This window comes from Xyrauchen texanus, chromosome 19 (assembly GCF_025860055.1).
Source record: "Xyrauchen texanus isolate HMW12.3.18 chromosome 19, RBS_HiC_50CHRs, whole genome shotgun sequence".
Taxonomy (NCBI): domain Eukaryota; kingdom Metazoa; phylum Chordata; class Actinopteri; order Cypriniformes; family Catostomidae; genus Xyrauchen; species Xyrauchen texanus.
The window spans coordinates 5,355,328-5,427,416 of NC_068294.1; the positions used below are offsets into that span (position 1 = coordinate 5,355,328).

Below are 72,089 nucleotides of genomic sequence, written 5' to 3' on the forward strand. Positions count from 1 at the left end.
CATAATCTGTTTACACGACTGCGTGTGATTCATGTTTAAATACTCCTAACGCTGGCCCCAGTGGCCTGGGCAGTGTCTGAATGTTTTAAGCAGTATACCATTGCTCAGCTATTTCAACCTTCTTTCTAGATCTGAGCAAAGAACAAAGAACAAGGAAGAACTTCACTGGGAATGTATTGGAGCCTTTACAGACAGATAGATAGACAGATGGAGATCAACTTGCTCAAATGGATTCCCACTAATGACCATATCCAGCCTCACACTTCCACAACCTTGTTATTTAGCCTGAGTTTAGTAACAGCAAAGTATTTATCCTGCTTCATAAAGACCCAAAACACATTTATCCCACAGCTACCTTTGAACTGAGGGTTTTGTTGCCATGGAAATAGTGAAATTATCATCTATTACATATATAAGCTCTGTTCAGAAGCAGTGTTTTCTATCAAGCATAGATAAAGACAAAAGAACATGACAAAACAATGTTTTAAAAAAATAGCAAAGATACTATCATCAAATGAGAGGCAAAGCATGAGTCGTTGCAAAAATGGCTAAATAGCTGCAGGCATAGTGGACATAATCATGCTCCAAATAATTGTCTGAAGTCAGTTTTTTCTGTAATCATCAGCTTTCTGCAGCAACCTCCCCCTGACAGATTTGTCCATGGGTAAAGATTGCAGCAGGAGTTCTCGGCGAGATTTTTTAGGGTTCATGGGATCAATGGAAAGATCTAACTTGCTTGTGTGTATATTTTTCCATGATGCAAGCTGGCACTGTGTGTGTTTGAGACCAGAGGAGGTGGATCAGTGCACGGATAAGCACAGGAGGAGGAGACAAACCCAGATCTGGATGACTGTGATGCTCGAATAAAAAGCTGTGATGAAAAATGATCATAGGAGGAATTCTGAAATATATCGCATCTGCCCATCATAAACTGAACCGTGAGGGAGTACAAGAAGAAGGACGCTTTGAAACATATGTGTGTCACAGAGTTTCTGTTTTCACATCCACATCATAAGAGTGTTACATCACCAGCATCTTGGGAATTATATCAAACATGGATATCAGTTGTGATTCTGTTTGATCTTATTTACATGTCCAAAATGGACTATTGAAAAGGTACATATTTAAATTGTCTTCTGGCAAAAAACAATTCTCTTATCCTCTGTGCTCCCGTTGACTGTTATCCCCAAGAAGACAATTATGATGCCAGCATTGCTGATTACATCAAGATCTATAGTGTTTGAGGAAACAATCTAAGTAACTATGGCAACAGATTACAGAAGTTTACAAGAAAACATGAACTTCACATCACTGTTCTCTAAGGGATTTAATAGGTTTGCTATAGTTGGCTGAATTTCACAAAATCATGTCCAGGTTGCATTTCTGTCGCATTGTGTACCTCCTTGTAATTATTCATGGGAAGGTGTGACCTTAAGTTATTACATTCACTTTGTCTGTTTAGATTTAGAAGCATAATTAGTAAATTATGAGCACGTTATTGCTGTTAGCTGATAGGAAATGTAATCAAAAATGTAATCATGTAATCCATAAAATGTAGAAGTAATCTAATTATGCACATTTTAACATTCAATGTAATCTAATTACAAGTAATTTCATTTTGTAATCTGATTACATAATCCATATTACATATAATCAGTTATTACCCAACACAGTTATTCACAGGTTTCATGCAATTCAGCCAATCACCAACAAGCCACCACATTCAGGACCCTCTCTGTTGGTTCATCAGAATCAGACATCAGTTGGGCTGTAGGTCTCAGCAGGGTTAACAACATGTTCTGCATAGCCACGTCTGACCATATTCTCCATCTGTCATCTCCTTCAGATCAAACCAATCTGCCCAGTACCCAGGGCTTTATTAATAACACTTTTACAAACTGCCACAAAAGAGTCTTTACGACTACAACAGTGGTGTTTTCTAAGGCAAGCATCACCAATACTACAGGTCACACTTCGGGTTAGTGATAGGAGCAAACCACTAACCATAGGTAGAGCATGTTGGTAAATAATACCTCAAATTGTGTGGCTTATTGAGGAGAGGTGTACTATTGCTTTTGTGATCAGAATTAACATTTTTGTAAGCAAAACATATCAATAAAACCTATACAACATGGACATATAGTAATATCAGAATATCAGAGACTAACTAGATAGTAAGTAACCCCCTAGCAACTGCATAGCACTGCCTTGGCAACAGACTAACATCATGGTGGTAAGTTTTGCATGGGCAAGCAACAATTACTTTCTCTTTAGAAAATGTTAAAAAACAGGTTTCAAAGATTTTTGGGGGGAGCTTGGGGGTTGCACATGTCTTCAGTTCTAGCAAATTTCATTAGGGTTATGGTTAGCACAATGATGATACAAGTCGATCCTTTTGCTTCACTCACGCTTGGGTTGGGGTGGGTGTATAGGGATAATTTGAGGGCCAAAGCCCACCCCAGCACCCCCCTAGATCCAGACCTGTAAGGGATGATCTATAGTCAGTCAGTCATTATTTCAAAATACCCTTAAGGGGTTTATTTTGCAACAATTATAAAGTGAGAAGAAAGAGACTGCGGAGTCTGCAGAAACAGCTGATTTCCACCTCTGGTTTGCATCCGTGTATGTGAGTGTTTATATTGCAAATAATTACCAGCTAACTGCTAATTGTGCCGCTTATGACAATACTATATGCTATATAAATAAATAAGTTGAGTTGAAATGTTTTTATTTGCTAACTTGTAACGATCGCAGAGTGATATAAGAAGTAGGATAAATGACAGATCTCAATATCTGGATGACCAGTGAAATATTACTTTATATCATTTCTTTATATCAGAAGTGTTTGACTATTTAAACATATTTAAACTCATATTTATATTCATGCTGGATCGAGCAATTTACCAATCAGAATAGTGTATTCCATAGAGCCATGTAATAAGACAGGGATAATGTGCAGTCAGTCAATTATTACAAAATAAACCCCAACATGATCAAGATCTTGATGCAAAGTGAAAATGATGAGGTTTATTTAGTGAAACAGCTTTTTATCAAATAAATAAATAAATGGACATGAAGTATTAATCTGAATTGAAATTATATTATGTGAGAAGAAAGAAACTAGTGAGTGATATGACATGAAACTACAATGGGCACACTAGCATCAGAACTGGACCTCGGAGTAGTGGAAGAAGGTCGACTGGTCTGATGAGTCCCGTTTTCTTTTACATCACCTGGACGGCCGTGTACGTGTACCTGTTTGCCATTTACAGTGATGGCACAAGGATGCACTATGGGAAGATGACAAGCCGGTGGAGGGAGTGTGATGCTCTGGGCAATGTTCTGCTGGGAAACCCTGGGTCAGGCCATTCATGTGGATGTCAATTTCACATGTACCACCTGCCCAAACATTGTTGCAGACCAGGTACACCCCTTAATGGTTAAATGTTATTCCCTGATGGCAGTCGCCTCTTTTCATCATGATAATGCACCCTTCCACACTGCACACATTGTTCGAGAATGGTTTGAGGAACATAATGATGAGTTCAAGGTGTTGCCCTGGCCTCCAAATTCTCCGGATCTCTATCTGATTGAGTATCTGTGGGATGTGCTGGACCAACAAGTCATTCACGCTGGCTCCACCTCACAACTTACAGGCTTGAAGGGTCTGTTGCTAATGTCTTGGTGTCAGATACCACAGGACACCTTCAGGGGTCTTGAAGAGTCCATGCATCAGTGGGTCGGTGCTGTTTTGGCGGCACATGGAGGACCAACAGCATATTAGGCAGGTCATAATGGTCATAATGTTTTGGCTCATCAATGTATTAATTAATGTGTGTGTGTGTGTGCTTATTTTAATGGCATAAAAACTGATTTTATGTCAATATGGAATGACATGGAGTGACATCTTAGTGGTAGTGACGTTCATACCTCTCACTAGGGCAACCATAACTAAAAATGCCAACTGTACTAGTGACCAACCAGAACAGCGACTGGCGACATGCAGTAACAAAGTTGTTGGCAGTGTGAACCCAACCACAGCTGGGGAAAGAGGGAATCAAAGGACACATGTCAATTTGCTCTTTCACCCACAGTATGAAATACTTAATCTCTCTTAAGCAGTTACTGGTCTAAGCAGAGTTGAAGTGAAGCTGCAACACTAATAGACATTATTAAAAGCTTTGCCCTATTTTATTTTTTATGTGAATGACAACGAGGCAGTGAGAGATACTAAGTCTATCTCTCACTGCCTCGTTGTCTTCATTGGGTTGTACAACTGTTTAAACTGTTTTCAGATTTTTCTGCTGGCAAAACTTAAAAAAAATATATAATATTTCCAAGACATTTAAGTTGACAAAAAAACTCAAGACAACATGAGATGTGGAAAATGAAATGTGATCTAGAAGCTCTTTGTTAGCTTTATACAGCTCATGTAATTGAAGAGACAGTAAGTATATCCCTCACAGCCTTGTTTTCATTCCCATTAAAGATGGTGCTACTGTGGATAAGGTTAATTAAAGGAATAGTTCACCCAAAAATGAAAATTCTCTCAACATTTACTCACCCTTATGCTGTCCTGGATGTGTATGATATTTCTTCAGTAGAACATAAATGTCACTCACTCAACGTTGTGTTGAATTAAGTGACACAAGGGGTTTTCCTTGGAGGCCGAATCGTACCTCTGAACCTGAGAAAAGGCCAACATCAAGTTGTAATTTTCATGCCCCGCCCCAGGCATACAGGTATAAAGGGAAGCGGGACAGCGAATGCCAGTCAGAATTTGTTTTCGGAGCTGAATGGTTGTGCAGCAAGCAGCGATGCTGTTGGATCTGCACGGCGCATTTCCAGCTGGTGCCTCTCTCTCTGCACGCTGTGCAGTTCACGTCCCTGGGTGCTTCGACAGCGCTTTCTTTCTGTTTAAAAGAGTTGTATTTCCTCTAAAAGAGTCTGAGTTTTCCACTCACAAAAGAGCAGTGCACAGCGGGGTTGAACGTCCTTTTCAGGACGCGTCTTTTTCAAGATGCCTTTCCGCCTCTGTGTAGTTCCTGGATGCGGTGATTTCTCTCCACTTCTGACGGCCATAAAATCTGCCTCTCGTGCCAGGGCTGCGATCACATGCAGGCAGCGTTTTATGAATGGTTCATGTTCTCAGTGCGAGAACATAGCCATGGCAACATTGTGGTCGCGGCTTTCTTTTCTCATGAGAGAAAGCCTCTTCAGCCTTCCCCCCGCGTCATTCCTTCTTCCCACGGGATTGAGGACGACCCGGATGGCGATGAAGGCGACTTGGGGATAATGACGTGCTCGGTTTCGCCGGGTAAATCCCCACGAACCACCATCCCCCCGGCACGCTTGCTTACGTCCGAGCTCGGAATGAGTGCGACTAACCTCACGGCCGGCCGGCATTCTCCCTTGAGCCCCCGGAATTGGATGACGACATCTGCGCTGCATCGGAGAGCGTCTTAGCGGCGTCTGATGCTGATGACTCATCTGGGCTGCCACCTTTGGGTCTGCTTGCCCAGTCTGAAGCTCACGCGTAGATGTCCGCTACTTCCCGGGCCGCCATGAGCGCAAGGCTGGACTGGAACCCCCATCCTCCCCACAGCCTTCGCGGCTTGACGACTGGTACCGCGGCGCCTGGTGCCGCTCACAGCCACGCCGCCCCCGGTTGTTCCCGGAAGTGCATGACGAGGTGATGCGGTCATGGAGGGCACCTTTCACTGCCTGTAACCGACCACTTTGCTCGTCTGCTCTCACTACCCTGGATGGCGGAGCGGCCCACGGGTACACGGAAGTCCCCCAGGTGGATATGGCAGTTGCGTTTCATCTGTGCCCAGAGAATGGCGCAACCTGGAGGGACCGCCCGGTACTCCACTCTAGAGCCTGTAGGACGACGTCATCACTGACCTCCAAAGCCTACAGTGCCGCCGGACAGGCCGCCTCCGCCCTGCATGCCATGGCTCTCCAGCAGGTCCATCAAGCCAAGGCACTTAAAGATCTGCACCTGGGTAGTCCCAATCCCGATGTGCTGCAGGAACTGTGCTCTGAAACCGACCTTGCTCTCAGAGCCACGAAGGTCACAGTGCAGGCACTCGGACGTGCGATGGCCACCCTCGTGGTCCAGGAGTGCCACCTTTGGCTGAACATGGTCGAGATGCGCGACATAGACAAGGCTAAGTTTCTCAACGCCCCCGTCTCTCAGCTTGGCCTCTTCGGCGACACCATCGACTACTTTGCCCAGCAGTTCTCAGAGGTGAAGAAGCAGAGGCGATTTCACACATCATGCCGCGTCGCCGCCCAACCAGCGCCCCGCCTGCTCACCGAAGGCATTCCCCTGTGACAAAAATGGCAGGCAGCTCCGCAACTTAAGCCCAGCTCTCTGCCCCAGCGTCGAGCACCTCGCAGGTGGCATATGCCCCCCTCTCCAGGACCCCTTCCCAGACCAGATGTTCAATAAAAGAGCGATTTCCTCACTCCCTGGGTCATCCAGCCGGTGTGCGCTGTTCTCACGGCACCCCGGCCCTAAAACTCTACAGTCCCGTTTCCCCAGACGCAGCTCCCTCGCCTCCGGCCCCAAGACTGCTCAGCCCCAGCAGGTCAGCACTGACGAGTTCCGAAGGCACCTCCTTAGGACCTCTTCCTCAGTCTCTAACCCGCCCCCTGCCGGGTGCGCGGAGCAAGGTAAATGCTTTGAGTCTTTTCTCAGCACCCAAGTCTCGGGACGCTCTTTTGCCTCCCGACGCATTGTTACCTGCTCCTCCCGATCGTCCCGTTAGTGCCCCTCGCACGGAGATTGGATGCGTGGCTCTCACTTCCCAATCTATCGCACTGGTTGGCCAGGACCATCCGACTCGGCTACGCGATTCGTTTCAGCAGTATTCGCTCCACTCTTGTGCGCGGCCAACAAGCCAGTGCCTTACGAGCAGAGATCTCCACCCTGCTCCTCAAAGATGCGATAGAGCCCATCCCTCCAGCAAGATGAAGAAGTGTTTCTACAGCCCTTACTTCATCGTACCCAAGAATCCTTTGGAGCCAGCCGTGAATCAAGTCGCTGCTCGCCACTCACATCCCTGGCAACTGCAACACGACAGCGGATGCACTGTCGTAACAGGTTTTGCCCAGCGGAGAGTGGAGGCTCCACCCTCAGGTGGTCCAGCTCATATGGGACCGATTTGGCAAGGCACAGATATATCTCTTTGGCTCCCAAGACAACTCCCACTGCCTGCTCTGGTACTCCCTGACAGGAGCCCCTCTCGGGACAGACACGCTGGCACACAGCTGGCCCCGGGGGTTGCACAAGTACGCATTTCCCCCAGTGAGCCTTCTTGCATCGGTGCTGTGCAAGATCAGGGAGGACGAGGAACAGGTCATCCCGGTGGCCCCCTACTGCCCCACCCGCACCTGGTTCTCGGACCTCATGCTCCTCGCGACAGCCCCTCCCTTGAAAATGTCCATGAGGAAGGACCTTCTTTCTCAGGGACGAGGCACCCTCTGGCATCCGCACCCAGACCTCTGGAATCTCCACATCTGGCCCCTGTACGGGATGTGGAAGATCTAGTGTATCTACTACCTGCTGTCGTAGACATGATCAACCAAGCCAGAGCTCACTCCACCAGGCAACTCTACGCCCTAAAGTGGCACTTGTTCACAAATTGGTGTTCTTCCCAAGCCGAAGACCCGCAGAGATGTGCAGTTCCGTCAGTGCTTCTATTCCTGCAAGAGAGGCCGGAGGGGAGGCTGTCCCCTCTACCTTGAAGGTGTATGTAGCTGCTATCGCACCCCACCACAATGCAGTAGATGGCAAGTCCCATAGTAAGCACGACTTGATTACCAGGTTCCTGAAAGGCGCCCGGAGACTGAATCCTCCCCGGCCTAGCCTGTTCCCCTTTTGGGATCTCTCAGTGGTCCTCTCGAGTCTTCAGATACCCCCCTTCAAGCCGCTTGATACAGTCGAGCTCAAGGCCCTCTACCTGAAGACGGCCCTCCTGATCGTGTTAGCCTCCATCAAGAGGGTTGGAGACCTGCAAGCATTCTCTGTCAGTGACACATGCCCGGAGTTTGGTCCGGCGCTTTCTCACGTTATCATGACTTTCAACTCCTAAGGCCTCTTCCTCAGTCTCTAAATTTGCCCCCTGCCAGGTCCTCAGAGCAGGGTAAGGGCTTCGAGTCTTCTCTCAGCACCCTAGTCTCGGGACATCCTCCTGCTCCCGACATGCTATCTCCTGCTCCCCCCCCCCGAGTGAAAGACCGCCTTCACCGAACTTAAGATAGTCCCCAGCCGCTTTACATCCTATGTGAGAGACATAGTGAGAGAGAAGGCAGCAGCTGCTGGGCTTGCTCCCATGCTAGGCATGTAACACCTTTTTCCCCCCTCAGGGGTGCGGGAAACCTAAGGTTTGTATGCAAAAAAGAAAAAAGTACACCTGTTTCGACAGTCACGTAACACGGTCAGTGCGTGACGCTTTTCTATGGACCCTTTGTGTCACTTCATTCAACACAACTTTGAGTGAGTGACAGAAGGGGAACATCATGGTTACTGTTGTAACCTCCGTTCCCCGAGGGAGGGAACGAGACGTTGTGTCCATCCTGCCACAGCACTAGACCTAGCACTGTAAATGGCCGTGCTTCATTTTCGGCTCCTCAGTGCAAATCTTGACTGGCATTCGCTACCCCGCTTCCCTTTATACCCGTATAACATGCAAATTCTGTCTTCCAACTTGACGTTGGCCTTTTCTCTGGTTCAGACGTACGATTCGGCATCCACGGAAGACCTCTTGTGTTCTTCCCTCAGGGAACAGTGGTTACAACAGTAACCATGACGATTTCCATCATTCCATACAAAGAAACTTTGAAACTCCAAAATGCACATAAAGGTACACAAATGTTATCCATAAGACTACAGTGTTTAAATCTATATCTTCAGAAACAATATGATGTGTGGGTTAGAAACATATCATTATTTAAGTCTGTTTTTACCATAAATTCTCCACTCTGCCCAGCAGGTGGCAATATACACAAAGAATGCAAATCTCCAAAAACAAAAGAAGAAGAATGTGAAAGTGAGAGTGGAGATTGATAGTAAAAAATAGGATTGAATGAGGGTGAGTAAATGATGAGAGAATTTAAAGTTTTGGGTGAACTATCCTTTTAAAAGGGACTTTGACTTTTTTTTAAGCAAAATACTTTGCAACTGTATTTTGATTCAGTTGTATAAAATATTGTGTTTTTTAGTTTCATTAGTGCATATTAAGTCTAAATTTAAGTTCAATTTAAAATTGTCACCCAAACAATTTGTATAACTTATGAAAATGAATCATGGTTTTACTACAATAATTATATAGGCCGTCACCATGGCATTGCTATTTGTATTTTAAGAATTGCTCAGCAATACTTCTTTTCTCCATTCGTACAGCTTCATTAACCTGCATTATTAGCTCTGGTAAAACGCCATCTGTGCATCTCTCTCTCTCTCTCTCTCTCTCTCTCTCGTGCAGCAATCCATTTGCACATTTGCTGAAATTAAGGATTAAACCTACTTTATTTAAACCTGTTAATTCGACACGAAATGGTGTTATACTGTGTCTCTGCAAGCAAGTGATATGATAAATCTATCGCTCCTGTTTATACAGTTCAAGCGCGCAGCATTGGCGCTCACTAATAAAATAGCACATTTGACGTGAAAGGGAAAAAACTGAAAACAATGCTTTATGTGTGTGATGCTAACAGAACTACACAGAGTGAAGAGAGATGCTTCAGAATTCATCACCCTGCTAAACAGCTGTTACATCAACACACTCTCACAGTGAAATTTTAAGGATTCATATGACTTTTCTAAATGTGGCTAATTCGTATGATATTGTATGACTCTCACTACAGCCAGTGATGTCGCTGGACATCGTTTCCATCTAATACGTGACAATTACTTTCTTCTGTCACACAACAGTTGAATTAGTCAAGTTTAATAATATAAGTAGGCCATATGTACCGGTAATATTATCCATAATAATAAATACATCCAATAACATTAATCCTTGTACACGCATAACTGATTTGGCAACAAGGTCGCCTCTTTTAGGATTTCATCTGTTACCATGTTCAGTGCATTTTGTTTACTTTAAACTTGTGAGCATTGACTGTTAAAGGGACAGTTCATCCAAAATGAAAATTCTGTCATCACTTCACATTTTTACGTTTTGTAAACCGATGATTTTCTTTCTTCTGTGGAACTCAAAATGAGACGATAGGCAGAATGTTAGTCTCAGTTTTCACTTTCATTGTGTGGAAAAAAAGATGTAGTGAAAGTGAATGGTGACTTTCTGTCTAACATCTCCTTTTTAGTTCCACAAAAGAGAGAAATTCATGTGGGGAACAATATGAGGTTGAGTAATGATGACAGAAATAAACATTTGAAGTGAACTATCTTTTTATATTTATTATTTATTAAAAAGCTTAAATGTAGTTAGCTACTTTATGTTAGTAGCTTGTAGTGTAGCAAACTATTTTAAAAGAGTAGCTTGACTGTAGTCTAACTACTTTAAGTTATGATTACTTTGAGTATTAGTGTTTTAAACTAGCTTTAGTTTCTCACCTAAAAATTGTATTGGCACCCTAATAGAAGTTTTTATTTTAAGGTAGTTAATTTTTAGCATTTTTTCTATGTTATCTTAAATGAATAGTTAATCCAAAAATGACAACTCTGCCATCTGTCATCACGAATGCAGCTGCAGGCTTGAATACCGAGGAAGGTCTCATTAGTCTTTGCGAGTTAAATGACACGGGACAGTTCAGGCACCAATTGCAGAATGTATCACACACTCTAATGCCTACAGACACATTAGTTTGTGCCTGTAAAAGATTAGAGACATTTGGCAAATGCAATTGAACAAAGAGCTTCATAATACTTCCATATGCAGCCATATGGGGTACATTATCTCTATATGGGAGAAAGCAATGCGTCATTTTATGTGTTTGGAGGTTAACCTTCATGGTAAATGATCATGGGTAATGACAGGCATCTCCACAAACTGACACTGTTTTTCCAGCACTTTTGCCAAGCGGTTGGATACCAACAGTCGTACCACCTGTGTTTTAGAGGGGTGTCACGAGTACAGTGGTCTGCAGTCTACAAGTATAATCTACTTTTCATTAAGAACCCACTGGCCTGCTGATAGTACTAGGTATGTGTGGGGGTGTGTCTATATATGCGTGTGTGTGTAAATGTGTGTGAGCGTAATCATACGTGAAGGTTTCAGACCGACAGCCCGTAAAGGTAGGGTTGCTGTACCTGGTGAGCAATCTGTCTGTGTGGCTTTACCTGCTGTTTGAGCAATTTCTGTTCTCTGAAATCAAGCATCTATCAAGCGTATGTTGGCTAATATGATTTTAATCCTCTCTGACCTTAAAAAATCAACAGGATTGATGAAGTAATACGTGAGAACCCATAGTTTCTGAGTCAGAGGAGATGCAGTTTATCTTTCTATGGTTGTCCATATGTAGACGAAGGTGGAAACAACAAGAATGGATGTGCACGTCAAGAGCGCTTGTGTGAGGAGGTCAGGAGATACCTGCATTTGTTTAACTCCAGTCTGAAGGACTATACAGACATCTTTATGTGTCTAAACTCCAGAAAATAAATAGTCCAGTATCTCCTTGCAGTCGTAACATGCATGTGTCAACCACCAGTGTATGTCCGCACAGTTAAATAGAGTATACTTTGAAAAGATATGCATTTGACTGTACACATATGCAGGGTTGGGGGGTTACTTTTAAAATGTAATATGTTACAAATACTGATTTCTTAGTGTGGCAGGGTGGAGGGCGGAGCCGGGTGGTGATTCTACACACCCGGTCCCTTATCACTCTAATCAAGCCTCCGAGAGGGATAAAGGCCGACTGCGGAAGATGGTGCGGGAGAGAGAGATCGTTTACGGCATGTCCGTCATGTGTGTGTTTGTGTCTTTTTGTTTAAGTTTCTCATTAAACTATTATTTATATTGTCAAGCTGGTTCTCGCCTCCACCTTGCCCATTTATATCGCTTTACACTGGTGCCGAAACCTGGGAAGCACCTGGGGGAGCGCTGCTGCCATCTGCCGGGGGATGGAGTAGCCTGACTGCCCTGACGCGCTGAACGGCTGCATCCGCGAGGCGAGTGGGGACTGGAGTCTCCAACCGCCTGGAGCGATGGAGCCACTGCCAGGGGCAGAGGAGAGCCCTGCCATCCCCCAGAAACGCTGAGGGGTCGAAAGAAAACCGGCGTCCGCGAGGGGAGGTGGGAAATGACTCCCTGACCGCCTGGAGCGGTAGGGCCGCTGTCAGGGGCGGAGGAGTGTCCCCACGAGTCGCCGGGAACGCGGAGGGGCGTTCTGTCCGCGGGGGGTCGTGGGTCTGACTCCGGTCCCTTATCAGGCTAATCAAGCCTCCAAGAGGGATAAAGGTCGACTGCGGAAGATGGTGCGGGAGAGAGAGATCGTTTACGGGCATGTCCGTCGTGTGTGTGTTTGTGTCTTTTGTTGAAGTTTCTCATTAAACTATTAGTTATATTGTCAAACTGGTTCTCGCCTCCTCCTTGCTCATCTAAATCCCTTTACACTTAGTAAACACGTAATCAGTAATGTAATCCAGTTACCTTTATAATAAAGTAATGTAATCAGATTACCTTTTTTATTACCTCAAGATCACATTTGTGAATAAATTCAAGGGAAAAGCAATATGTTCTCGATGACTTTTAATCGTACCTTCTGAATGCAAAACAAACTGTGTTTGAATAATGTTATGAGTAATTTAGCTATTATTATATATAAGAAAAAACATGAAAAACAGGGACAGTGACTCCTTAATAGGAAAACAGAATATTTTCAAATGTAGATCAAAGCATTTTTTACCAAATCAGGTGAGACCTCTATCTGTACAGGAAAGAGGTTTATTTAATCATCAAGCAAATACAGTTAAAACATATGCACTGAATTATGTCTTGGTTAACTTAAAATCTGACAGGATATACCTCAGATTCAAAAACACTACAAAATTGAATTCTGCCATGTATTGCAGTTGGCATGTAGACTAATTGGCAATGACTATTCATTAACTTCTGACTGCAGTACGTAGATCATCACAGGCTATCTTCATCATCATCATCATTATTATTATTATTATTATTATTACTACTGTAATGCCTCCAGTGCCTGTTATCTTGTTTTAAAGAATATACCCAATAGATTTAAACCTTTTTAGTATGTCTTGATTTACTTATTCCTACTTTCTATGAGTTTTAAACTCATATATTTGCCAGTATTTCTCCCTCACCCATACTTTTGAACTGTCCTTAACAATACATTTATAATAAGTATCAAAATCATGTAAATTATCCATTGCACTTTTCCCTTAAGAACTTAACATTTTCAATTAATTTGGTATTCATGTGTACAATCTGGGAAAAAAAATGCTGTCCCAATTACAATTATCATAACAACATGAACTTAACTGATGTTAAGATGGAAATGAGAAGTCACACTAAAGTTTCGACAGTGGATTACAGTTAAAAAAAAAAATGTACATGCGTATACTCTAAGCGTTAGCGTCAAAACCGGAGTACACTTTGGGATTCAGATGCTGAACACCTACATGTGCGCAGACTATAGAATCTTACCTCCTGCATATTTAAAGTGTCATATACCCTCACTAGTTCAGCACCAGTCGTTCACACCTCAGACTTGAACCAAGGGTCATGAAATGGGTATAAAAAGGTGGGAAGGTAGTGGGTGGGAAGGGGAAGTGTGAGGGGGTCAATCACAACAGTCCACTCACTCTGACTCTCGATAGAGATGGCTGAACATCAAAAAGTGAGATGAAGCAAAAGTTTTTGGGCACTTTGCTGTATATCAATCATGGGACAAAAGCATGAACATGAGAAGAGTGAACACTTTGCAAATCAAAGATTCTGAGATTTTGTACAAATGTTTGAGATTGAAGTGAAAGCAGGCATAACATAACATAAATTCATAGACATGTATTCCAACAAGGAAAGTTTCGGGTTTAATACAAGTTCAACTTCAACAGTTTTGCATAATGCATAATGTAGATTACCACAGAACATGATGTTGACTGATCCCTTTTTTTTTTTAAAGAAAAAATATCTGGTTCAGAAAGGCACATTTTTAAAGTAAATTAAAGTATTGGGTCTAATACACAGTGTTGGGGAGTAACAAAATACATCTAACGGGATTATGCATATAAATACAAAATATAAGTAACTGTAATCCACTACAGTTACAATTTAAATAATTGGTAATTAGAATATAGATACATTAAAAAAGTATTTTGATTACTGAAGAGATTATTTTGCATTTTATTGTCATTTGTTTCATTTAATATTTAGTCCTTTCAGATGGAAAACATTTATACATATAAATTATGTGATCTAAAGTGCTTTTGAACAGCGGTGAAACACTTTCTTATGATGTGTTACATTCATATGAGCAGACAGAGAAGTACGTTTGAAGTAAGTTTGGAGCAGAAGAAATAGAAATAAACCTTGTGTAAATTGTTAGCTTTATGCTAAGCTAAAATGCTATTTCTAGCCATTTTACATGCACATGTTACCAGACACTGTTATGCTTTTCCTCAGAGATAAATGGTTTAGTCTGACAAATCACAGAGCCTAACAGCAAAAGTCTGTATTCATACAGTGCTCATGATTTCATACATATATTGCAAAATTACAATTCATGTCTTTAAGAGTTAATTGTTTTAATGAAGAAAAAATTAATGAGTGCAAATTTAAGTTTAGTTTTTAAATGGGAAGATATGATTCTAACTTGATTATTATTATTATTATTGATTATTGCCTAACCATAGTAAAACCATGGTAAATGTTGTGGTTACTATGGTTTTTACTACAAACAACATAGTTTAATAAGGTACTGCAGTAAAACCATGCTTGTATTGTAAGGGATGGGAAAAAGGTATTGTGAGGGAACCCAAATTATTATAATAGTGACGGAAAGCAAAACTATTTCAGAAAGTAAATTTCCCTATCTGTCCTCTAAGAGGGTAGTAGTACAGCACCTGCAGGGACAAGGCAAAAATGACAACGTACGCTCAAATAAATTATTTTTAAATGAATTAATAAACCCATACATTCAATTAGTTGTTATATTGTGATCAACGAAAACCAACAGTTTAATATTATATACAATATACGAATACTTTAATGACAGGAAACATCCTACAAATATGACCCAGCTGTAATATGGTTTTATGGATTATATCTGTCGCCATCTAGTGTCTAGGAGACGTAGTTACAGGACTTGATCCTCGCGGCTTGCTGTAGTTTAAACATTAAACACGAGTTGTCAGGAAGAAGGTGTTTTTAGGCCAGTCATGAGAATGTGACCCATGGGCGATGAATGAATCAGCACCGCCAGGGAAGCGTCCGCAGGTGTTACACCTGCGCGAACCGGCCGCATGCAGGCGCTTACACGGTCTTGCAGAATAAAGTGCTCGGGTCCAAAGAAGCAGCATCCGGATCATCAATGAAAGATTAGTTGATGTACACACCTGATCTGTGTATGCTATGGGGAATTGCTGGGCGCAATGTTTGGGGCTCTTTAGAAGGGAAGCAAACAGAATCCAAAGAGGAGGAGGGTGAGTCATTCATGGGGTCTTTAATATGCATAATACAATGTGTTATTTTGATCTTCGGCAGCGTTCGGCGTGTTTACAGTATGTGGTATGATTGCAGTGGGAAAAAAACTCGTGCAACCTGTTAACAGTGGAACATTTCTGGATCTTTCTCTTGAATGTGACCGAATACTAGTAATTAAGCTTTATTTGTTAGGGTAAATGCGCATAGTTTTGTGATATTACTTGAATCAATGAAATCCCATTCTCGAACGAATCGTTATGAAACGGTTCTTTTTTGAACAATTCGATGGAACCGAGTGAGATTGTTAATCACTCGACTGTTATAAGAATATTTGATATAATCTGCTCTGTTCTTTATTCATTTATACGGAGTTTAAAAGCAGTGTTTGAATAAAAAGTTATTTCACTACAAATAAGGAAGTCATAAAATGTCACGCCGGGACTAATGTTAACACTGTTTTTTCTTTTTATTATTTTTTTTTTTAGCAATGCCTTGACATGAATCGAAATATTGAAATGAAACGGACAGTCGAACGAACCGATTCGTTGAAATGAACCGGACTTCTCAAAGCTACTCTGGTTTCCGCATTAGTGATGTGATCAAAGGGCTCCGCCCAGAGTCCACTTGTGAATTCGTCCAGGGCCAGTCTGGGCCTTTCATGTGTAATTTATCTGAATTCATGTTTAAATATGGTGTCCCACTGGTAACGTGTAATTTAGACCCAGTAAAGCTTGTAATTTTTGTTCTCTTACGAGAGGTTCTCTCGTATTGCGTAAGCTAGCTTACGCTACGGGAAAGATTCATCTTTTCTGAGATATTGAAGCCAAAAAATTATCCTTAATTTTGTATCCATTGTCAACGCAGTGCGGCAGCTGCAGACCTTGAGCGGGCTAGCTAGCGAGCTCATTGGTTGCTCTGCGGCAACTGCTGCAGCCTATAGACGAGCTTGGGCGAACTCGCATCCAATGAGAGGCGTCCGCGCGCTCACTGCATCAAAGCCCGCCAAAAGGGCGTGACTAGAGTGCATATAAGCGTAGTTCAGTAGGCTGGAACCCTGATTTTCATCTCTTCAGCGAAGCTCTTCGCATCACTGAACCGGAAGCCGCGTCGCCGTTCGAGGGGCATCAAGCAAGCGTGGACAGCGCTCGAAGAAGCCGGCCGTCTTCGCCACCTTCAGCCGTCCTGCGAGCTACGCCATCCGGCGACGTATCCTTTTAAAAAGCAAGCTAGTTCTTAAAGAACTTCACAAAAAGTACGGCGTCTTTTTAAGATGCCTCGCTCCACTTGCGCCTCATGCATGCGCTCTCTCTCAGCACCGGAGACCGCCACATCATCTGCGCTCTCTGCCTGGGACTGGGGCATGCAGAGCTGCGCCCTGCGCCCGGCGGATGCGATCTCTGCGAGGAGCTGCCGATGTCGACCCTGCGGGCTCGACTCAGCGCTCAGGACCGAGCCGCCGCGCCGCCTTCCGTTCTGCCGTGCAGAAAAAGCGCCGCTCTCAAAGGCTGCCGGAAACAGTGGTAGAAGCGATTGCCTCGCGGAGCCCATCCCTCGAGCATCGCCTTCACCCTCCCGCCCACCGGGACGCGCAGTTGCCGCCGGCGGCTGCTCTGCTGCCATCTCGGACGAAGAAGGGAGGATAAGGGCTGTTCCATCATGGCCGCACAGCGAGGAGTGGTCAGGCTCACACGCCTCCTCCTCGGCCCAGGAATCCAGCAGGACCAGCGCCGGGTCGAAGGGAACTAACACGCCTCCTCACACAGGCCGTCGACCGCCTCGGGCTCGAGTGGTCACCGCCCTTGAGCAGGCACCCAACAGACTTGACGGCTGCTTTCTACAGAGCCGCCGCACGCAGCACCTGCTACCGGGCCGCTCCCTTCCTGCGGAACTCCACGCCGAGCTTTCCAAATCATGGAACGCGCCTTTCTCGGCCAGGGTCCGATCCCACGTCTCCACCTCTCTTGCTTCGGTGGGCGGCGCCACTGAGAAGGGCTACGCTTCCATCCCTCCGGTCGAGGATGCGGTAGCAGCACACCTTTGCCCGCCCTCCGCGAGATGGCGGTCTAAACCAGTGCTCCCGTCTAAGGCCTGCAGAACAACTTCCGCCTGTGTTGGCGCGCCTATTCCGCCGCCGGCCAAGCTGCATCTGCTCTGCACTCTATGGCCGTCCTACAGATCCTCCAAGCGGACCTTCTGCGGGAGTGGGATGAGGAAAGCAGGCATCCAGAGGCGGTTGCAGACATACGGAGTGCTACGGACCTCACCCTCCGGCTACCAAAGCTGCAGCCCAAGCTATAGGGAAGTGCATGGCCACGCTGACTGTGACCGAGAGACATCTGTGGCTAACGCTAGCCGACATGGGAGAAGCAGAGCTCTACGTTCCTCAACGCACCGCTCTCTCCATCCGGTCTCTTCGGCTCCGCGGTGAGTGGTATCATTGACCGGTTTTCAGAGGTCCAAAAAGCCACACAAGCCATGAATCTCTTTCTGCCTCGTCGCGCTAGGTCCTCTGCAGGCCGCCCACGTGAGCCTCCTGCACGAGCCTCTTCACAGCGCCCAGCTCAACAAAGCCAGACTTCTCAGCGTCGACAGTCCCGCTGCGGCCGGACCACCGTCAAAGCTTCGCCCCCTGTCAGTCCCCTTCCTTCAGGCTACTACAGTGGTAGATTCAGCAGCCAACAAGCCGGTGTTAACGCCCGCTTGCCTGCGCTCAAACGCCGTTTTCACGGCGACCCAAATAAATCTGGTAAAGAGCAAGCATGCCATATGTGTAGAAAATGTGCCCACAACCCAGTGTTCACCTCTACACACAAGCGTTACACATCCCGTGTCCATACCAGAGAGCAAACATGTCTTATGTGTAGAAAATGTGCCCACAATCCAGTGTTCACCCCTACACACAAGCATTACACATCCCGTGGCCCTATCACGGCACACTCACATAAAGCGGTTACGAACCGCTCGAGTGTTAGGGTTAATAAACGCACCCACGAATCCGTGCGCGTGCCCATTCTCTGGCCGCTCTGTCACACGACCAGCCTTATGTGTAGAAAATGTGCCCACAATCCAGTGTTCACCTCTACACACAAGCATTACACGTTCCATGTCCCCATCAGAGCACACTCAAAAGCGGTTCACGAACCACTCGAGTGTTAGAGTCAATAAATGCGCTCACGAATACGTCGCGGCGCCCATTCTCTGCCCGCTCTGTCACACGGCCAGCAAACACTTCTCTGTATGTAAGTCCCGTGCCCGTGACTATGCTTGCGTATCACTTAACAGGCGTGACTCTTTCCCCATTCACCTCAATCGGAAGTCACTCACAGAACAGCCTGTCCATGCTGTCTGCGAGCAGTCCAGCATAAGCACAGTAAGCGGCTCACACATTCTGTTCAGCGGCTGTGTTGCGGCAATCAGAGCGATTTGGCCACTCACCCTCTAACATTACGCTTCAAAGCGTGGGAAGATATTCCAGGGATATCCGAATGGGTGTTAAGCACAATAAAACAGGGCTATTTGCTACAGTTCGATCGCCGTCCTCCTCGCTTCAGAGCGCGGCTCGAAACTACTGTGAACACGGAAGCAGCGTGCATGATTCGTTCAGAAATAGCAAACCTTCTGTGCAAAAGGGCCATAGAGAGTGCCGCCTCCCTGAGCTGAGTCGGGGTTTTACAGCCGTTATTTTCTTGTCCCCAAGAAAGACGGCGGCCTCAGACCAATATTAGATCTCAGGGTTTTGAACAAAGCGCTTGCAAAAAGACCGTTCAAAATGCTTACAACCAGCAAACTCCTCGCGCATGTGCGCCAGGGGACTGGTTTATTTCTCTCGATCTGAAAGATGCATACTTTCAGATTCAGATAAATCCCGTCACAGGCCATTCTTGAGATTCAGCCGGCGGCCAGGTTTATCAATACGCCGTCCTTGGCGCCTTGGCGCTCGCGACCCCTCGCGGAGTCAGGGTTTGCGAATTCTGAACTATTTGGGCGATTGGCTGATTTTGGCACAATCACATACGGAGCTTCTGTCTCACAGGACAGTTCTCCTCAGTCATCTGAACAGTTTGGGCCTTGCAGTCAATTGGACCAAGAGCTCACTACAGCCCAGTCAGACAATTTCCTTCCTTGGAATAGAACTAGACTCAGTGGCAATGGCGGCTCAGCTTATCTACACAGCGCGCGCCGTGTGCAGCGACTAGCAGCGTAATTTCAGATGAACAGCCTCACACCTCTGAAGAAGTTTCAGAGAGTGCTAGGCTACATGGCCTCAGCCGCAGCAGTACTTCAACTGGGTTTACTGCGCATCGCCCGCTTCAGCATTGGCTAAACACCCGGCGTCTCGCCGGGCTTGGGCCACAGGTCGCCAGCCAATCAGAGTGACTCAGACCTGTATTTCAGCTCTGCAGCCCTGGACAGTGGCCGAGTGGTATCAGCGGGGAGTGATGATGGGAGCTGTATCTCGCCGAAAAGTCATCTCGACAGACGCGTCCAACACGGGTTGGGGCGCGGTCTGCGAGGGATCTCCGGTTTTTGGCCTATGGTGAGTTCAGGAAAAGCTCCTTCACATAAATTGTCTGGAAACGATAGCGGTCGAGTACGCGCTCATGCACTTCCTCCCGATCATTCAGGGTCACCACGTCCTGGTCCGCTCGGACAACAGGTCTGTGGTATCCTGTCTAAACCGTCAGGGCGGTGTCAGATCCAGGAACCTCTTCCATCTGACGAAACGCATACTGAGTTGGTCCCAGCGCCACCTGCGCTCGCTGAGAGCGACGCGCGTGCCAGGCCACCTGAGCGGCGGCCCAGACAGACTGTCCAGAGACAATATTCCCCAGGGGAATGGTCCCTGCACGCTCAAACAGTCCAGGCGTTATGGAGCATATTCGGCAGAGCAGAGATAGACCTCTTTGCGTCAGAAGAGAACTCTCACTGCCCAATATTTTTCTCGAGCGAGGGCAGCTGGCCCAGGACTGGCCCAACCGCCCGCTTTACGCCTTCCCTCCCGTCTCGCTATTGCCACAGGTAATGCAGAGGATCAGGAAGCAGCGCCACTCGGTGCTCCTCATAGCCCAGCTGGGAGAATCAAACATGGTGTCCGGAGCTTACGCAGCTGTCACTGACAGCGCCGTGGCCCATCCCAGTGAGAGCAGATCTCCTCTCGCAAGCTCGCGGAACGATCTGGCATCCCCACCCAGAGCTGGGCGCTACAGCGTGGGTGATCAGCGACTACCCGTCGCTTTGTCAGAAGGAGTAATAAACACCATCATACACGCTAGAGCCCCCTCCACGAGAAGACTCTATGCGTCAAAATGGTCTGTGTTTTCAAAATGGTGCACCGACAGAGACCTGGACCCACGGACATGTGGGGTGTCGCCGCTGCTCGTGTTTTTACAAGAGCTGCTGGATAAGGGCAGATCCCCATCCACGCTCAAAGTGATGCGTGGCGGCCGTTGCGGGGTTCGCTGAACCCCTGCACGGCCAGTCACAGGGTAAAAGCGAGCTGGTCATCTGCTTCCTCAGGGGAGCTAGAAGGATGAACCCTCCGCGCCCCCATCGGTTCCTATCTGGGACCTTTCTATAGTTCTCGAAGCTATGAAAGCCCCCTTTCGAACCGCTTCAATCCGTGGATGTGAAACACCTCTCACTTAAAACCGTTTTTCTAACTGCCCTATCATCAGTTAAGCGGGTGGGAGACCTTCACGCGCTATCTGTCAGCGCTGCGTGTCTTGAGTTTGGACCAAGTGACTCCAAGGTCATTTTAAAGCCTAGACACGACTACGTCCCCAAGGTGGTCGGTACTCCTTTCAGAGCACAGATCATTTCCTTGTCGGCGCTACCAGCATCTGATAGCGACGCGGCGCCAATCTCCTTTGCCCGGTCAGAGCACTGAGATTGTATACTGCGCGCTCCGCATCTTTCAGAAGCTCCGAGCAGCTTTTCGTTTCGTTCGAGGGCGCACCAAAGGTCTCACCGCCTCGAAACAGACACTGTCCAGATGGATAGTGGACGCTATTGCTGCCGCGTACGGCGTCAAAAGACCTACCATGCCCGCTAGGCATTAAGGCTCACTCCACTAGAGGCATGGCCTCCTCGTGGGCATGGTCCAGCGGGATTTCCATTCACGACATATGTGTGGCAGCGGGCTGGGCTTCCCCTCCACCTTTGTCAGATTTTACAATCTGGAAGTACCCGCTCTGCAGGCTAAACTGCTAGCGGTTTAATACGCTACAGCTCCCTGGTGAGCTGCATTAATGGGAAACAGTCCACACAGACCGGCACCGCCGCTCTGTCTATGTGCTTATGTACTACACACACACTGGCCGCACTCTTGCCGGCCAAATATTAATTCCCCACTCACAAGGGCTCCCCTGGTCCCCTTAATTCCCTGGGGCTCATGCAGTGGATGCTTGGCACGCACGCCGTTGACAAAGGGTTCCCGTAGCGTAAGCTAGCTTACACAATACTGAGAGAACCTCTCGTAAGAGAACGAATCGGTTACTAACGTAACCTCGGTTCTCTCTAGATGAGGAGCGAGTATTGCGTAACCGGCCGTGCTTCGCGCCATGAGCGATTTTTCGCTTCATTCAATGAAAACCAGGGTTCCAGCCTACAAACTACGCTTATATGCTCTCTAGTCACGCCCTTTTTGGCGGGCTTTGATGCAGTGAGCGCGCGGACGCCTCTCATTGGATGCGAGTTTGCCCAAGCTCGTCTATAGGCTGCAGCAGTTGCCGCAGAGCAACCAATGAGCTCGCTGACTAGCCCGCTCAAGGTCTGCAGCTGCCGCACTGCGTTGACAATGGATACAAAATTAAGGATAATTTTTTGGCTTCAATATCTCAGAAAAGATGAATCTTTCCCGTAGCGTAAGCTAGCTTACGCAATACTCGTTCCCTCATCTAGAGAGAACCGAGGTTACGTTAGGTAACCGATTCGTTTTCTGTAAGATCTTTTTTGGTTTTACCATGCTTTTTGCATATATAACATGGTATTACCATGGTATTGTTTGAAAAGTACCATGTAAATACCATTGTATATAATGTTGATCATTCAATACCACTGTGTGTGTGTGTGTGTGCGCGTGTGTGTGTTTGTGTGTTTATATTATATCAGTATAGTATGTATTACTGTACAGTTGAAGTCAGAAGTTTACATACAACTTGGGCAAATACATTTAAACTCAGTTTTTCACTATTCCTGACATTTAATCATAGAAAACATTCCCTGTCTTAGGTCAGTTAGGATCGCCACTTTATTTAAGAATGTGAAATGTCAGAATAATAGTAGAGAGAATTATATATTTCAGCTTTTATTTCTTTCATCACATTCCCAGTGGGTCAGAAGTTTACTCATTTACTCATTTATGCATTTGGCAGATGCTTTTATCCAAAGCGACTTACAGTACTCTTATTACAGGGACGATCCCCCTGGAGTAACCTGGAGTAAAGTGCCTTGCTCAAGGACACAATGGTGGTGGCTGTGGGGCTCGAACCAGCGACCTTCTGATTAACAGATATGTGCTTTAGCCCACTACGCCACCACCACTCCATCAGCATAGTATGTATGTAAGTTTACATACACTTTGTTAGTAAATTGTTTAACTTTGGTCAAATATTTTGTGTTGGCTTAAGCTTCTCACAATAAGTTGCTGGAATATTGGACCATTCCTCCAGACAGAACTGGTGTAAGTGAGTCAGATTTGTAGGCCTCCTTGTTCACACATGCTTTTTCAGTTCTGCCCAAAAATTGAGGTCAGATTGAGGTCAGGGTTTTGTGATGGCCACTCCAATACCTTGACTTTGTTGTCTTTAAGCCATTTTGCCACAACTTTGGAGGTATGCTTGGGGTCATTGTCCATTTGGAAGTCCCATTTGGGACTGAGCTTTAACTTCCTGGCTGATGTCTTGAGATTTTGCTTCCAATATATCCACTTGAAGAAACATTTTATTATATTATTACAAAATGAATTTATTCACACACACACACAATATATTTTCCAGACAACAAAATACCCGACCGGTAGAGAATGCACAGATGAGGTAGCTTCTTTGCTAGATAGATGTTGTCAACTGTTGTAAAACCATATTTTGAAAAGTTGAATTTTTTTTCACCAGTTTCATTAGGATTTTTAGTTAAAATAAATAAAAAATAAAGATCAAAGTTTGAAATCAAGGTGTCTTGCTTTATGTTGTAGGCCTAACCCTGTTCAACGAAAATTATCCCATAGTAGCACCTAGCGTCTAATCAGTGGTAATACCGGCGTTCAAGTTTTTTTTTTCGGACAAACCGACCAATCAAAACTTGTTCGACCAAGACCCTTCTCATCGACTAACGGTTAGTCGACTATCAGGGGGCAGCCCTAATTGTAATTATGGCCAAAAAGTTCAATTTTTATTTCATCAGAGCAGAGGACATTTCTTTAAAAAGTAAGATCTTTTTCCCCACGTGCACTTGCAAACTGTCTGGCTTTTTTATGTTTTAGAGCAGTGGCTTCTTCCTTGCTGAGCAGCCTTTCAGGTTATGTCATTATAGGACTCGTTTTTACTGTGGATATAGATACTTGTCTACCTGTTTCCTCCAGCATCTTCACAAGGTCGTTTGCTGTTGTTCTGGGATTTATTTGCACTTTTCGCTCCAAACTACATTCATCTCTAGGAGACAGAATGCGTCTCCTTCCTGAGCGGTATGATGGCTGTGTTGTCCCATGGTGTTATACGTGTGTTTGGGAATTGCTCCCAAGTATGAACAGTGGAGGTACAAAATATTTTTTTCTGAGGTCTTGGCTGGTTTTCCCATGATTTCAATTAAAGAGGCACTGAGTTTATAGGTAGGCCTTAAAATACATCCACAGGTACACCTCCAATTGGACAGGAAAGTGGCCCTCCAGGAGCAGCCCTGGCCCTAAAGGCTTGACTTCATTTTCTGGAATGTTCCAAGCTGCTTAAAGGCACAGTTAACTTAGTGTATTTAAACTTATGATCCACTGGAATTGTGATGTAGTCAATTAAAAGTTAAACAATCTGTCCGTAAACAATTGTTGGAAAAATTATTAGTGTCATGCACAAAGTAGATGTCTGAAATGACTTGCCAAAAGTATAGATTGCTAATATGAAATCTGTGGAGTGGTTAAAAAATGAGTTCTAATGACATCCTAAGTGCATACATTTCTGACTTTAACTGTATAAACTGCCGTCCAATACCATTATTTTTCCATGTTAATGCCACAGTACTTTTTGTAAGGGAAGGATGGATAATATTTAAAGTGCTTATTTTTAACAACTTATGCTGTTGTTATGCTCCATGATTATATTAGATGCCACTATTTGTTTTGAAATGTTTAATACATTTTGTGAGAGGAAGTGGTTGTTACCTCCCATACGACAGCCCTGTCTGATTATTGATTATATGCCACTAGGTCAAAGTACTTCAGAAGTAGCACAGCTGGGGAACACCATACCATAGAGGTACAGCCTTTGCAATTTAAAACGTATTTAAACTGAGTAATATATATATATTTTTATATATATATATATATATATTATGAGAGAGAGAGAGCTGTTCAGGTTGTACTCCAAAAACGAAGAAGACATTGGTTTCCTCATGAATTTCCCATAAGTTTTTATTATGGCACTTTTAGATTTACGAGTATAAGTAAGGCCTGTGGTTAAAATGACTTAAAGGGACTTTTTGTTGTTGTTCTAGAAAATAAACTACACACAATAATAGCTCAAATGTTAATTTTGAAGCTACTGTGTTTTTTAAAAATGCATATTTTCTATCACAATTCATTATGAAATGGATGACTGTTGTAGTCCTTATTTAGCAACATGCATTTTTAAAAGATACAATGGCTTTAAAATCCACAATTGAGGTGTGACTGTGCAATTTGTGTTCTAGAACAAAATGTAAAACTTTAAGTAATTTTTACCACAGGTAAATCTGTGGTTAACCAAAGGTTTAGATCATAATTCAAAAATCCCAAATCTTAAAAAACTCATAAAAAGTGAGGGAAACTGTCAAATTAGCCTTTCGGGTTTGATTACTAACTGATACCACGCTGAACAGCTCTATTGTCATGGCCTAGGATTTGTGCAGTTTGAGTGACTTTGCTTTTCTCTCCTTCCATTACAGTTTGAGAACCTAGTGGAGAGTGATGAGGTGAGAACACGCTTACAGAACAACACAAGTTATTATACTATTCCTCCTTAGCTCAAACGTCAACACTGTTGTCTTTTTTTTTTTTTTTTTTTCAGGGTGAGAGCTCGCAAAGCTGCCTCAGGTATGATGTTTATTTAATCTTCTCTTTTCTACTGGTATTTTACAGTCGGATCACTTGTAGCCTGACTGATGTTAGTTATATTTATGCTGACTGAACACACTTCAGCTCTAATTTGGTATGTGGCATAGCAAATGCGAACATCTTTTTTATATCTTACTGGAACAATTTCTCCTCAAAATCCGAGTTTTGCTGTATAATCAGCTTTTTAGGAGGGTTTTGTCACAACCTAGCTTGAATTGCAACTCCTCAAATCAGTGACTTCTTTTCTCAACTGCTGTTTTCTGTGCATTAATGTGAGCTGTTTTAAACAAACTGTTCATGAACCGTCCCATGTGCACTGCTTACAAAACTTGTGATTTTTAACCAGCTTTCGCAAGTTCCAATCTGACTGGCTGACAGGACTTTATGCCATTTCTTACAAATGACTTTCAAATGAGGAGCATAACAAGCAATTTGTCATAAAAGTCAGCAATATCTGTGGTATTACAGTGAAGTTCTCTCCTTGGCGGGAGTTGTAAAGTTGCTAGCGCTGAAGAAAGTTACAGACAAATTAATTTATGTATTTATTTTTCAAAAATGGTTAAATAGTAAGTGCGGCAAAAGTAAGTTATCAGTCTGCCAGTTAACAAATTTGCGTGCATAAGCTAGCAGGTTGTTACAAAGAGTGTTTCTGTGAAATAGGTGTCAAATCTTTGAAAAATACTCAATAGGTTTATTTGAAACATGGGAGCAGTTCAATTAGATACCCTTGAGAATAACAGTATATTGAGTTTTGGTTTTACCCACCTTTAAATGTCACTTTACATGGTGGTCAATCAGTCTCTTCCTGTCTAATTGGATACAATTAAACTGGAAATGCACCTAGAAGGGATGTGATTTTTCCGGATTAATCAGGATTTCTGTTTTTTCCAACCACAAATGTGACTCCACGTGAATTGTGTAAAACCCATCGAGGCTTAATATCCTGTCCTGTGCATTCTCGATGAGCACTTTTCACCCAAATTATTGTCATTCAACCTTAGGTCTGCAACTAACGATTATTTTTATAATCGACTAATCGAATGATTATTCTGGCAATTATTGCAGCGATTAATCATTAGCTCTTAACTCTCTCGCGCTGTTTTTCACGCAGTTTCGAAGTTTGTGCTTATTTATACAGCCCACTTCCTTATTACTTGAACTTTAATAAAGGATGGATTAAATACAGTAATGGCACAGTGTTTCCTTTTTAGATGCTCTGACAGGCAAGTTTTGCTCAAGCGGAACACCAGGTACGGCTCCGCTTTATTTCACGGCGACACTCCTCATCCAGATTGTATCCAGATGAGTTTTTGATAGTCTGGACAGCAAAAAACACATGAAATCTGATTCAAACCGCATCAGGAGATGGTTTCAGATTCTTCTCAATCTGGACACTCTGGCTGCTCAATACGGATTTCAAATGGTCTTTTGCGTCACTCTTAACTCGACACAATGATGATGTCAAAAATCCGTGACTGCAGCACGGAACATCACAATATTTACTAGTCTCCTCCATCGCTGAGTTTTCTTGTGCGACAGAGGAGTTCAACACCGCGACTGGACAGGGTGCTTATTTAGAGAGCGAGATGATGCAACTCCATTTTTCCCACATCTGTTTTGAAAGCATCGCCACATGGGTACGCCTACGTCGTTACCAAAGCAACCCATGCAGATTGGATTGGTTATGTCTGAACACGCAAATCTGATTTGATCACTTGCAATTAATAGTGCGGACAGTCTGCCTGAAAAGAATCTGATTTGCCTGCAGTCTGAACATGGCCTGAGTAGTAAATGGCCTTTGTAGTCTATGTAAAGTATGCATATCATTTTACTCTGTTGAGTTCATCAATAGGCTACTTTTCAATGAAGTGCCAGCTTTTAAATTGGTTCTATATGTTATTCTGTGAGTGGATGCCATATATGATGTAATGTATTAGGTTTGTTTCTCATTGGCCAGTTTTTCTATACTAGCCTTATTTACATTGTAAAAATACATATTAAAGCTTAATGAAGCTTGCAGCAAAGACTGAAGAAGCTTAAGTTTCCCAGTTTCATAACTTCTGCACTATATTTGGGTGATTTTGTGCTGACCAATAGCTATGTGTTTCTTAAGAATTAATTTATGAAAATATGAAATGTACAAAACGTTATCTCTGCTGTCTTTATTAGTCAGGAAACTGGAAAAGATATCAAGTGGTGTTTTTTTTTTTTTTTTAATGGGGTGTCGCTGCCTTGCCCGGTACTTTTTCCTGCTTTTTTGTCCTTTGCCGATCACTTGCCTGACTTAGGACGATGTTATATTAATTAAGCACTAAAATGTAAATATACAGTCCTATATAGTATATGATGTATATATTCTAATGTCAATAAACACACCGTAAGATTATAAAAGCACCAACTTTATTCACACCGCCAGACTACAATGTAAACATAAATTTAAACATATAAGTCACAATACATTTATATTGTGACCAAATCAGACCAGAAAGCAACACAAAAACATTTGTATCCTATGAATGAGAGATTATGTCCAGGTAATGTGATTAACACAAAAATAAATTGACTCGTCCCTCTTTTTCTTAAAAAATAAATAAAGGTTACAGTGATCCATGTGGCACATATAATGATAGTGAATGAGGCCAATTGGTAAACATTAAAATACCCATTGTTTCAAAAGTATAGCCACAAGAGGAAACAATATGCACATTAACATTATTTAAGTGTGATAAAATTGCATATGAACTATTTTTGTGTAATGTTGTCATGATGACATGACATTGTTAACACTAAAACCTTAAACCAACTGTAAAAACTTTAATTTAATCTACTTTACAGCTCAAATAATACACAGGTTTTAACAGAAGCTTTAACATAAGTACTTTAACAAAATTATGAGCTTTACATTTCTGTCTTTAAACCCTCCAAAAATTGGCCCCATTCACTTCCATTGTAAGTGCCTCAATGCAATCCAGATTTTTAGAGTTATGGATCTTAACCCTGCAAAACACAAAGTTAGAGATCTTTTATGTTATTATGAGAAGTGTAAAAATATTTTCAGTTCATTATGAAACTGTGGCAGGACAAATTAGTCCACCACATTGTAGGTAATTAATGGGAAACACTGTCTAGAGAGTAGCGGTATAGAGCCAATTAATTGATGAGGATTATTGGGAGGCCATGACTGATAAGGGCCAATGGGGGGAATTTGGCCAGGACACAGTTACATCCCTACTCTTTACGAGAATATTCCTGGGATTTTTAACGACCACAGAGTCAGGACCTCAGTTTAACATCTCATCCGAAGGACAGTGCCTTTTTACAGTATAGTGTCCCCATCACTACACTGGGGCATTAGGACCTACACAGACTGCAGGGTGAGCACCCCCTGCTGGCCTCTTTAAAACCTCTTCTGGCAGCAACCATAGTTTTCCTCAGGAGGTGTCCCATCTGACCAGGCTCAACCATGCTTTGCTTCAGTGGGCAACAGATCTTGAGTTACAGGGTGATAATGGGATGTGTTCAATTAAGACATGAAAGATTTTAATTTCTTTGTTAGCATATAAGTATATCAATCGTTTGGGTTCAGAAGAACTTTATTTATTGACTGGAGTCGTGTGGATTATTTTGATGCACCCTAAATATGCATTTTGGACTGTCAAACAGTACATCATTGCATTGTTTAAAGGAGGAGGCCTGAAATTAAATCCTAAAAATCTTACATTTTGTTTTGATGAAGAAATTCAGTTACAGTGCATCCGGAAAGTGTTCACAGCGCTTCACTTTTTCCACATTTTGTTATGTTACAGCCTTATTCCAAAATTTAGAAAATTAATTATTTTCCTCAAAATTCTTCAAACAATACCCTATAATGACAACGTGAAAGAAGTTTGTTTGAAATCTTTGCAAATTTATTAAAAATAAAAAACGAAATAAATCACATGTACAAAAGTATTCACAGCCTTTGCCCAATACTTTGTTGAAGCACCTTTGGCACCAATTACAGCCTCAAGTCTTTTTGTGTATGATGCTACAAGCTTGGCACACCTATTTTTGGCAGTTTCTCCCATTCATCTTTGCAGGACCTCTAAGCTCCTTCAGGTTGGATGGGGAGTGTCGGTGCACAGCCATTTTCAGATCTCTCCAGAGATGTTCAATCGGGTTCAAGTCTGGACTCTGGCTGGGCCACTCAAGGACATTCACAGAGTTGTCCCGTAGCCACTCCTTTGTTATCTTGGCTGTGTGCTTATGGTTGTTGTCCTGTTGGAAGATGAACCTTCACCAAGTCTGAGGCCTAGAGGGCTCTGGAGCAGGTTTTCATCAAGGATGTCTATGTACCGTAATTTCCGGACTATTGAGCGCACCTGAATATAAGCCACACCCACTCAATTTTTAAAAAAGTATTATTTTGAACATAAATAATCCGCACATGTCTATTAGACGCAGGTGCCTACCGGTACATTGAAACAAATGAACTTTACACAGGCTTTAACGAAACATGACTTGTAACAAAAATAAATAGGCTTTAACGAAACACGGTGTGCCAGTGTGACAGTTTTCCCAAGAAGGACACGTGAAGCAGGGCACTTGAAATTAGACACAGGTGTTAGACATAATTTAGCGCAGGTGTAAAATTACTGCTTTTCTCTCCCGGATGGGCGCTCCCCCCGCTGCCACACATGGCTTGTAACAAAAAATAAAAAATGACCAGTAAACAGTAGCCTACCAAGAAAGTCATTGGTCACTATCTTCCTCCTCCTGTGCACTGAAACCACTGAAGTCATCTCCTTCGGTGTCGGAGTTGAATAGCCTCAGATTTAGTTGTCTTTTTGCACAATTCCTCACGCTGCTGTTTCCAACGTCTCCCGTGCAGCAGCTCTATTTCCTTTTCCAACAGCCAGATCAATCGCCTTCAACTTGAAAGCAGCATCATATGCGTTTCTCCATGTCTTTGCCATGATGAGGGTGACAAAATTACTACCGTAATCAGAATGATGGGAAGTTTGAGCGTGCTCGATTTAATCTAAACAGTAAACAAAAAAAGTTGTTTGACCTTAACCCGTTCGGCAATTTCATTGGTCTAATGAAAGCTTCACGCCGCCAAAAAACTGAGCACGTCACAGAATGTTTTTTTTTTAAATAAAATTTGAAAGCGGGAAAAATCCATATATTAGCCGCGTCATTGTTTAAGCCGCGAGGTTCAAAGCGTGGGAAAAAAGTTACGGCTTATAGTCCGGAAATTACAGTACATTTCTGCGTTCATCTTTCCCTCGATCTAGATTAGTCTCCCAGTTCCTGCCGCTGAAAAACATCCCCACAGCATGATGCTGCCACCAACATGCTTCACTATGAGAATGGTATTTGCCAGGTGATGAGCGCTGCCTGGTTTCCTCCAGACATGACGCTTGCCATTCAGGCCAAAGAGTTCAATCTTTGTTTCATCAGACCTGAGAATTTAGTTTCTCATGGTCTGAGAGTCCTTCAGGTGCCTTTTGGCAAACTCAAGGCAGGCTGTCATGTGCCTTTTACCTAGGAGGGGCTTCCGTCTGGCCACTCTACCATACAGGCCTGATTGGTGGAGTGCTGCAGAGATGGTTGTTCTTCTGGAAGGTTCTCCTCTCTCCACAGAGAAACGCTGGAGCTCTGTCAGAGTGACCATCAGGTTCTTGGTCACCTCCTTGACTAAGGCCTTTCTCTCCCAATCGCTCAGTTTGGCAGGGTGGCCAGCTCTAAGAAGAGTCCTGGTGGTTCCAAACTTCCATTTACAGATGGAGGCCACTGTGCTCATTGAGACCTTCAATGCTGCTGGAATTTTCCTATACCCTTGCCCAGATCTGTGCCTCGATACAATCCTGTCTCTGAGGTCTACAGACAATTCCTTGGACTTCATGGCTTGGTTTGTGCTCTGACATGCACTGTTAACTGTGGGACCATGTATATAGACAGGTGTGTGCCTTTCCAAATCATGTCCAGTCAACTGAATTTATCACAGGTGGTCTCCAATCAAGTTGCAGAAAGATCTCAAGGATGATCAGTGGAAACAGGATGCCCCTGAGCTCAATTTTGAGTGGCATGGCAAAGGCTGTGAATACTTACGTACTTGTGTTTTTTTTTTTTCAAAGATTTCAAACAAACTTCTTTCATGTTGTCATTAATGGGGTATTGTTTGCAGAATTTTGAGGAAAATAATGAATTTAATACATTTTGGAATAAGGCTGTAACATAACAAAATGTGGAAAAAGTGAAGTGCTGTGAATACTTTCCGGATGCACTGTACATCTTGGCCTGAGGGTAATAAGTAAATTGTCAGCAAATTTTCATTTTTAGGTGAATTATTCCTTTAAGTATTCCGTCCATTAAACACTCAAGCTTCAACCCAGTCAGTGATGTTTGTCTCAGAACTGTGTGCCGCTTGTTTTAAGGTCACAGATGTGGTGATTGGCTGCTGAATGCTCTGAACTTTACTCTCTTTCCTGCCATTGGTCCAGGCCCATCAGCGAGGATGAGATTTTCCACTTGAAGAATTATCGCTATGCTGCCATCTCAGACAAACAGGTGCTAATTGACGAAAAGCTGAATGCCGAGGTACTACAGGTCATATCTGTATCTCCATCACCACTGTCACCATCATTGCTTTAGTAAAACACTAGTTTCTGTCTGTAGAGCTACAGTTACAGACTTTACATATTTTATCATTCAAATATATGTTTTAGTTGCTCAACATTACCTTATATTTAGTTAGACCTTCAATAGAGCGACAGTGCCCTCACACTGTTTCAGCCGTCTTGGATCCGGAAGTGTTTTTCCCATACATTTTCTATAAAAGAGTGCTAAGCCATGAATCAAACCAACCAGCTCTAAGTGAATCACAACATTACACACTTTGATTTGAAGCAAAAAGTATTTTAAATTTGAACAAAATGACAAAGGGTGAAGACTGTGTAATTTACGTCTTCATGAGGGAATGAACTACAATGCCATGAAGCAATGACATAAATTAAAAATTATAGAAAAATATAAAACAATTTTATTTACAGTTGTTGATAATAAGTATAGAAACAACATATTTAAAGTTTGTTGCAAAATATTTAATGTATTCAAATATACACTGATGAGCCAAAGCATGATGACCACTCACAGGTGAAGCGAATAATGTTGATCATCTAACAAGGATGCATGTCAAGGTCTGGGTAGATTAGATGTAAGAAAACAAACAGTTCTTGTAGTCAACTGGTTGAATGCAGGAGAAATGGGCAGGAGTAAAGACCAGAGCGACTTTGACATGTGCCAAATTGTTATGGCCAGATGATTAAGTAAGAGCATCTCAGAAACAGCAAGGCTTGTGGGGTGCTCCAGGTCTGCAGTTGTGAGTACCTACAGACAGTGGTCCGAGGAGGGACAAACTACAAACCAGCAAAAGGCTGTTGGGTGCCCAAGGCTCATTGATACGACGGCAGTGAAGGCTATCCCATCTGGTCCAAACCGACAGAAGTTATGTTTGGACCAGATTATGACCATTATGACCCCTGTCCACCGTCAAAAGTGTCTACATTGGGCATGCGAGCATCGGAACTGGACCCTGGGCCCGGGCGCTGTTTACCTGGGGAAGCGATGGCACTAGGATGCACTGTGGGAAGACGTCAAGCTGGTGGAGGGAATGTGATGTTCTGGGAAGTGTTCTACTGGGAAACTCTGGGTCCGTCCATTCATTTGGATGTCAATTTGACACACGCCACCTACTTAAACATTGCTGCAGACCAGGTACACCCCTTCATGGCAATGGTATTTGGTATGCTTTGTTTGCAGAGATTCTCTGATTGGTGGGTTGAATTATCTTCAGGATCTTGGGTAGTGTAGTTTTCAGCAGAAATTCTTCTATTATTTAAAAAAATTAAGTTGAAATGACATGGATTGATGGCTTCAACAGAAGCACATAACAACTCCTGAGCTCACGGTATGTCTGTCTTGAGAGATTTAGAAATACTTTTTAAAAATACATTTGGCAAAAAAGTGGAATTTTTACTTCCGGCACCAGACTGTTGCACACTCTAAATGGTCTTTTATTTAAAGTCATCATGAAATGGTGTCTGCAACCCATTATACATATATAATGTAATGTATTTCTGAGTGAACAGAACATTCAACAAGACAAAAAAAAAAATCGAAGGCTGGACTTACTTCATTAAGATGGTTAAAAATGGGTGTTATTTTCCCAAATGGAGCCAAGTGGTTGGACGGGAGGAGCTGAAAATAAGAGGCCTTGATGTCATGCGAAAAGAAAAAGTGTATTAGAGGTGGAACAAGTTTTACATTTTTTGAATAATGTGCACTGATAAATCGGTTCTGATATGATTTCATGTTGACTTTAAATTTCCAAGAAAGTTCAAAACAACACTAGCAGTAGTTTTGCCTTTAAGTTAGCATCTATTTTGAGTTTTCATGGTTTCATTTGCAATTTTCCATTGGTTTTTCACCCATGCTTTTATTTCTGAGTTTAGTTAACCCTCTTTTTCTATTGTGATTTCTGCCCAGTTAGTGGCAGAAGAGGAGAAGTTAAGGCTAGAAGAGGAGGCAATATTTGCAGCCCAGCGTGAGGCAGCGCGGCTCGCTAAGGAGAAAAAGCAAAAGGAGGTGAGGCGTTCGCACTGAGCACGCCCAGTCCTTCACTTAACATCGCTCACTGTAGCTTCTGCCACACCCTTAATCTATGACACGCCTTTAACTCTTTTAATATGTAGCTAACTTTGATTTTAACCTAAACAATTACAGTTAATAAAGCCATGCACTGTATAACATTTGCTTGCTATTTTTCGAAAAAAAAAAAAAAAACTTTTTATGGTTTTTACATTAAATAGTTGTGATCAGGGACGCTTAAAAAGGGATTAAAGGCTCTTAACGTTTTTCCAACTGTTGATTCCAACGTTTTTTCCAACAAAATTGCTGATGACATTGCGTGAGCACTCCAAATCTATTCCGACCGATGAACCACTTCTGTGTTCTCTGATTCATTGCCGCCTGCGGAGGTTCTTGACAAATTTCTTTGAAAATATAAACAATAGTTTTAATAGTGAACAGTGTTTTGGTTTCACTTTAAATTAGCGATTGTGCAATGGCAAATGTTCTTGGTCATTGTGGGTTGATAAATGCTTTGCTAATTACACATAGTGACACATATATAATATAATATAGCTATTCGGGTTTGTGCAGTTCCAAAAATAACAGTGTAAATATACAATAGACTGAGACTGAAGTTGCCCCAAGAGACATTTTAAGTATTTGGAAATACTTTGAATTTAACATAATGTTATGCATGTTAAAAATCATTTATACATATTTGATTACATGATTTCAAATAAAACTTGAATAAATGATTTCTGAAGCACATATAGGCCTTAAGAAGTATCACAATTTGTTTGACAATTAATCGTCGTAATTGTGAGCCCTAAAACAGACAATCGCCATAATCGTTATTTGTTTAATTAATCGTCAGCAAAATGTCATAACCATGACAGCCCTATTTGAATGGTAATGCTAAGAAAAGCCAAATCAATTGTTTTAAAAATGTTATTGCTTCCAAACAATGCAATTACAAGGCTTCTCCACTTAAAACAAACTGACCTGATGAAACGAAGTCTCCCGTCATCGCTTCCTTTTAAAAAAAAATTTATTGTCATATTTTCTCTAATTATTTTTTATTTATTTGCCTTCATGTCTCTTTTCAGTTTTAATGTGTTTTATTTTGCTTTGTACCGTGTGTGTTTGTGCGGTCGTCTGCTGGCAATAAATGTGGTGTCTGTATTCCAGTAGGGTACCAGACTTTGGCACACTGAGTTGGAAATTATTTTAGCAATGTAACTTTTTTGAAATACTGAGAGATATTTTTGGTGGGTGGAAGTCAATATTTGTTCTTATGTTCTGTGTTCAGGGGAAGCAGCATCAACAGAGGACCAAACCCAGAACAGAACCAGTAGGCAATGACCCTCGGCCCAAACCGTAAATCTTCTTAATTCACAAACCTTTTCTGAAATCAGAACTTTTAAGACAATACTGAAATATCAAAGATAGTAGGGCTGCACCGAACGGCTATTTTGATGATTAATCTGTCGGTAATATCTTCGCAATTGTTTTATTATTATTAATCTAATTTATTCAATGAGCTATTACTTTTACATTTATACTGTAGTAAGAGTAAAAGTGATGAAAAAAAAAAAAAGAATTGAACTCTTAATACTGCAGTGCTATCTTCAAACTCTCCACATGCAGTTATGGTGTCTTGCAGATGTTCTTATAACTGTGTGTTTTTCTTCAGTAATCCATTAGATGGAGAGTTCGAGGTGTACCTGCAGAGTGTGAAAAATCAGTCGGAAGTGTTTCGCAGTAACCGTGAGTTCTCCTCACATTGCTATGTTCTCGTACACACCCAGAGGCCACATTACACACATGCACATGTCCACGGAAAATTCTATAGATTACAATTATAGATGCACAGATGTATTGGACAAACATCAGTGATAAAAGTAGCCGACAATCATGGCTGATTTATTTCCTGTGAACCAAAAAGGGGTGGAAAAATGTATCGGACAACTGGCAAACAATTTGTGCTGTGGTTTAAAGAAAATGTCTCTTGTGTGAAATTACTTTGAATTCTGTTAAAGCTCAACACAGTGCAATCTGTTTCAGCGAAAAACTGACAAGCTGCTTCAATCACAATTCAGTTATTTTGAGTTAAGAACATTGAAAATGAAGAAATCCTACCAATTAAATGTGAGCCTGACAAGAGGATATTCTCTGTGGCACTTTCAACATTGCTCTTTGTTTTGATTGCCCAGTCCAGCCTGACATGGCAACATTGGCTCAACCAATGGCATGTGTTTGTGGCAGGACTATCTGTTAGTTGGACCAGTGGCAGATGAAGGGTGTCTACAACTAACAGTTAGTCCAGACCGACATGGCAACATTGGTTCAACCAATGGCATGTGTTTGTGGCGGGACTATCTGTTAGTTGGACCAGTGGCAGATGAAGGGTGTCTACAACTAACAGTTAGTCCAGACCGACATGGCAACATTGGCTCAACCAATGGCATGTGTTTTTTTGGCAGGACTATCTGTTAGTTGGACCAGTGGCAGATGAAGGGTGTCTACAACTAACAGTTAGTCCAGCCCGACATGGCAACATTGGCTCAACCAATGGCATGTGTTTGTGGCGGGACTATCTGTTAGTTGGACCATTGGCAGATGAAGGGTGTCTACAACTAACAGTTAGTCCAGACCAACATGGCAACATTGGCTCAACCAATGGCATGTTTTTGGGGCGTGACTATCTGTTAGTTGGACCAATGGCAGATGAAGGGTGTATTCATAAAGCTGTTTGAAAAAAATCCATGTGCCAACACAAACACATTCTGTCACAGTATGTAATGTATTTGATGAAGGACGCACTTCTCGGTCAGTAAAACAATGTTAATTTGGTATGCATGAGGGGTTTCGCCGATAAATACAAATGTTTTTGACCGTTAAAATGTCACAATGTCTGACAAAGTCAAAAATGTACGGCAACAATGTCCGGTGAAAATATTAACACGAAGCGTCAGCAACTCCTTCAGTTGATGCCACAAGTGTACATCTTGACGCCAACCCAGTGATGACAGTGCTTTGCTGCCACAGATGTTTAAACTTTCCCAACAGCTTGCGAAGTCCTAATCCGCAACTACAGCGGGTTGTATACTGCACACTGGCAAAATGAGCCTGTGTTATTTCCATCTCTCATGCCCGCAGTGACTTCAGAATCACATTAAAACATTGATATATTATCTTGAACTCACTTGTTCCTCATTCTGCATTGGACTTGCAGATCAGCACCAGCCTTGTCGTAAGCAAAGGCCTTTGTGGCGTTTGTGGGCTGGTTGTGGGTTAATGTTTTCAGTTAGATCATTGTTTGGTTCTCAAGTCTTTGGAAAATCTGGTCTGTTTGGTTGAAATGATGGTCCCTCTGATTGGGAAAAACCCCCACACTTTTAAGCCATTTCAAAGCTTATAAAGATCGCTTTGTACTTTTAAATATTGTCTAAAAGATGAAAAATATCAGTATAACATTTATGTTGCTGGATCACACTCTCTAGCTCTGATTGTGTTTCTTATGTGTTAAGGACTGAGCTCAGAGACTAACGTGGTGACCCCGAATACAGAGAGCAGCTTGGACTTCACCAGTAAAACTGACGCCACCTCACTGGACTTGGAGTGGGAGGATGAGGAGGGTGAGTGACATCACATTCCTGGTGAATAATTTGAGCATTGTTATGAAGGATTCATCCAACACATCTCCGTTTGAATTGGCCTCTTGCTATTTAATCCTTTTTAAATGCCATATCCAAGGGTTGTTGTCTAGGTTTGACATTTAAAATGTGCTGTTACATCTGCTCTTAACCGATATCATTAAAAGAAAGATTTTGTAAAGTAGCTAAATTTGACCGCAAGTAATACTTTAACAACCTAAATTTCAGTTTGTTCCTAAGGCAAACTATTCAGCTAGTACAATCACATGAAAAATTTGAGATGATCCTTTTTATTCTTTACAATTGCATGTACTGACAGTAAATCATGTAAATGTATGTCATGTGGTCTTTAATTAAATTAGTTAACCAATTAAATCACACAGGAATGAACCGGATGGGTCCTGCATGGGAGCGTTCCAAAACGGAAGAGGACATTTTACGGGCGGCACTTCGTCCTGGTGGGAAACAGCTGGGCAGTGGCCCCACCTCCACCTCTGAGGACTCCAACGCTCTGGAGTGGGAGAACGACTTTATCAGTGCTCATCCCGAGGACAGTGGTGACCATGGCGATGAAGACTTTGAAGGATTTGTTAATCCAGTACTGGACACGCCCACCGGGGAGACGGAGCTTAAGCCTAGCTCTGACCAGCAAGAGAGATAGTCCTCATAAGACTACAGTGATGCGTTACTCAAGTTCAGTGTAATATCACTGTGGAGAGTTCAGGAGAAAATTCTCCGAGCACCAACATGATGATTGTCAAGAAAAAATACAAGGAACTACCCACACCAAGAACCGTTTCATTTGATTTGTATTTGGTCTTTGGGTGAAAAACTTGGAAACATGTCCAGGTCACGTTCCATATCAAAATCGAAGGAAAAAAATATATGTATTTTTCAGAGACAATTCAAATGTCCATTGAGAGATTTTTCATTGTGATTAGTACCTTCGCACGGTCAAATTCTGTGGGCAAAATATAGTCATCTTAATCTGTGCGATCCTGAATTTCGCATGACTTCCAGTGGCGAAGAATTTCCCATTGCAGATTTCGTGTGGAGTTCAAGTTTGGTGAACTTTCACAGGTGAAATCGTCGCATTGACCAATAGGAAGTTGCTTGGTTTGGCAGTGTGGGTGGTGCTTCTTAGAAAGCTACACTGACTTCTAATATTCAATAGTGAGTTATTTTTACAGTCGCGGATTCCACTATGCAAAGGTAAATGTGACCATGCCTTTAAGCACATTTCTCCCCAAATTCTGTCATGAGATTGTCATTAGATTCTCATAACTATATTTGTTTTACACAAAAATACAATACAGCATTTTCTTTAAATAAGAAAAAAATACTTTAATGGAGTTCTTTTATTTAAATCGGCATACATACTTTTTTTATTTTGTATTTTTTTATTATAATTTTTTTTTGCATTTCAGTAAAGATAATGGGAAGGGTTATAAATTGAAAAATGTATTAAAAATAAGGCAAATTCAAGATTATAAATTTCACAATGCAAAGCATTTTCAGTTCTTATGAAATATGACCTGGACACGTTCTTGAGTTTCACCCCATTAGTTTCTGCATTCTGTGTTTTTAAATCTCAAAACTAGAAACTTAAAGGGATAGCGCACTCAAATTGAAATTCTCTCATCATTTACGCACCCTTATACCATCCCAGATGTATATGGCTTTCTTCAGCAGAACACAAATGAAGAATTTTGGAAGAAAATCTGTTCTTATGGTTAATACAATGCAAGTGAAGGCAACATTTTGAATCTCCTAAAATCAAATAGGTCTGCATAAAAGTAGTCTATATGACTCCAGTGGTTAAATTAATGTCTTTAAAAGTGATTTGATAGGTGTGGGTGAGAAACGGATAAATATTTTATTAAATTTTTACTATAAATTCTCCTTTACGCAGTCAATCTCCACTTTAACTTTCACATTCTTCTTCTTGTGTTTTTGGTGATTCACATTATGCATACGCTCCCTACTGGGTGGCGAGAAGAATTCCTAGCAAAAATTGACATAAATATTGATCTGTTTCACACCCACAAATATCAAATCACTTCTGGAGACATGGATTTAACCACTGGAGTCTTTATGTGCTTTTTGGAGTATCAACATTTTGGCACCGCTTTTACTTGCATTGTATGGAGAGCTGAGATATTCTTCTAAAAATCTTATTTTGTGTTCTGCTGAAGAAAGTCAAACACATCTGGTGAGTAAATGAGAATTACATTTTTGGGTGAACTATCCCTTTAAGAAGTCATTAAAGGGATTATGACATGAGGAATCAAACTTTCCTCGATCTTTTGACATGTAAGTGATTATTGTATTATAAAAACATATCGTCGGTTTCAGAATTCCCCTGAAACAAAAGAGCATTTTTTTTAAAACCTAGCTGCCAAAACGACTCGTTCTCTTCTTCCCACACATTATGATGTCACACTGTGGTAGACATTTGCCCAGAAGCACATCAATGCCTACTTTACCTTAAATCACTTCTGTAGCACTCCCAGCAACTGTGAGCAATGAGACGGAAAGTAGAGGGCTGGTTAGTCAAGAGCAGGGAGCCAATCATAACAGTGGGCGTTTACTGTTAAGTCTTAGAGGAGAAGTAGCACCAAAACCGAGTGTTTCTGACAGAGGGTCCGAATGAAATTCGGTCATGTTTTACAAATATATAACTGTTTTTTGTACAAAGTTCAGCCTTATTTCAGAAGATTATCATGGAACTGAATCAAGTGCAATTTTTGAAGAGTTTCCTGGCAGCATGTTAAGATCACTCATATGAGCCACATATCTTTTCCAAAACCATGGGAACCCTTCATTCAGCCTTATCATCTAAAGTTTGAAACCATCATGGAGTCTGATGACACTGAACAATGTTTTAAGTGAAAACACTTGTTGCTTGAATGGAACAGTCAAATTGGGGAATGTTGAAGTTCCACAAGTGCTGTTAACATTTAAAGTCACTGTTTATCTGCCTGCAAAATGACTGCGGGACAAAGAGTTTGTAGTTTTTAAAAACAGCCAGTGAGTTTTCTCTACACTTATTTGGACAACATGGACAGAAGAGGGGAAATACTTTAATGTAGCACAAATCTAGATCTGCTACCTCAGGTTTTGATAATCCTGACACTATTGAATGAATCCATTACCTGCTGTCTTACTGAGTCTATGAAATCTTAGTGAATTAATGGAGGATATATCTTATATTAATTGCTATATTGGTTTACATTTTTAAATGTAAGGACAGATCATTTTTCAACTGCAATACAGAAGGTGTTATGGGGAATCTGTGGGTAATCCTAAAATTGTCTTATCTGCAGAAAGAAAAAGGTATTTCTCTAAAGGCTTCTTTCTGATGGTTTAGTATTTTCTTAAAAAAAAAAAAAAATCTGGGTATAATACAAGTTAAGCTGAATCGACAGCACTTGTGGCATCATGTTGATTACCACACGTAAAAAAAAAAAGAAAAAAAAAAAGTGGTTGTAGTGAGGCACTTACAATAAATGTGAATGGTTATGCTGTCATGAAAGCAAAGTTGAAATATTGGATAAGTTTAGCAAGTAATTTTTTTCCATTTTTATGTTTGTGGTCTGGCGACATTCACTTCCATTGTGCCTCACTGTAACCAAGATTTATTATTTTTTTTTAACTCACAAATGCTGTTGATTGATTTTAAATTGTATTAAACCTGGATCGCTCCTTTTGATATTGGGTTCATTTTTTTTGTTTTCTGTCCAAACTGCTTAAAGATATTGTTGACCTAAATATGAAAATGCTGCCATCATTTACTCACCCTCAAGTTGTTCCATACATTTAAAGGACAGGTGAGGAACAAATTAAAAATTCACTGAAAATCTCACTTTAAAGTGACTTTCATGCTGTAGAAAAGAACAGTATGAATATTCTGCTTACATCTCCTTTTGAGCTCCATAGAAGAAAGAAAATTAAATGGATTTGGAACGAAATAAGGGTGAGGAAAATAAAGACAGAGCTTTCATTAATGGGTCAACTATTTCTTGAAGTTGAGCCCCATACTCTCTTCCAAAAGTACTGAAATCTACACGATGATTTGCAAATGTGTTTTTAATGAATGCCAATCTGTATATAATGGATTGTAAAGTGTAAAAACACTAAAGGCCTTTACGATTAGTTGTAAAGGCAGGTTGAATGGACCTTCTGTAGAATATCTTGGCAACCAGGAGTCTTCTGTACAGCACTGTCATGTCATTGTATTATTTTACCAGCACACCATTAAAAGAGCTCTTAACAGACATATACTCTCATGTCAAAAGAATGTAAAGGGTGCATAATCAGTGCAGTGGTGTTTTGTTTTTTTTATTACCATGTATTATGTGCTGTATGAAGAGTTTGTAAAGATAGATGAATAAAGGTTTGTCTCTGCCAGTCAGAGTTCAACAGATGCCTGTGTGATGATAACTTTTAGAAAAGTATTTAAAACAGTAGCTCATTTGAAAGTGGACACTGTCTATGTATCTTATGATGGCACATCTTGGCACTTGAAATATCGCATGACCACATATCCAAATTTCTGCAAGGTTTCCAGCTTAAACAATTTCCCAATGGAAATATGACACTATCAACACTATTACCAGGCCTTATTTTGTGTTACAGCAAATGTGTATTTCCTGTGAATTAAATGAAACTTGTTTTCAATGTAAAATAGAAGGGACTTCTGAATGAACCAATGCTGAATATTCCAAGAAAGGGTTTGGCACTTCAACAGAACTTAAATACTGTATGCTCAATTTTGTCAAAAATTTCCCTTGTTGAAGGAACATCTTTCTGCAGTTGTGAGTGCTTGTGAAGAACCTGTCAAGTTTAAAATAAACTCAATGTAGCTACAGGTTTTATTATTCCATTATTCCAATGCATGGGGTTAAGTCAAATGAAAGACAAAATGAACTTCACACCCTGTGTTTGTGCTGTTATGTCTGGATTTCCCCTAAATTTCAGTCTCTGTGTGATACTGTATGTGCACTACCAATCAAACGTTTGGACATACTTGACTGAATGTATAAGCACTTGTCCAACCTTGGGCAGGATGGTTCTATTTGCTGAATGCACCATGTTGTTCCGTACTCTTCCAGGCTTTGCCACTGTGGTTGCAAAATCAGGATTACGATGTATATAGACTGAGCAAGTGACCAATCGTGAGTCGCCACTTCACTACAGGCGTTTCACCACCACAGTTGAGGATGTTAAGCCAACCAGGCCGAGAACTCTGCGACATGTACGGTTTGTAATCATACCGCACTGAATCGCACTCTTAAGTGTGAATGCTACAGAATCCATTACACCCCGTCCTTAGAATTGTTCAGCGAGTGGTGGAAAGACACTTAATTCATTTCATGATATTAAGGCATGTGTGTATTGCTTGAAATGAGTTTAGTAGACAAATATAAGATGAGCTTATGTATGAATTGTTTAAAACATATTTTGAGTTACATGAGTTGGATTTGATAGAAAAGCACCCATCAAGTGTCCTGCAGACTGGGAAAACTTTTAACCCATAAATGCATTGGAATTTCACCAAACACTCTTAAATATTACATAAACTCAGCAAAAAAATAAAGTTCCTCTCCCTTTCAACTGCTTTTATGTTCAGCAAATTTAACATGGGTAAATATTTGTATGAACATAAAAAGATTCAACATCTAAGACGTGACAAACAGAAATGGAATAATGTGTCCCTGTACAAAGGTGAGGGTTGGGGGTGTCAAAAGTAATAGTCAGTATCTGGTGTGGCCACGAGCTGCATTAAGTACTGCAGTGCATCTCCTCCTCATGGACTGCACCAGATTAGCCAGTCCTTGCTGTGAGATGTTACCCCACTCTTCTACAAAGACATTTCTGGGGGGAATGGCCCTAGCCCTCACCCTCCAATCTAACAGGTCCCAGACATGCTCAATGGGATTGAGATCCAGGCACTGCTCATCACCTGGCAAATACCATCCCTACAGTGAAGCATGGTGGTGGCAGCATCATGCTGTGGGGATATTTTTCAGCGGCAGGAACTGGGAGACTAGTCAAGATCGTTCCGACTAGGTTCATTTGATCCGCACACCCCTAATCAGGCTAATTAGCCCTTGAGAGGGATAAAGGCCGAACGAAGACAGCATTGTGACTGGTCGCAAGGGGAGGGGCTCCCGGCCGACTGCATGGAGCGGAGATCCACTGGCAGGGGAGAACCCTTCTGTTTCCCAAGTACCCAGCGGGGCATTCCGTCCGCCAGGGGCCAGTAGACTTCCTCCGATCTGCATGGAGAGGCGGGGCTGTCGTCCATTAGAGGGTGGAGGAGTGGCCGAGGACCAAGCTACGCCGTATCGGAGAACCGGCAAGTAAGTGTTTTTTTTTTCTCTCTCTCCCACTGCTGCTCCGTTTTGGGCTTTCCCTCTCTTTTTTTAAATGTTTTGTTAATTTGGCACGATCGCCATTACTGTGTGTAGGTGCCACATTTTTCCCACAGGGAAAGGGTGGGATATACGTCATGCCGGGGGCTCCCTGGCCTGGGAGAACGGGGGAGGAATGTGGCGGGGCGGGGTCGTGATTCCGCACACCCAGCCCCTAATCCGTTTTGTTACATTAACTCTATAGTCTGCTTGAAAGCTTCACTTTATTTAGTTGACCAGCTACTGGAAGCTTCTGAAACAACCAGGCCAATTTAACTGTTACACTCATGTAAAATCACCATGCAACAACTGCTTTATGCAGCACAATGAGCTAGAAGCTAACAGCTAGCGGTTGTGTTATTGTTTATGGTTAGTAAAGTTTGTGTCATGTTTAAGATGATGTCACGGCAGTAGAGGTGGCACAACTATGACGATCAGCCTATAATCCCACCCACGTTGAGGCGGCACTAAACTGCAGTCGAAATGCAAGCTCAGAAAAGTAAAGCGAGTAGAGTTGAGTCGAGTAGAAGTGTAACATGCAGTGGAAAAGCCCCAATGGCAGCTTTTCTGAATAATTCGGTCCAAGTCATCCATTTCAAAATCTCAGGCACTTATTGAGTCAAAATAGATGTGCATGACAATAGTCATAACTTACTTTTCATGCGTTGTACTTGCTAGTTTACTTCCATGTTGTTTCTTCATTCAATAGCAATGTCAAATGTAAATCAAGTCAATCACTGAAACAACAGCGGCACCTTGAGTAAGAAATAACATGTATAATTCACCATCCTTGTGCAGAAAATCAATGTGACATATTAATTATTTGTATGAATATTGTACTCATTCCTCTTGAAATATACATCTTGAGATAGTATACTTGGTAGCACTTTATTTTACAGTACTGTTCCACATTTACATAATATGACAACAACTAAAGTAATTACTAAGTACTAACCCTAACCTTATCCCACATTAAGAACATGTAGTTACCTAATTAGTCAGTCATTTCTTGGGTAAATATACTGAAAGTACAAGCACTGTGAAGTAAAGTGCAACTGTAAACTTATAGATAAGAAATATTCATAAAAATAGATTTATGAAACAAAAAATTGACACTCTTGCATACCTAGGGCCTCTAATTATTGTATACATTTTTGGTTCTTACATTCAGTGGTCCTCTTGAGTCTTCAGAGACCCCCCTTCAAGCCGCTTGATACAGTCGAGCTCAAGGCCATCTACCTGAAGACGGCCCTCCTGATCGTGTTAGCCTCCATCAAGAGGGTTGGAGACCTGCAAGCATTCTCTGTCAGCGACACATGCCTGGAGTTTGGTCTGGCGCTTTCTCACATTATCATGACTTTCAACTCCTAAGGCCTCTTCCTCAGTCTCTAAATTTGCCCCCTGCCAGGTCCTCAGAGCAGGGTGTGTGTGCGTGTGTGTGTGTGTATATACTATTTATAAGAGATAGATTGAGGAATACTTAAGAGGTTTGGGGACAACTCCAAAAACTGGACGAGGTACAGGGTGTGGAATGAGGTCCCGGGGCACTAAACAAAAGCATTTGATTATGCCTCCTTATGAATTTGACATAAAGAATGGAGAGTTTAGCTGAAATCTAGACATATAATAATGGATACTTTGAAGAAGCTCAAATATAAGAATTTTGATTTGTTTAACATTTTTGGTCACTGGGTGATTTACATACACTTGTGTTATTTCATAGTTTTGATGATTTTACCATTATTCTAAACATACACACACAAACAAAATGGCTTTTTAAATATATGAAAATGTTATTATTTTGATTATTTAGATAAAAACAGCTCAGTTATGTGATCTAGTCGCTTTCATTCTACTCAATTGAAATATGTACTGAATAAGGTTTCACTTAACCGTTTTAAGGCAACTCGGCATTCTCCAACACCAGAAGATGAAGAATAAATTATTTATCATAACAAAAATAAATAAATAAATCAAATCATATTGAATGGAACCAGGTTTATAAAGAACTGTAAACAGAACCACAACCCTTATTATTTAACAGCAACAACAACTTTTTAAGCCCTGCATAAGTATTCATAACTTGCCAGGGCCTACATAATTAAATATTTGTGTGCAAGAGCCTGTGACCACTCCCCCAAACACTGCATAGCTAATATATTATAAATGAATTTAAATAAGTTTGTTCAAAACACAGATAATATATCTGAAAACAACATATATATATATATATATATATTATAAAAAATAAATGCAATTTACTAAAGGGACAAATATTTTTTCTTTTTTGAGTATGGATAGAACAAAGAAATAAATAATGATTAGGTGTATCCAAACCTTTCACTGGTACTTAAGTTCAATATTAAGTTACTATGAAAAGAATAGATCCATGTCCACAATAAATGCCATGCGCCTGCTGTAATAGTACACATTAAACAGCAGGTGGCAGTGTTGTTTCACAAATCAATTCATCTTACTCAGCCAGCAACTCAGGACATTTTCTAATACATAGTAGGCCCATATGGTATACAAACATAGCTAATATACATACATAAATAATATTGTTCAGTTCAACAACCTGTTTTACTCTAATGTTAAAACAAATTTCCTTAAATAAAAAAAATAAAATTGTAAAGGAATTAAAGGCAGTTTAATCTGCAGTGTAGGTGTCAGCTGGGAGACTGAGTTTTTGCTGAATTCTCACAAGCACAATGGTACAAACATTTCCTTTTTCTTTCTTTCCTAAGACAGAGGGATGTACAGTAAGCAGCAGCCCAGGGGAAAGAGCCTTGAGGTAAAAATAAATTGCTCTTTTTCTTTCCTTTCTGCCACTGCAGCAACAGAGATGCTCAAGAGGGAAACCAGAATGAAGATATATGAGAGAGAGAGAGAGAGAGAGAGAGAGCACTGCCATTAATGCTCTTATTTGATCCATATCATTGTAGTTTAATATACAGTATATAATCAAATGAAACATTGTAACATTCTATTATCCATTATTTCCTCCGTTGTAAGCATACCACCCCCAGATCAGTGCTTGAGAAAAGGAAATGTACTGGTAGAGATAAAAATGTGTTACCCTTTCTAATATCCTGCTGTTGAAAGCATGATTAATGATTTAAGAGTGATGTGAAGAAACTAAGGAACTGGGCACCATATTTCAGAAATGGGGGCCTTCTGTTGCCCTGTTCAATGGTGTTTCTTTGGCATCCGTTGTTGAAGACCACAAACTGTTGACACAGTGCCCATTCTTCTTAACTACTCTACAAGCAGAACTAGGATTGAGCATGTTTACCTTCTACTGTTGCCTAAACTTGAAACTTAAAATTGATGGTGTGTTCTTTCTCTCAGAGTTAAGAGTGCACTCTCTCTTTCTCAGCCATGTTAATAGCAGAGATCTTAACATTTCTTCTTCAAAGGCTTCTTTATTACAGCTATATTTTTGAATTCAGGAAATTGAAAGTAAACATTCTCTTTTCTTGATCTTCCTTCAACTGAGATTTTCAGTTGATTATGTTGAGAAAACATTACAGGAACTGAATGACCTCTTGCAAAGAAGAGCTGAAATAAACCACTTCAGAAAAAGAACAGAAATCAATATAGATTTTTTTGATGGGAATATCTCAGAATTTTGAAATGCCAGAAAAAGTCATCCTTCTCTTTTTGGCAGCAAACACTGCATTGACTGGCATATGGGTGGCATTTATCACTTAAAGGTATTGTCAGCAGAAAGGTATTGAAAAATGTTCCTTCTTCCTGAAAGATGTTAATGAAATAAGTGTCCTGAGTTATCTCACCGGTCTCTGTTGACAGCTCTAGACTCTGTAAACAGCAAACAAAATGTGTCCGTGGGTCGCGGCCATTGACACTTTCTGCCTCTTAATTATTTTGCGCATTCTCATTGTATTGTAGTTGTAGCGAATTATTGAGTCTTAATGCCATTTTTATGCCATGTTGCTCATAACAGTTACCAGTTGAGGGTGCTATTTTGCTGTTGATGTTTTTGACAACCATTTCTGCTCATGTCAGTCTCAATTAAGCTCATTTTGCATATTTGGAGTGCAGGTTTTTGGAAATAGGGGGCGTGGCTAATCCGACAGCTCAGTTTGTGGAAAAGCTAGAACAGTTAAAATCACTTACAGCTAAACTGATACTGTGAAGTATCAGTTTCCTTGCTCTTGCTTAAAACACTTAAAACACTCAAAAAATATTTTTGCTGCTTATTCAATGTACTTAAAATGGTCTTGATTCATTGCATTCCATACATTTAAATTTGTAAAATGTAAGTGTACTCAAGCCATTTGAGTTGGGTCTTCACGTATACTTTCGGTGGTGTTAATGTAGCATTGATGAAACTGGGCAAGGGACTTCCATTTCCCAGCATGCTTTGAAAAGTCTCGATAGGGAGTGTACATTTCATGTGTTTTTGTGCAAGATAATATAAAAGGCGATTCTTTGTAGTGTTTAATGTTGAGATGTAGAACAGTTTCTGTTATGTTGGAGTTTTAGGGGTTACCATTACGGTGAAGAGTGGAGCTTGAGCGAACTATGAGGACAGGTACACAGTGCACATGAAATCGATTGCTCACTTCCTCGAGCAAATACTGTGCTAAACATAGCATGCATATAGTTACTAAACTACACTATGTAGTGTTTCAAAACAGCATGTATTTAGCATGCTAACATTCACTTTCACTAGTTAGTACATAAAGAATTTATTTTAGTTATATTGACATGTCTAATTTAGATGGATTTACCTAATTAAAAAATGTGCTGTCTACACAAAGTGTTTCAGTTGAGATTACTTAGTTATTTTAAGTTAAGAAGACACATTTCAAACACGTGGAACCACTGTACACAATTGAATCAAGTTAAGCTAAAGAGCTGTTTTTTAAAATGTACGCTACTGCCTTGGCTGATTCCCAGCTATTACAGTATACTTGCATTACATTTGCAATATAATCCTGATAGAAAAGTTCACTGAGAGAGAGAGTAGGGTTGACAACTGTCCCATGTTAGTCAGAAAGTGAGGTATTTATTATTTCAAGAGTGAAATTCATTAGAAGAGCGACGTCAGACGAAGACGAAAGGTCAGACGAATATAAATTAAAAAAGAAGGATTATGATAAATCAAGGGCTAGGAGCCGCATCAACATTGGTGAGGCTTTTCAGTGGAGGAGAGACTCCGAGAGGTAAAAGGTTTGAAGACGGATGCAGAAGTTGCTCTTATTTTGCTCGATAGGTAGGTAGGTAGGTAGGTAGGTAGGAGGAGGGGGTTGTCAGTTGAGTTTGAATATCAACAATGTTTCTCAGGAATCGCTGAGTGCACCTTTAAAGGTAAGTAAATCATGAGAGGATTGAGATGGAATTCCTCCCTGGTCGGACAGTGAAACGTCCTGAATAGAAGGCATTGTGTCCCAAAATGAAAATGCTTTATTAAAATATATTATAATAAAGAAGGATATCATTCACCTTTTCATGTTTAATTAAACATTATCGATGCCTGTTGGCACACAGTGGCTCCAGTACCTACCAATCAGAAGGTGCATTTGCAAAGTAATGTGATGGAGTGCGAATCTTTTCGAAACGCAAACATTGACCAATAAATGTTAATAACAACCAGAGGTTTAGACTTGGTGGCAGTCAGCATATTTAGACAAAATCTAACAAGAAAATGTGTGTGTTTGCAGAAAAAATAACTGACATTTTGGGTTTGTTCATGTTGACAGAATCATGATCTTGAACAAATCCTTTAAAGGCCCACTTAATATTTCAAAGGTTTTTTTTCAGGCTGTAATGATGTGAGAAAAACAGATGGCGTTAGCTTAATTATGCACATCACAACTTGTTGTACCAGGTGCTTATAAATATCTTTATATGAATAAAACCTGACAGATGTAATTATGAACTGTAAACATCTCCCCCTCTACTAAACCCCAATATGAATAAACTACAAGTTGCACTAAAGACATGCAGATGGCCTGCCCATGTTTAAGAGGTCAGATGTAAAAGGGAAGGCCACTGGGGAGCGTGTTGTGTCCATGTAAGAGTGCACAGGATTACTGAAGAATGAAGAGAGGTCAAAGATGCAGGCCATGACATGAAACTATATATAGCACCAGACTGAGACCTATTTATTCTCCCAGAGAGACAGAGATGAATAAGAGTCAGCTATCTCTCAGGGTATAAAGGGGAGTCAGGAAGATTCAGAAAGCAACAGAAAGTAAAAAAAATAAAAAGAAAGTGTATTATTTAAATTAGCTCTGGAATACTTGATTCTGATTGGTCAATCGCACATCCAGTCATCCTTTCTTTTATGTCTTGCAATCTACATGTCAGCTAATAAAATAAATTGTACTCAAATCAGTATTTCATGTCCATTTGTTTATTTAATTATTTTGCCAGTTGTCACGTAATAATCGAGATGATGAGCAGTCAGACGGATATTTCTGCAAAATAAACACCAACAGAATTGAAACCAGAGGTTTCTTTGCAGTCTCACATAACCATACTTCTCACATAATAAGGTAATTTCAAGTTAAATATATATATATAGTTTACTACAGTAAACATAGTTTCACCATGATATTCATTTTAAACCACAAAGTTAAACATGGTTACTATATATACACCATAGTACTGGAATAAAACCATGGTTAATTACTATGACCAAAGAGCATGCTTACTACGCTATTACTATAATAAAAGTCTGGTTAATTTTACACACATCAAACCTTTCGCTCAACTCCCCACCATGTCCAAAAATAAATAATTATTCATTTTTATTTATTATTATAAGTTAGATGTATTAGATGGAAATATTGAAGGTGCGTACATACTGCCAGCGACATCGCGCACGACAGCGACTCCATCCCATTCATTTTCAGTGAGAGCACAGCGACTTCCGGCGACACGAGCTGTCACGACCGTGACAAGTCGCTGGCAGTGTGTACGCACCTTAAGAGTGGAGACAGGAGACAAAATGGGAAGAAGTCAAACAAAAGGGGAAATCGAACAGGGGACATCAGTTTGATGAAAACAATCCACACCATCTCTATACTCTGCTATTGCAGGGACACTTGAAGGTAGTAATTGATCGGGACTGGTGTGCCAATGTTCTGGTGAGCTGACAGCAGGCCGATCCACTATATATCTAAAAATAAAGTAATAAAATGTAAAACAAAACTGTCAATTAAACAAAAAAAAAATCCCATAAAATATGAAATTAAAACACAAAAAAATGCTGGGTGAAAAACAACACAAACTGGGTTGTTTTAAGCTCAGCTGCTGTTTAAATATGGGACAGAACACACATTGGGATGATCTAATGCAGCAAGTTGGCTTGTTCATTTATTCAAAACACATATTGGTTCATTTTACAAGATTGCATTTTAATTTTATCTCATAAGTGGGTTATTATTTTCTTTATTATCCTAAAAACATTTATTTTGCAAAAGTTTTAATTTAGAGCTTGTAGAACAATACACATTTATAATTAATGGTAATTATTTTAGGCATTAAAACATTAAACATCCATCATACTGTTAGCGTTACTTATAATTCCAGTGTTATTTTACCAGAAAAATATGTAAGAAATTAATACAAATCCATAGAATGTATGAAATAAAAAATAATCTATGCTCAGGCCTGTATTGCTGAGTGTAGGAAATAGGGGAACAAGGCCGTGACATCCGTCTGCTGGATGTTCTCCTCCATATCAGAATACAGAAACATTCTGTGCAATAACAGGTTGGACTTTGCACCAGTTTGTGATTTTTCACAAGCGCTTGTCTCACCGATGATGTTTTTAAGTACAAAGCAACAAGAACTAAATAAAAACGAAAACTTTATTCAATATTGAAAGTCTCATAATTTATTTTAATTCATTAATAGTTACTTTATTGTTTCCAAGTATCCTAAGATTTCAGTTCTTTAAATTAAACTCACCTCAAGCATCCCAGGACATTCAACGACTGCTCTTTTTCAATGAATGTATCAATACAATTCCCACAATTGGTTTTCTACTCTAAACTCAAATACATATTCTCAGTGATTACTGTGCAACCTACTGCACACAATGCCTTTCACGTGGAGGTCAAAGTTCCTCATGATGCTCGCTTTGAGCATTTTGTTGAAGCCCTGAAACCCATGATGCAAGTGATGTTAAAGGGTCTACACTGGAAGCATGTTATAGGCTATTAAGTATATTAATCATGTAGGTGATACATTTTGGATTCAGACAATCCAAAATCAGACAATTTCACATAACCAACTTGTTCACATCCAATGGGCATTGTAGACTTCTGTTTATACTGGAGCAGAGTGATGCATCTCCCTTAAGCCAAAAAGAGACACAGGAGACCAAGGATGAAGGGCTCCAAAGAGTAACTTTTATTAAAGCAGTATCAGTACTCAAGAATGCATCAGTTAATACACAAAGAAGATCTGCAAAACAACAGCTGTACTTTATACCCTCTAAATGGGTCACGGGTGTGACCACACAAGTCATGTCTGTTTGCACGTAAACACACACACTCAAAGGTTGGCGATTTGTCACACTTCCCCCCCCCTTCTTGCAGAAACACAAGTTTCCACACTTCACTTATCTAAGGCAAACACACACAGAGAATGTCATAAAAGGTTAATACATGGAATGACAACAAAGGAAACATTTATCAATTTATTGGTTATAGATCCCACACTACCGAAGCCAAAGCTAATGAAGCTAGTGTAACATCTGACAACAGTCATGTCATATGAGCTGTCCTGTTCTTATTATGGAACAATATCTTTGCATTTTCTATAGCAGAATAATGATTTTATAGATAAAATCACTGATGCAAACCTTATTTTACCAAGTAAATCCACCAATTTGTCTGCTCTGAGAAGTGCTCACTCCTAAAGACGATCCAAACCAGACAGGTAAAGCCTGGTGCACACTGTACGATTTTGGCCATGATGCTGACTTTCTTAGACAAATTTCAGGAATCCTAAAGGATTTCTGTCGTCGTAGGGCAAAATCGGCAATCTTACAATGTTCAGTGTGACATGTTCAGCGATGGCGGATTAATAGCCTTTGCAATGATCATTAGCCTCTGACGAACTTCTAGCAGTGTCAGGAAATTTAGCATCACAAGCGTGAAGTGTGACTGCTATTAGGACGGCCAGATGAGATAGTTCGCTCCTCTCTGCAATGACACCCCAATGTCACACTGAACATTGTAATTAGGGCTGATTTTGCCCTACGATGACAGAAATCCTTTAGGATTCCCGAAATTTGTCTCAGAAAGGCAGAATCGTGGCCAAAATCGTACAGTGTGCACCGGGCTTTACCTGTCACAGGCTGGTTTGGATAATCTTTAGGAGTGAGCACTTCTCAGAGCAGACAAATTTGGAAAGAAACCATCTCCGGATCTGCACCATATTAACATGTATCATTAATAAATAAATAAGCAGAAATACTTTAAATGTGTAACACTTCTGTAATATAAAGGCATTATTCCCAGAATTATATATATATATATATATATATATATATATATATACAGAGCTTACAAAATGAAAATAAATAAATAGCATTTTCTTAACACATTTTTGTTTCTTTACATCTATCATGCACTTTATTTTAATTACTATTTTACTTTCAATACATTTAGTTTAAACATCTGTAAACGTCTTTAGTTAAGATTCACACCACTCCAATTTAATAAAAAAAAGTCTGAAAAATGTATATTGGTAAGTATTTATAAGCAGGGGTTAAATTGAGATTTCGCACTTGGGGGAACCCTACAATCGTGTATCTAAATACATTGATGTTTAAATATGGTTTTATTAAGAGGCCTGTATGGTATGTCATTCATAGATGTTTTTTCTCTCTCTCTTTCAAATTGACCAGTTTTACTGGGATTCTGTTTAGTCTGTTATTATTTATAAATGTCATTATTCCACTTAATTGTGAAAATACATAATTACATAGAATATTTGGTTTAGTGTTTTTACATTAGATGACAAAAACATTATTAAGAATGATTTCAAATTTGATACATTTGATGAAAATCAGATGATAGCTGGAACAAGTTACCTTCTTGCCCTAGGTTAGGGGTCGTCTTCCAGAACATACTAAACTTATATCTAATTATTTTACAATTTAAATAGATAATAAATACACATTGTTCTTAACAGTGGAAATAAACACCTTCTAACTTTGCTCAAATTAATATACTGATCATTTAATTTGTAATGAAAACATTTACATTCATTATAAAAGAGTTTAATATTCTTCACTGTGGCGTGAAGAAGCATATTCACTAGTGAATCCCACAGACTAGAGCGAAGCATAACGAACTTGAAATATTTTTGAAATAAAATAAGAAATATGTACACACTTAATAGAGATGGAATGAGTCAAATGGATCAAACAAAAACCTCATGGGAGAATACAAGTAACTGAATGGATTGACAAACAAGCATTCATTTTCTTTTTAGAATCTAAGGAGCCAGAATGATGTTCCAGCAAAATGTAACCCCTGTTTATGGGACGTTTGAATCCAAATCAGCAGATACAATTGGATATAGTTATAGAAATCTATGTCATGTTTGTGCAGTATCCATAGGAGATTTGCAAACGCAATATATTATCAGCTTGTACAGAACTTTGTAATTTTTCACCACTTGTGGTAGCACATTTTTACTGTAGGCTGCCTCCCCAAATCACATCATTTTCAACATATGTAAGTTTTTGTAATTGTGATCAGGCTGTCTTATCAGTTCCACCACTTCCTATACACATATTACGCTGTCTGTGTAGGGCACTAACTCTCTAGTGGGGCACCATGTTACCCTGGGGGGCACCAGAAACTCCACCAACTGCCCTTACTCGCATGATACACGTTACACAAGGACCCGGTAGCAGTCACGGAGCATAGACTAATCGCCCTTGCCTCGCAACCTGCGCACTGCACCAAGCAAATCACATTCCACCAATAATCCCACCAACATATCTCACCATTTCACTTCTATTCTACACCTATATCGTCTGACAAGCAACAGTCTTAAAGGGCTGTAAAAATCCTACAGTGTATAGCAAGCTTAACTCAGTGGCTTGGTTGTTGTGACCAGGGGGTCAGGAATTGGTTGGTTAGCATGTCCCCATTAGCCCCTGCTGATAGATGCTTGGAGTGGTGGTGGTGTAGTGGTCTAAACCACAGTACTGGTAATCAGAAGGTTTTTGGTTCAATCCCCACAGCCAACACCATTGTGTCCTTGAGCAAGGCACTTAACTCCAGGTTGCTCCGGGGGGATTGTCCCTGTAATAAGGGCTCTGTAAGTCGCTTTGGATAAAAGTGTCTGCCAAATGCATAAATGTAGATGTAACACCAATTGATGGCAAAAAGCCCTTCGAGTAGACAAGTAGACATGTTCTGATAACCCTGCGCTAGCTGAGCACCGCCATAGAGATGACTGGGGACATATAGCACGCTCTAGGTATTTTAGAGCTCCATTGTTGTGACACAGCTGCTGGGTTGTTATATCGGAGAGGCTTGAGTTGAGGGGGACGGGTGCATTATTGTCAGTGAGACACTAACCCAGTGACTGGGTAACACAAAAACTACCTAATCTTGAGAAAATAACCCATTAAAATGACCCAAAATTTGGGTAAAAATAAATAAATAAATAAAAGATTTTTTTAAATGTATTGTACATTATTTTTTAACTTTGAACATAAAAAACAGCCCCATAATGCTTCATTCCAGAATGTTTCACGCACCCAGCTTTGCCATCCCTTCAAGACCTTGGATCGAAGAGAGAGAAAGGGGCCGTTCACACTAATTACATATTTGCACTAAAAATCAAGATGCAGTGCCACGAACAGAGAAAAATGCAGGTGTCTTGAGACAGTTTTTAAGTTAAACATTGCTCTCCTGCAGAAAATGTGGCACGGTGGTCAAAGATGTCTGTCTAGCGCATGTTAACATAGGAAATAAACATTTAAAAACAGCGTGGGACAGATGCAAGACAGCCTCAAAGAGTGGCACTAAGATTAGGAAATCTTTGATTGAGGACTATAGATGACTTAAAGGCAAGACAGATTGTTGGCATGCCCGCTGTGACAATAGTTGTGTGTGATCTTATCATGTACTGTATTAGATTTAAAATAGCATTTTACCCCATGGCCTCCATGACAGTTATGTGTCATATAGATATAAACAGTAGAAGAAACATCTAGAGAATCTGTATATAGAAGAAGATATTAGATATGGATTCATCTAATCCATTAATCCAGTTTGTTAGGGATTTCTTCGCTTGAGCTGTGTGAGTTCTACGCACTAACACCGGCAAAACGAACTGTTACAAAATTTAATAAATACCCCATTCAAATGCGTCCTATTTATATGTGAGATTATTAACTATATCCACAACATATATGTAATTTAACAACTTACATATGCACAGACAATGAAGCAACAAGAGACAAATGAGGAAACAACAACAGTGGATGTGCAAGAGCACGTGTGAGGAGATCAGGAGATACAACTCGAAGGAATATAAAGACATATATTGGTCTAAACTCTTAAAGATAAATAGTCCAGTATCTCATTGCAGTCGTAGTGCACATGTGACAAGCACTTGTGTATGCACACAGTCAAATAAGTTACACATTGAAAGGCTAGCATTCAACTGTACGCAGATGCTAAGTTTTCATGTCAAAACCAAAGAATACTTCATTTTATTCATCAGGTTCCTAAGAGGCACCCGGAGGTTAAATCGTTCCCGGCCAAGCCTGTTCCCCTCCTGGGATCTCTCAGTGGTCCTCGCGGGCCTTCAGAGACCCCCCTTTGAGCCGCTAGAATCAGTTGGAATCAGTAATGGGAGTTACTTCAGAACATGCAACGCAAATTTTGCTGGTCTTTACTGAAATGAATGGAGTTGAACTTAATCCATAAAATGTGTACAAAAATTGGCCTTTTTGTTTACTATATAACTAAGCAAGTTTTTATTATTGCTATTTTTACCCTCCAGCTCTTGCTTAAAGATAAGAACCCAAGAGAAAACTCAGAAAGAAAACAAGGTTCTGTGTCGTGCATTATAACCATTTCAGTGAGTCATTGATTCAATATTTATGCGTCACATAGCCCATAAAACCCATAGGCTATATATTAATAATTCTACAAATAATACAATATAGATAAATAATAAAATAATAATAAAATATAGATTATTTATCTATGATACAATCTCCAGAGTGCCACAAGAATCTTGAAATACCCTGTAAAATTTGTCTTCCAAATGGACCCTGAAGAGGAATAACTTTTCTCACTGTGGGTAATGCTTGCTTCTATATCAGTGAATGAGACAAAAATGGCATCCATCCATGTGGAACTGCACCACAACAAACTGCTGTACTGCAGTGTTATACAACATGTAATACCAACCTTCAACACGTGGGGGCACTGCAGTGTAGGTTTTAACCAGGTTTTCTTTTTAATAACAATCTCGTTTTGCAGCTGGCCTGTGTGATCACATTTTCAGCTCAGTCTTCTTTGTGAGCAAAAACTGTTGAGACATTTCCATCAGGATTCATTTAGAGCTGATGTGCATCGTGCATTTGCCCATGAAACACATCTCCTAGAAACTACAGCTCTCTTGAAATGATCAAAACAATGTGATTAATTTGGTGTTTATACTGTAAGATAACAATGCTCCATCACGCAAGTCCTTCAGTGAACAGTACTAAGAAAAGGCTCCTCAACAAAGCAATGGGTATTTCATAATAAAGAATGAGTGAATGAGTTCTGGCTGTTCTCTGGAGCCAGGGGCCTTTTCTCTGGGCTCTATATGGGTGGTCAGGGCAAACAGACCCAGATTGGGTGTGGAGGAGGATCTTCTTACACCGTCTCTCAGGAGAGTCTCCTGCGGCATTCTACTCCTTATCAGAGCATCAGATGTTTACAATGTTATATTTCATGCAGCCATTTGGCTTGCCTTTTATTTCACAGCAAAAAGATAAAGATTATGAACAGAGGGACAGGCAAAACAGCAGGACACAGTCCTAGACAACAAGCAAAACGATAAAATAGATAATATCGATAAAAGATTGTATACTGAGAAAGGTGCTAATTTGGTATTCAGTTCAATGTAATCAGTGCTATCAGTAAAATGCACTTCATTCAACATGGACAGTTGGAATTTCCAACTTGTAAAATTACTTGTAAAAGTGCAATACAATGGAACTTGATGTTGGTCTTTCAGCTTGGAAACTTATGCAGCAACACTGGTTCCATCCAAATTCCCGTACTTTCATAGTATACACTGAATTCAATGAGGACATTTCTTCTCAAATGTTGATGAAGTTTATTCTATAGGTATTGGATTTCTTCTATGCTATTTTATTTATTAACTTTTAAAGGAAAGTATCCAGTTTAATATGTGCTCCAAAGTGGACTATTTTGTTGACAATTCAAAACCAGAAATGCCATTTTGTTTCCTTATCGTCATCTTCCAAGCAAAGGGAAATGGAATGTCGTTATGGTCGGAATTCAGAGATATAAAGTTGGAATGTACCACATTCAACTTAAAGTGGAATGCAGCTTTAGTATTGCAGAAATTCTACACCGGTCAAAGGATAAGCTGTTCTGTGCAGTAGCGACACTGTGCCTACATTTTTTGTGAAAACCCATAATATCTGTTCACTATCAAGGTACAGGATTAATTCTAGGCTCTTTTCTATTTCCCACTTAAAAGTCACATTCACATCTCAGTCATGAAGTGTGTGATTAAAACCCACCTGTCTTGGGAGTCACATGATGCCATGCAGGTTCGGAAGTGTGAACGTAAGCTCTGTGCACTTTGCTAGTTTTAACACTATTAATGTCATAAACCAGTGAGATTCAATACACTTTGTACCATAATTGTTCTAGGAGGAAAATATGTCAAAGAATTCAAAATCCTCAGGCTCTGGAGACATTAAAAGACACTTACATGCTCAAGCTGATGTCCCCGAGCAGCAGGCCGCAAGCCCGGGAGTTGATTTAGTTGGAGAAATTAGGGAATTTCGGCAAGAAATATTGAACATGTCGGCAATGCGGACAAAGGTCATTGCTGACTTGGATGATCTTTCTGTAATACGTCAATCTATCACTGCCATGGTGACGAAATTCAATGAGGTGGTTACAAGAGTGGGGGATGTCGAGAAGCGTATTGATTATCTGGAGCCATCGGAAAGGGAATTATCTGATAATCCGCTGGCGACCAAGGTGGATTTGGAGCATATCTGGGAGAAGTTGAAAGATATAGAGAACCGTAGCCAGTGGAATAACATCCATATTGTTGGAGGGATCAGAGGGTCAGGATATGGTGAAATTCCTGGACGGGCTCTTTCCGAGTCTGCTCGACATAACAGGACATAAACTGGAAATCTCACTGAGCATTCGTTTGACTGTCCAATTAAAGTTGTTTTTTTTGTGCTGGTTCCAGCTAGCGGCAGGAGTTTGTTTTGTGGAGGAACACACCTTTGGGACAGTTATGTGGATGAATCTACATGTTCTTTGTGTTTATTCTGCCTGTTGGCTGGAATTTGTTTTATAGATTATCTTTGGTTGTGTAATTCTGTCTCACAAAATTTGTATAGAAACACTGGACTTGAGCAATCCAATTGATAAGTTGTTGTTGTCATAGGCGTACATGGACTGTTTGAGTTTAGAGGGATGGCACAAGTTGGCGCTCTCGTGCACGGGGTTAATGTGCATGTTTTCATTGTTTCTGTTTGTTTGGTTAGGGGGAAATTTGGGATTTGATTGTTGCACTAATGTTGGAATGTGGTCTTTATCATTTTGTTTTTTGACACAATCTAGTTTTTTAATATGTCAAAATATAAAATGTTAATATTAGTGGATGTTCTCACTCCACGTGGAATGTGAATGGGTTGGGACATCACATAAAAAGAAGGAAGGTTATTTATCTTCTTAAGCATAAGAAATAGTATAATGATATAGTGTTTCTTCAAGAGACGCATCTTTCCCCACAGGAAGCTGAAAAATTTGGGAAGATATGGGGTGGACATGTTTTCTTTAATGCTGGCTCAAGTAAGAGCAGGTGAGTAATTACATTGATAAGTAAACATCTACAATTTAAATATCTCAAACAGATTAAAGATAAATTAAGAGTCATTATTGTTTAAGCAGAAATTCAGGGGCTAAGTCTTATTTTGACTTGTAATAACAAACTTGATGATCAGGGCTATTTTATAGATCTTGAAGGGATTTTGTAAGCCGCTGGCACCCCTCATGATATAATATTTGAGGAGACTTTAATCTCCTCAAATATTATAAATATTTTGCTTCACTATGATCAAGGATGGACTCAGTCCTTGATCATAGTGAAGCAAAAGTGTGTAAGACTCTAAAAAACGTGTGTAAAAATCTTGATCTTACAGATATTTGGAGACTTTTGAACCCATCTGATAGGGACTATACATTTTTTCATCAGTCCATAAGATTTATACTTGAATAGATTATTATTATTTTTTTAAAATCTAAGTCCCTCATCTGTTTTTGACTACTCAATTGGAAACATCTTAGTCTCAGATCATGCCCTGGTGAGATTAGAGGTGTTGCCACATATGGAGAAAAGGAAATCATATAGTTGTTGCTTTAAAGTATCCCTTTTGCATAACCCTGAATTCCAACAAATGATAAAGGCTGAAATCAATGTTTATATGGAGACCAACTGGTCCTCTGTGTCCTCTGTGGGCGTGGCTTGGGAAGAACTTAAAGCAGTTCTTAGGGGCCGGATCATGGTATGCATCATTCACCAAAAAATCCAAAGCATGAGAACTCGTGGAGTTGGATGGGAATATTAAAAGTGCCAAGGCAGAGCTGAAGTGCCGAATGCTGCCTCAGAGAATTGACCCGATTGAAATACAGATATAATACTATTTTGTCGTGGAAGGTGGAGTTTTGGCTATTCAGGGCAAGAATTTGAGTTGGGGGACAAAGCAGGAAAACTGCTGGCTAGATATAAAATACAGAGAGATAGACTTTTTCTACCATTCTCTCTGTGAAATCTGCTGGTAGTGAAATATTTAACTCTTACCTTTAAAATAATCTTGAACTCTATAGTGTCACGTCTTCGTCTACTTATGAGGATATTAGAAACTTTGTGGAACCATTAGAACTTCCTAAACTGACGGCTGAGCAATACAATTTGGAGGAGCTTGGTGAGGTAATTAAGGCCTTGCCTACAGGCAAGTCTCCGGGGCCAGATGGCTTTGCCGCTGAGTTTTTTAGATCTGAAGCTACAGAATTGGCTCCACTTTTGCTAGAAGTTTATACGGAATCGTTAAAGAGTGAAAAGCTTCAGCCAACCATATTGCAAGCCTGGATCAGTCGGATGATTAAAAAGGACAAAGATCCAAGTGCAGATCCAATTTCCCTGATCCAGCTAGACTTTAAACTATTGTCAAAAATTTAAAGTAAAAGTAAAGTTTTGACATCTCTTATACATATTGATAGGTCTGCTATGTGGTACTATGGGGTACCACATAGGTTAGTTTGCAAGGTATGCAAGGTTAGTTTGATTTAAAACTTTTAACATATTTTAACTAAAAATTCAAATGAAACTGGAAATAATTAAGTACAATTAAAATGTGTGTTGTTCAACTTTTTGAACAGTTGTCAACATCTCTCTGGCAAAGAACCTGCTTCATCTGTAAATTATCTACCGGGTATTTCGGCGTCTGGGAAAATACATAGTGTGTGAATAAATTCAATTTGTTCCCTCTTTCACTATAAATATACTATAAATGTGTGTGTGTGTGTGTGTGTGTGTGTGTGTGTAAAACCACCTTTCCATTTAGTAGAAATGGCAAGTATCCATCTAAACAAGCAGGTGGAATATTACTTACACAAATTAAGACATAAAAACTATTATAAATGTAAAGAAATATATTATAATTATGATAATAATCACTGAAATATAAATCATGGTTCAAGTGAACATGTTTATGTATTATTTTATGTATTTTGTATTATTTTACAGGCTGCAGAGTTGCATTCACAATGAACTGCACTGTGGAAATAAAGCAAATTGAACTCAAAGCACCCCCTGAGCTGAGATGTCTGAGGTCATTTAAAGCATTCTCATAGACAAAACTATTCTTGAAACAAAAATTTCAGAAGACAGAAACAGTGAGAACCTTTTACATGCGTGTGTTCAACAAGACTGCACACCTCCAAACAAACATATTTACATTTATGCATTTGGCAGATGCTTTTATCCAAAGCAACTTACAGTGCACTTATTACAGGGACAGTCCCCCTGGAGCAACTTGGAGTTAAGTGCCTTGCTCGAGGACACAATGATGGCGGCCATGGGGATCGAACCAGCAACCGTCTGAACAGTTCTGATTAACAGTTATGTGCTTTAGCCCACTACGCCACCACCACTCCATATATGTGCATAGACACTTTTCTATGTGTCCGTGTGTCTGTGTGTCTACAGGAAAATTATTTGTAATATTAATCTGATAATAATAATAATTTAATACATGGGAAAACGAGACAAATATCATCTTGACATGGTCAAAGGCATCAGCTATTGGTGATCACTCTGGCCATCGTTAATCCCCGAGGTCATCGTCTGTCAGCACAACCCTAATGTGCATTTCTCTCTATAAATTAACAAAATGTTCAGATGGTCTCCTTGCTGGTTTATCCGACACATTCAGAATAATTACCGCTTTTGTCAGTGTCACTGCGGCTCGCTTCGTGCGTGCTGCGTCTATAATGGTGAAATACCCATAAGCCTTTGCACTTGAATAAGTATTTATGTTTTGGTAATGCATTGGGGAAAAATGCAAAAAAAAAAAACATTTTCAAAAGTTTTTATTCAGACTTGGTTGATTCAGATTTAGTGTTGTTGTTTTTTTTGTTTGAAGTCACCATTATTGTGATTAGTGTTCTCTTGAGCTGGCACCATGGACCTTCTTTATTATTATATTATGTTCTTCCAGCCAGTCAATTTATGTTTAATTAAAACACAAGTTGTTGCACTGTGCTACTTTGAAGACACCCTAAGGTCAGACTGAATATCTGATCCTACCTATCATATGTGATCACAGGAATGTTTGTTGAGGGTCAGAGTGGGGTTAAGATTGGGAGGTGGAAGGGTAATAGTGGGGTTTAAATATTGATTCTATGTATATGTATGTATATATATATATATATATATATATATATTTTTTTTTCTTTTCTTTGTTTAATGTATGAATAAAACATTTAATTAATCACAATAACAAAAACCCACCTGTCTCTCTAAAATCACCCTCTTGTCGCTGAAAGGTAAGGATTGATACCCATGTATTATTAATGAATGGATTGTCTTTTGAAGTGACAACCCAATGGACCGGTTAATTTATGAGGAAAACTTGAGTGATATCTAGTCCTTCTGCACTTTGTCTCTGTTTGAGGTAGACACACATATTTTTTTCTGAACAGAGCCTAAAATGTTTAGATCTGCATATATTTAGCAGCTTTTATAAGAAAAACAAATTTGTAGCTCAACTGGTAGAGCATGGCGTTAGCAACACCAAAGCCATTTGTTTTATTCCCAGGAAGCACTCATACTGATAAAAAAACTGTATATCTCTGCCGTGTCAGTCCCTTTTGTAAAAAAGTGTTTGCTAAATGCATTAATGTAATCACTGTATATCAAATGTGGCATCCCCCAAGGTTAGGTATTAGGCCCATTTTGTTTTTAAAATACAATGACAAAGACTGTCCAAAAAGAGTACATTCATTATTTTATTTGCAGATGGACCTGATACCTCTTTCAGTTTACACAGATGGGCATAAATTAATGTCATACAAAAAATTGGAACTCTTCAATATTGATCAATGGTTTAATGTTATTAAAGTGAATCATCTTTTCAGCAAAAAAAAAATCATCTCGACACACACACACACACACACACACACACACAAAATCCTTATAGCTATCTCTGGCCTCACTAATGCCACTTTATCCTTTAAAAGCAACAGGCGAAGGGCAGAGGCACAAACATACCCTGCAGAGAGATTAATTAATAACAGGGGTTAACCTCTTGCCCGGAGACAATAAGAAATACAGCACTAGGGTTTAAACATCTTCTGATAACACACAGCCCTGATTGCAGCTCCTGCTGACAGACAGATGAGCACTATCTCTGGACAATGTAGCTTTGCTTAACTACATGAAAGGTGGGTAAATGCAGGTAAAAAAAACCTGTTGTTCATAATCCAGTTAGAAATGCTTGTTTTTCGAAGTCACCTTTGTGAGAGCCATGTTAAACAAACATAAATTACATAAATAAATGATATATTAATGCCTCTAAAAATTATAAACACAATAGCTGTTCCAAAATCTAGTGAGCTGCCTTGTTGTCTACTTCCTACATAGGGAGCATCCTAACGGAAATGGAAACTAATTAGTGACTGTTTGGGACGCTGTACTTCGTGGCACACAAATATCAGTACTCATGTGAAGCACACAAAAAACATGACAAATTGATTCCTTTGGATTTCAAGAGTTTCACAAGTTGCTAAGCTAACAATATCCTGCTCTAATAAACATAAAAATGTATTTCACACACTAATATTGGGTAAACTCACCAATGTTGTATTGACACTGATCAGTATTGAATGAAATACAAGTATATAATCAGCAATACATCTATTGCTGCATTAGACTTTAACCAAAAATTGGTATCTTAGAAAGCAGCATTAGCTTGTTGCCTACCTTGTGGAACAGCCTTCATGTTGCAAGCAAGCATAAGATGCCTTAAAATACTGTCTTGGCAGGCAGCTCACTCGGTTTTGAAACAGAGCTAACATCTTGTGTTTGTAAAGCTTTATTGAATAGGAGAAATCCTTTCTCTCTCTCTAGAAATCTCTCCCAATAATTATGAGATCAAAAAAATCAAAGCAGGAGTGAGCAGGTCTTGTGGGTGCAGATCAGACACAAAGCTCCACAAGTCATTGTTCATTCAGTGGCTGATGGAAATGAAATATTAATGGATAAATACTGAAAACAAATTTGTGGATGTCTTCACAAGAACATCCACACTTTTTCTCTCTTTAGCAGCAGCTTCATAGTGTTGTTTTCAAAGGAAAGCATCACTATTACTATTGCTCATACTTAGAGTTAAGGATTTGAACCAACCCCTTTACCAAAAGAACTAAAGATATAGTTCACTCAAAAAATGTTAGGCAGAATGAGGACGTCTCGATGAGGTTGTATCGTTCCGATTCCAAACATAGTCTGGAGCGGTTTGCTTATGGTGAGAATGCAATCTGACCAATTAACCAACCAATATCCCTATTATAAACATGAGCATACCTGCTGTATCATTGGAGAAGACATGTCACTGTAGCACAGCATGTCACTGTCATCATCAAAACATGGATTGTCCTCTGTTAAATCCTGGAGACCTTTTGGTGTCTTTTAATAAAGGTGTTAATTAATAATTCCTAAGGGTAACTAGGTACGATCGCTTATAGCAGCAGAACAGATATAGGTACCAACTATTGGACAGAAACAAGAAAAATGCAGATTCAAAACCATGCTGCGGCATTTTGCATAACCGAGACAAAATCAATGTCCAAAAATGTGTACCGGTTGAAAAATATTTAACCGGTATATCTTGATACTGTATGAGCCCAGAACAGCACACAAACATGCAGACCAATGAGGGGATGGTTTGCTCCCATATGACTTTTATTAACCGTTTTGTGCCATTTAGAAATGTTGCCTTGTGAAAGTGAACCAAACAAGTAGGAAATGCAACACTTTTAGCCTCTGTTTCAAATAAAATCAGGTCTTAAAATGTCTTAAGTCGTAGTCCACCACAGTAACAGATCAGTTAAGATTTAATTTCAACTTGGGAGATATTGTGGCATTACTTGGCTCACATGCAGGGCTTGACAATTAACATCCGGCCACCTGCCAAATGCGGGTGGAAATCGTCAGTTGCGGATAACTCTTACCAGCCACTTGGCAGGTGACATTTCCAGGGTTTCCTGCATTAAAAATGATTTAAACGTCGGGCCTCTGAAGCAAATTTCAGTGCTTTATAAGCACAAAATATTCTTCTCATATGACACACATATGCATCTTTTGCCTGGTTTTCGCATGAGGTTGGCGTGAGCCATCATATACCCACACGCTTGAGTGAACCGCTGCGTCTGCTCTTTCCCTTCTCTGGAACGCACGCTTCAAACAATCTTTTCACATTATCCACACTTTATCATTATGCGCGCTCCAGAGATAGGATAGTGCAGAGCTGATCACATGTTAGATTTAACTAGGCACAGATCACAAAACATATGCAACTCATTAAAAATGTTACACGATTGGTCTATATTACTGCGATTTGGAGGAAGGCAAAAATTTCAAACGGCTATACAGTCTTAATGTTATAGACAGCACTGAAAAAGAATAGAAGGAAACAACACTATGGAATGTATCAACATATATTACAAGACGTTTTATTCTACATGCCATCACCTTTATTAAAATGTATCACACTTTTTGGTAACACTATTATGATGAATCTATTAGTATTAATAAAAATGATTAATGTATAATATTGTATGTGTTTATAAAATTATGATAAACAAAGTGTTTTTTTTTGTCCTAAATTTGTAAGCATGTAATTCTGGTTCTGTTCACACTACCTCATTTTGAAAAGTCTCATTTCATTTCACTAGATAAGTAGCGAGCACTATAATTATTTTTTTTTCTCTTATCACATTCCATTACAAGATACTGATATGAAATGTACAGTAGGTGGCACTCTAATGCATTTTAGCCCTCAAATATGTGCTCGTCCATAGACATTCAGTCTAATTTTCAGTTCATTTACCACCCTCATTATTTCATTGAATATCAATTTATGTGTCAATAGAAACCTAAGATCCTCCCCTTTGTGGTGATATATTTCATACATGTTATTATCAATAGTCTAAAACATATTTTTTCAGATTATTTGTTTAGCATCCTTTTCCTGCTGGATGGCATATTTTGTTCTGGACATCTAAGATATAACATTAGATTATTCAGCCAAGCAAGCTCACAGACAAGTAAAAAATTGCAAATTTTTTCATAACTGCATAAAGTAAACGCAGATATAATTTTTTTTTTTGGCTATTTGGGGCTTACAGCAGTGATCGACACATAAGAGAAGTTTGTCTTTGATGACTTACAGAAATCATATTTCACTTTGTGATTCTTTTGAACATCTTTCAAACTTTCATTTGATATATGACTTGTCTATTTAGGTGCTACGTAAAGGACTTTTAATTTCCTATAATAATTTCTACCCATTAACTCTAGAGGGTGCTAATTTTGAATGCAAATATTTTGAGGCCTTATTTTGATATTTTAAGTAACATGAATGCAGAAGTCTGATTCTAAGCTGATACCTAATATGCCTGACTTATATATAAGGTACTCACCCACACCTATCATATCACTTCTGAAGATATGGATTTAACAACTGGAGTTGAATGGATTACTTTTATGCTGTTTTTGTGTTTCTTTGGAGCTTAAGGATTTTTGTACCTATTCACCTACATTTTGAGGACCTACAGAGCTGAACAAATATTCTAAAAGTCTTTGTTTGTGTTCAAAAAGGGGGGAGTGTTAAATGAAAAAAAAGTTAAAAAAAACATATATGTTTACATCAGAAGTTAAATTTGGTTTATAAAGAATTGTTCTATACAGTATATAACACAATTACATCAGAAGTAATTGTAATTAAATTACTGAAAAATGAAGAGTAACCCCTTTACATTTTTATTAATTTAATTACTGTAAATAAATACGTAGTAATGCATTACACCCAACACTGGGCATGAGGGTGAGTGAATGATGAGAGAATTTTCATTTTTGGGTGAACTATTACTTCAAGGCCCCTGTATACTTGTGAATGGGTGAGACATAATTTAGAACAAAATATGGCCAAAACAAAAGTGCTTTAGTAGTTTCAGGGATTCGTAACAGCTCACCAACTTTTAAGAAAACCTCGTACTAAACATCTTACTGCAATTGGTCTATGTCATCAGTAGGTGTGACATGCAGCCCACTTTAAAGTTGACAGCAAACTCTGGTTACGTTGTTCAGTCATTCAAGATTAGTCAACATGAACACATCGGTCTGCAGGCTTATTATTAAGCTGGTCCAAATTTACCTACATTTTCCAAGAAAGTTTTGTGTTTTTGTTTTTTGTTTAATTAGCCTATAAATGGAATCAAGTCCACCCAAATACTCTTAAGTGCTCATTCACTCATTTTTGTTTGATCATGTGTCATCTGCAGCTGGAAGCCGATCACACATCTGCCCAAAGTGACAAATGCCACTTATCATCATTATTTTGTCTGTATTGTGGTGGAGATAGTACGTCATTGCTCAGCTGAATGCAGCTCAAAGGAAAATGCCTGCAGGGAAGAAGAATCCAGTAGACAGGCAAAGGCAAAGAAGACAGTGGAAAAAAGTTTTTAAGACCCACACAACTCTCCAAAATAATTTTTAAAAACATATCCATCCATCCATCCATCTTCAACCGCTTATCCGAAGTCGGGTCGAGGGGGCAGCTGCTCCTGCAGGGGGCCCCAAACTTCCCTATCCCGAGCCACATTAACCAGCTCTGACTGGGGGACCCCGAGGCGTTCCCAGGCCAGTGTGAAGATGTAATCTCTCCACCTAGTCCTGGGTCTCCCCCGAGGGCTCCTCCCAGCTGGACGTGCCTGAAACACCTCCCTGGGGAGGCTGCCAGGGGGCATCCTTACCAGATGCCCAAACCACCTCAACTGACTCCTTTCGACGCAAAGGAGCAGCGGCTCTACTCCGAGCTCCTCGCGGATGACTGAGCTCCTCACCCTATCTCTAAGGGAGAAGCCCACCACCCTTCTGAGGAAGCCCATTTCGGCCACTTGTACTCGCAACCTAGTTCTTTCGGTCATGACCCAACCTTCGTGACCATAGGTGAGGGTAGGAACAAAAATTGACCGGTAGATCGAGAGCTTTGCCTTTCGGCTCAGCTCTCTTTTCGTGACAACGGTGCGATAGAGCGAATGCAATACCGCCCCCGCTGCCCCGATTCTTCGGCCAACCTCCCGCTCCATTGTCCCCTCACTTGTGAACAAGACCCCGAGGTACTTGAACTCCTTCACTTGGGGCAAAACCTCATTCTCTACCTGGAGTACACACTCCATTGGTTTCCTGCTGAGAACCATGGCCTCAGATTTAGAGGTGCTAATCCTCATCCCAGCTGCTTCACACTCGACTGCCAAGTGATCCAGTGAGAGCTGAAGGTCACGGACTGATGATGACATGAAGACAACATCATCTGCAAAAAGCAGCGATGAGATCCCCAGCCCACCGAACCGCACACCTTCCCCACCCGACTACGCCTCGATATCCTGTCCATGAATATCACAAACAGGATTGGTGACAAACCGCAGCCTTGGCGGAGACCAACCCCCACATGGAATTAACTCGACTTCGTGCCGAGGACACGGACACAGCTCTCGCTTTGGACGTACAGGGATTGGATAGCCCTAAGAAGGGACTCCCCCACCCCGTACTCCCGCAGCACCTCCCACAGTCTCTCCTGGGGGACCCGGTCATACGCCTTCTCCAGATCCACAAAACACATGTAGACCGGATGGGCATACTCCCAGGCCCCCTCCAGGATCCTTGCGAGTGTAAAGATCTGGTCCGTCGTTCCACGGCCAGGACGAAAACCGCATTGTTCCTCTTCAATCCGAGGTTCGACAATCGTCCGAACCCTCCTCTCCAGCACCTTGGAGTAAACTTTACCAGGGAGGCTGAGAAGTGTGATACCCCTGTAGTTGGCACACACTCTCTGATCCCCCTTTTGAAGAGGGAACCACCACCCCGTTCTGCCACTCCTTAGGCACTGTCCCAGATTTCCACGCAATGTTGAAGAGGCGTGGTCATCCATGACACCCCCTCCACATCCAAAGCTTTCAGCATTTCTGGTCGGATCTCATCAATCCCCGGGGCTTTGCCACTGTGGAGTTGTTTGACTACCTCAGTGACCTCCCCCAGGGAAATAGAATCTGATCCCCCATCAGCCTCCGGCTCTGCCTCTACCATAGAGGGCGTGTTGGGATTTAGGAGTTCTTCAAAGTGTTCCTTCCACTGCCCAATAACCTCCTCGGTTGAGGTCTTTTCTGTATACAGCTTGGATGGTTCCCCATTTCCCCCACCTAAGGTGACGGACGGTTTTCCAGAAGCACTTTGGTGCGGACCAAAAGTCCTTCTCCATGGCTTCTCCGAATTTTTCCCACACCCACTGCTTTGCCTCCCTCACGGCCGAGGCCGCAGCCCTTCGGGCTTGTCGGTACCTTGCAACTGCCTCCGGAGACCTCCGGGACAACAAATCCCAGAAGGCCTCTTTCTTCAGTCGGACGGCTTCCCTGACCACCAGTGTCCACCACGGTGTTCGAGGGTTACCACCCCTTGCGGCACCTAAAACCTTGAGGCCGCAGCTCTCCACCACGGCTTCGGCAATGGAAGCTTTGAACATTGCCCACTCCGGTTCAATGTCCCCAACCTCCGCAGGGATGCGTGAAAAGTTCCACCGGAGGTGTGAGTTGAAGATCTCGTGGACAGGGACCTCCTCCAAACCTTCCCAGTTCACCCGCACTACTCGCTTGGGTTTCCTAGGTCTGTCCAGAGTCTTTCCCCACCCCCTGACTCAACTCACCACCAGATGGTGATCGGTTGACAGCTCTGCCCCTCTCTTCACCTGAGTGTCCAAAACATATGGCCTCAGATCCAACGACATGATTACAAAATCGATCATAGGGTGCTCTGGTACCACGTACACTTATGAGCATCCTTATGTTCGAAAATGGTGTTTGTTATAGATAATCCATGACTAGCACAGAAGTCTACTAACAAACATCCACTTGAGTTCAGATCAGGGAGGCCATTCCTCCCAATCACGCCTTTCCAGGTGTCCCTGTCATTTCCCACGTGTGCGTTGAATTCACCCAGCATCACTATGGAGTCCCCTACTGGGGCCCTATTCAGGACTCCATTCAGGGTCTCCAAGAAGGCCGAATACTCTGAACTGCTGTTCGGTGCATATGCACAGACAACAGTCAGAGTTTAACCCCCCACAACCCGTAGGCGTAGGGAGGAGACCCTCTCGTCCACCGGGGGTAAACTCCAACGTAGAGGCGCTCAGCCGGGGACTCGTGAGTATCTCCACACCCGCCCGTCGCCTCACACCCTGGGAAACTCCAGAGAAGAATAGAGTCCATCCCCTATCCAGGGGTACGGATCCAGAGCCAAAACTGTGCATCGATGTAAGCCCCACCAGATCCAACTGGTAACGCTCCACCTCCCTCACCAGTTCCGGCTCCTTCCCCCCCAGTGAGGTGACATTCCACGTCCC

At 40.9% G+C, this 72,089-nt stretch overlaps 1 protein-coding gene across 3 annotated transcripts; it reads left to right on the top strand.

Annotated features, from left to right (window-relative positions):
* The first annotated feature begins 15,358 nt into the window (after positions 1-15,358).
* On the top strand, positions 15,359-42,689 carry LOC127659890 (AP-1 complex-associated regulatory protein-like). 3 transcript variants are annotated; one of them, XM_052149854.1, is made up of 10 exons: positions 15,359-15,643; positions 25,057-25,105; positions 25,773-25,799; positions 25,895-25,920; positions 32,427-32,523; positions 34,471-34,569; positions 35,864-35,931; positions 36,248-36,321; positions 38,085-38,192; positions 38,594-42,689. In XM_052149854.1, the coding sequence occupies exons 1-10, from the start codon at positions 15,573-15,575 to the stop codon at positions 38,869-38,871; spliced, it is 897 nt and encodes a 298-aa protein (XP_052005814.1). In that variant the 5' UTR covers positions 15,359-15,572; the 3' UTR covers positions 38,872-42,689. The 3 variants fall into 3 exon arrangements, with proteins under 3 accessions (XP_052005814.1, XP_052005815.1, XP_052005818.1); XM_052149855.1 differs by lacking the exon at positions 34,471-34,569; XM_052149858.1 differs by lacking the exon at positions 34,471-34,569 and having other exon boundaries at positions 32,427-32,493.
* The last annotated feature ends 29,400 nt before the right edge of the window (positions 42,690-72,089 follow it).

Coding starts and splice junctions, on each gene's coding strand:
- LOC127659890 (XM_052149854.1), top strand. CDS start 15,573: ATGGGGAATTGCTGGGCGCAATGTTTGGGGCTCTTTAGAAGGGAAGCA. Junction 25,106..25,772: donor GGGAACACCATACCATAGAG/GTACAGCCTTTG, acceptor CTTCCATTACAG/TTTGAGAACCTAGTGGAGAG. Junction 35,932..36,247: donor AATGACCCTCGGCCCAAACC/GTAAATCTTCTT, acceptor GTTTTTCTTCAG/TAATCCATTAGATGGAGAGT.